This window comes from Syzygium oleosum, unplaced genomic scaffold, assembly GCF_021117445.2.
Source record: "Syzygium oleosum isolate NSW1041296 unplaced genomic scaffold, Sole_v2.1 Sole_v2.01, whole genome shotgun sequence".
Taxonomy (NCBI): domain Eukaryota; kingdom Viridiplantae; phylum Streptophyta; class Magnoliopsida; order Myrtales; family Myrtaceae; genus Syzygium; species Syzygium oleosum.
The window spans coordinates 2,785,846-2,857,934 of record NW_026607485.1 but is presented as its reverse complement, the minus strand read 5'-3'; the positions used below and the strand labels follow the sequence as shown (position 1 = coordinate 2,857,934).

The window sequence follows — 72,089 nt, the reverse complement described above, 5'->3', positions numbered from 1 at the left end:
ATTAAGAGGCGATGGAAGGTCCCTGCCTTCTCCTCCTCTCTCTCTCTCTCTCTCTCTCTCTCTCTCTCTCTCGCTCACGCGCGCACACACAGACTTATTCATGCGAGTGCTGTTTGCTATTACTGTAGTAGGAATCGAAGAAATTACACATACGTTCTACATCATATTTGTCAACAAAATGCTAAGTCGTTGATGCATTTGATGTCTGAGGGTAGTAATGTCAAGGTGCCGCTCTTTTTCTTTAATTTTCCTCCTCAAGAACATATTTGGGCCTCAGTAAAATAATTAATAAACCTTTCCTTGATATCTTAGGGAACTTTGTACCCTAGACTGTTAATTTTTTTCTTTGGTGGTAGATTACTGCTCTTTTATTTTATGGAGGCAGGATATATATCTTTTCCCTTTTTCCTTGAACACTAATTATCGCTATGGCCCGACTGACGGTGGCTTATCATCCGCACGTAGCTTCAGCCCTTGAAATGCTTCCAGAACTTGGAGGCTATGTTGAAGAAAGATCTCTCTGATCTAAGCAGCCGTGCCGGTTCATCTCGTTCCGCAAACAGCATTTAGCATCTCTTGTGCAAGTCTGCAGAATTTTATCACTATAAATTTTCAACGAATGAAGCACATCTCCTGCACCAGAAGCATTGTTGGTACATGGTTTGCCGCATTAGGTATTCAGCTCTTTTATTTGATTTTCAAATTGGGTTTATATATGTACAGAAAGGTAGATATTTGCTTTCATGAAGAAGGGGAAAATTAAGAAAGTGTTTGATTCTTCCTTCTTTCTGGATGTTTCGCATTGCATTTGCCAGAATCTGTGGATACTGAGGATAAGAGACGAGCAATAGAAATCTGTGTAGTTGGTTTGCAGTTCTTCTGTCTTTACCTTTTCCCCTTTTCCGTTCAACAACAGCGGAACCTCATCGTATTATCGCAACCTCGGTCATCGTCTTCAGTGTTCACTAGTTTGATGAGTGGAGTTTCAGATGAGTGGAGTGTTTTTCCGAGAAAAGTTCGTCGAAAGTTTTAAATCGGCAAAAGAACACTACAAAGTCGCCATAACTTGTGTACGGCGCTCACTTTGGTGCCATAAGTTTTTTTGGATCACTTTAGTGCTAAAATTTTTGAAAAACGATCACTTAAGTGCTAAAATTTTTGAAAACGATCACTTAAGTGCCAACTCCGGTGCCGTACACAATTTTTCGCCGGAAATCCGACGTGGCATTTTTTTATTAATTTCTAAAGCGACGTGGCTCACGGAGGCTCGCGGAGATTGGCATTTAAGTGATCGTTTTCAAAATTTCAGCACTTAAATGATCGTTTTTAAAAATTTAGCACTTAAGTGATCGTTTTTCAAAATTTTAGCGAAGTGATTCAAAAAAACTTATGACACTTAAATGAACGTTTTCTTCCGATTTGGCACCAAAGTGATCCGAAAAAAAGTTATGGCACCAAAGTGATCTCCGTACACAAGTTATGGCACTTATAGTGTCCTTTTGCCATTTTAAATCTTGAATAGGAAATGTCTGATCATGAATCTTTCATTTAGTACCACCAAGTGTTGAACTTTTTAAAAAAGTTGAGGAAGTCTAATGGATATCAATACTGTCAATCGTTCAAGTGGCAATCTTAGAGATGGAAATGTGTGAGAAAATGCAGAAATGATGGCCAACAAGGCTTGATTGCGCTTCAGAAAAGGAGTTTAGAAATTGGTTGCATCAATTGAAAAAATAATGGTTCCTTGGCAAAGAAGAAAAGAAAAATTCGTTACTCGATTGCATTCCGTACATAAAATTTTTGGAATTGACATACCTTTTCGACTTATCTTTTAAAATTCAAATTGAAATTTTAAGAAGAGGTCAAATACACACTGCATGTGAAAATTTAAAGCTGCATAAAATGAAACTGGAAACTTAAGTATGCTCAGTCGATCCCACTCAAATATGAGACATGCACTTCTACGGTATCTCGGCTGTACCGTACAATAATGTCGTTGTAATTAAGCACAAGAACGTTGTAAAATTGATCTACGATGTTACATTAATCGTTGTAACCAAGTATACATATAGTTGAAAAAATGAGTATGATACACTAGTGCACCTTAGAAATTCTCATTACAAGACCCATCGTACAGAATGCCCATACCTTCTATTGATTTGTCAGAATCTTGTCTTTTATTCTCCTTTCGCGGAGAGGAAAAAATGGGAAATTTAGTATATAGAAAGATTAAGGCTCTATTTGTTTCGTGAAAAAAGAATGATTTAAAAAATATTTTTCGAAATATGATTGTTTATATCGCTTACAAAAATGAATAAACAATAACTATTTTTATTATCCACGAAAATTTTTAGACATAAATTATTATCGGTGATGAAAATATTTTTCATTGATATTGCAATTTTCGACGTATATGAAGAAGGGTTAACGAGCCAAACACGCTTGGTGCTTATATGTTATGGGCCAAAGTGGGCCTAATTGACAATGATGATAGTATAAACGGGCCTTATACCAATGTAAACAATAAATTATTAGGGCTTCACAAATCCTTAAAATTTTTTATTGGAATTACCTCGATTTGCATTGCGTCCAATTGGATCTGCAAGAAGACTTTCTAGTCTCCCCCAACCCAGATCTTAGGTTGAATCGAGCAAGGATGTTGGATCTTTCGCATGGGGTTAACATGTGTTTTCCAGATTTTCATTCCCGACCCGGTACGACCAAAATCTCATGTCCGTGGTTTGATTCGGCTCGTTTTGGACCATATTTCAATCCAAACAAAAACTTACGGGGTCGGGAAAATCTCTAACCCGAATCCAAATCGAAACAAATGAGATCACAATTTAGAGAAATGCTATGATATTGCTTTGCTATCGGTTAGGTTCCAGACAGTGGAACGATTACTTAGAGAGCGCGGAACCGCAAAGTGATTGCGGAATGAGCTTGGCATCCCTCCCCGAGTTGGAGGAGTCCATTTGGCAGACCATCTGAACCACTCGGTCCTGCCAATCATCGCTGCAATCGTGTCGCTTTTAGGTCACGAACGCCGCCATGGGCAAAGACTTTAGATCGCGGAGCTCCCTCCCTCCCTCCTGGATGGAGCAGGACCTAACTCTATCGTCCTCGACAAAGCCAGATCTGCTTCATTGAAGGACGGCGGAGCTTCGATCTGAAGGGCGGACCGTAGCCCTAACTTGGCCATCAACAAAGGTGCTAAGTGTTGATTGGCACCGTTATTGTCATTGGACGTGCAGAGAGAGAGAGAGAGAGAGAGAGAGAGAGAGAGAGATTTAAATGGTTAGGTTTTAGTTGTTTTTGCTTAGGTGTTGTTATAGGGTTTTCATGAAAGTGACATAACTTTATTTGTGGGTAACTTAAGGCTAAATGAATATCTTCCACATGATCGACACCCGCAAAACCTTAATCTGAGCTCATGAGGATTTTGAGGAAAAAAAAAAGAAATGCTGCATGATCTACGTATCCTGTAGACCAAATTCATTTGAATCATTGATCATATGGATCCTTATACTGAGATGCACATGATTAATTGTTCATATGATATAATCAGCACACATATCTATAGACTATGCAACAATTTCTTGCGTTTTCGGGATTGTTCCCTTTTTTTGGCTAGTTCCGTTTCAACGACTTTTCTTGCAAAGCACATATGTTGCTGTTGGTTTCCCGATTCTGCCTATCATCGATCTCCTCAGCCCTCCTTAGAATCGAAATTGGGATGTCTCTGGACCGTATTCGTGTTCTTCGACATTGTGGAGTTCGGCTTCGACGTTCTCTTTTATTCATATGAAGACATAAAAGTGAAGCAGAACCGAGAGCTGTTACATGCTAAAAAGACAGGAGAGCATACCTACGAAGTTCTAGATTGGGATAGGTTTTAGGCTTTTGGCAAGACACAAATTCTCGTTTCGTTTATGCTGAAACGGTAGCAAAGACCATGAATTCTCGATATTCATCTCTTCCGAGCTTCACTCGATTAAGTAACAGCAGGTGAATCACTGGGCTTCCATGGCAAAACCCTAAAGAGAGCAAAGGAGGGATGATGGAGATGATGAGATAGCGACGGCTATAATGCATGGTCAGGAATTAGGTTGTGACATTGAAGCCATTGGAACACTCGGAGCATTATGTGAAGCCAAGTATCAATGTTGCTATCTGGTCCCCTCCTTTGTCGTGAGTATAAAGGCTTCCCCCCCACCCTATTCTTTAAGTGCCTCCAGCTTTTCCACATTTCTTTTTTCCCACTTCTTTTGGTATGGATGGGGTCTTGGGATCAGACAGGGACTAGTACACAGCCACTTTAGGAACTATGAATAATAGGAGACTCGATACCGACAAAACTGGGGGTAATTACCCAATCAGCCATAAACTTATTTTGCATATGCTAATTCAGCCCTAAACTTTTCGATTGCCAGTGTAGTCATAAATCTTTATGTGAAATTTCAATATAGTTATTCTGATAAATTACCGTTGGAAATTGCCAGTGGCATTCAATTATTGATTACCGTCCTATGTGGCATTCTGGTGTGGACAACTTGTGGATTGCCACGTCTGCGATTTCTGATGGCAATTGGTCGGAAGGATTACATTGGAGTTTCGTACAAAGGTTTGGGATTACATTGGCAAAATTGAAAAATCGAGGACTGAATTGGCATATGTACAATAGATATGAGACTAAATCTGTAATTTTCCCAACAAAGCTATCATGGAAGGAAGTTCCTGAGGGAGCCATCTTTGGTTGCTACCCCATCTATGATAAACTGTGATTGGCTATCACAAAATCAAAATCACACACGCATATAGATGTAATTCAGGGGATATTACATTTTCGGTCCCTGTAGTTTTGAGGGAGTTCACATATCTGTAATCAACGCTGATTAATTAGCAAAAATTATGGTAAGTTTTGACTGGAAATTCGATGAAGGAATTTAAATTTTTGCTGGAATATAGCACATGGAAATTCTTTAATTAGAATGATGTTATGGCCCTCAACTTTTGCTCTAATCTTTCTCAAATGAACATAATTATAAGTAAATTAGATGATTTGCAAGTTCGAACCTCAAGATCAAGCATTTCACCCCAAATGAGCCAAACTTTCTTAGAATGGGAAGTTCTTCATTTAGAATGAACTTATCGCCCTCAAATTTTGCTCTAATCTTTCTCAAGTACTAATAGCATATAAATGAATGCAATTATAAGTAAATTAGATGATTTGGAAGCTCGGAAATCACAAAATCAAGCATTTGACCTAAAAGGAGCCAAACTTTCTTAGAATTTGAATTCCCCAAAACTACTGGACCAAAAATGTAATTTCCACTATAACGTACAAAGTAGGAATTCTCGACATCGATCAATAGGAGGCAAGAGCCCAATTGTTTTCCTCTCCGAAATTGTAACAAAGAACAATGGACAAGCAAAACCAAATATAACCCCAAGAGCACTTGAATTTCGTGGCGTTTGATGTGATATGGAGAAACGTAATGGAAAGAACCATGTCAATTTCCAAATTTAGTTCACGTCTTTTAATGGGACAATCGACAGATCCTAGGAGGGGGTTTTCCTAATGTTAACCCTAAGCTCTCGTAGTAGCTACTATAGCCTATTTGGTCAGCCAAATCGAAGCCGATTTTCTCGAAAATGTGCATGTTTAGAATGTTTATCAAACGAAATTATGACTTCTTTTAGGGGCTGCGTTTCTGTCAAACTTTTGTGTCGCTTTCATTACACCGACCGACGGAGGGGGCCTCCAATGTAGAATTGTAGAATGCTCCCACATGAAGAAAAGTTGGTGTAGCTAGAGAGAGAGAGAGAGAAAAAGTAGTGAGAGCCCAACTTTTTTTTTGTTTTTCTCTTAAGAAAACATACCGAAAATATGCGTCGCTTTTTATCTCAATATCACTTTCATACCTCTACTTTTTAAAATATATTTTTCATGCTGCTCGACAACACCCCCGGCATGAAAAAGACCAAATTGGCCCCTTGAAAGAATCCCGTCTCCCATGTCCTTTGACTAACGTCCCTACTAGCCGCCCGTCCATCACATTTATATCCATTGTTGCCAACTGCTGCATCCTCCTGTTACTGTGTCTAAGGGTGGGTAGGTTCCAGACATAAAACCTGGAACCTACTGTGTTATAACCACTTCCTAGTTTTTGGATCCTAGAACCTACCATGTTTTCTCCGGAATCGGTTCTGGAACCTACTCTATTTTTCCGGTCCGGTTCCAAGGTCTACTCGAGAACTTGTTTTTCTTTTGTTCCCTTTTCTAGTTTCATTTTTTGCAACAAAATAATATGAGCAGTAAAAAATGATTTACATTAAAAGATAAACAACAAAAATCCATGTCCGCCAAAATCAACAATTCATAAGATGAACACATAGTCATGTACAATTATTAACAATAACAAACACATAACATAAAACATAAATTATAAAACATCATCCCTTATTCATACATAAAATTATTTCTCCAAATTCTAACCACTTGAAAACAAAACAAACAACATAGTTAATCCATTAGCAGACTCATTTCATCATATCCATCCACTTCCATTGATATGTCTTGATCTATCAACTTCATATCAAAATGAAAAAAGCAGAATATAATTAGTACGATCTTGTTTCTACTAAAAACAAATTATACAACAATGTAGGACCAAGGAGCATTCTGTGTTATCCTAATATTTTCGACTGCATTATGGTATATGAAGAAAAGGCTCGGCTAATATATTAAACTAATCACTCTCACATTGGGAAGTCCACCTATAGAAGATGTGGTCCGGAATTTCTATATGAATGGTGTTGCTTTGCTTTAGAAAAAAAATAAAGAGAATGAGTTTGGTAAGGAAGCAGCTAAAAGAAGGTTTCAACTAGTGAATGATGGCCAACCTAACCAAGGATTAAGGGCAAATATTTATAATCGCATTTCTATCGTGACTAGATTCAATTGAATCAAACCCGAGACTAGAAAATGGGGAACCAAGAGCAAATCCCTGTTTAAGTGGTGCGTCCGAACTCGCCAGAAACGTATGGTTTTGGAGACTTGATCGTGTGAAAGCCCTAAACAATCATCAAAGTAATCGGCAAGCCAGAGACACACACAAAGGAGGAACGAGATTCACCTTGTTTCCATTGGAGAATCGGCTGGCTAGGCACATTGACAGCAAAGACAGGCCGCAAATAGAAGTCGGTAGAGCTGCAAAAGAGAGGCAACAACGAGAGGTGATGGTGGCGACAACGAGCTGGGTTGGGTTCTCCTATGGCACTGATGGTGGCAATAGCGAAAGGCGGACCGACTGGCGACGACGGTGGTGAGGGTTCCTACGGTGGAGCTAGGGTTGGGGTTGCTAGCTTGCTGGGAGAGAGAGAGAGAGGCGACAATGAAAATGGAGAAACAGAGGAGGCGAGGTTGAGGTTAGAGCTTACTCAACTTAGAGAAACTTCCGACCAAATTTTTTTTTAGAGAAACTACGGTCTTTTTTACTATTACTAAAAACCGGTTCAAAAATTAGTCCGGCCGATCTGGTTTCCGGGTGGGTCTTTCGCTTGGAGCCAAGAACCGGACCAGTCCCAAAAATTTAGAATTGGAAACCGGTTCCGAGACTTGGTTTTGGGGCGGTCTGATGCGGTTCCCTAGTAGAATTGGTCCGGTTGCACACGCCTAATTGTATCTATCCAGTCCAATCTAATCTCTTGCCAGCTCATCTCTCTCACTCTCTACAAAGCCTCCCTTGCTTCGTTCACCCAGTCGCATTGCCACATCGCTCGAACCAACCAAAGCAAGGTCGCCGTGGTCGTCAACAACCTCACATCGAGGTCGCCACTTGGCTACAGCCTTGAACTGACGACCATGGATGACCTCGGTTGCAAGGTCGTTCTTGGCTTCCACGACCTTGATCCGAGGTAGTGGGGGTTCGGCGACCTCAAAGCAAGGTCGCGATGGCCGCAGTGACCTTAGATGTGATGTTGCCAAGGCTGCCTTCGGCATTGGCAGGCCTCCTAGGTGTGAGAGAGAGGGAGGGAGAGAATGAGGAGAGGGCACGGCGAGCAAAGCAACAATGCTGAGGAGAGAGAGAACAGGGATGCAAACAGTGAGGGACAGGGCATCGGCGATCAATAGGGAGAGCGGCGGAGTGGGCGTGATGATGTACGGCGGCGACGACGGTTGGTTATGGCTGAGTTTGGTTGACTGTGGGAAATCTTGGAATGTGGGTAAGGGTATTTTGGGAATGAATATGGCATTTTGTAACTAAAGAGACTAATGATTTACGAATATCATACGAATGGGTATATAGAGCTGAAACTAAAGGTGCAAACATGTATTTTCAAAAGTAGAAGTACGTATTTGGTCTCGGGTAAAAATTCATGCTTGGTGTTGGTATCTTTTTAATAATTTTTTAGTTAATTTATTCTAAGTCCTTATTTATTGTATGCTTCACCACATTAGTATTGAGAGATAAAAGTAATTAAACATCTTAATCCTTTCTTCTTTAAAAGTTAAAGACGTCAGCAACATGGGCACGTCTATTGCGTCGAATTTGCAATCATTTCTGCCGAAATATGTGTTGGAAAGGGACCGGTTGTCCTTACATTATACATGTGAAAGTTATTGAATTACCAATATTGAGGTTTGTCAAATTCAAAAGTACACGGACTAAACTAGACTGGTTCAATTGTTATGTTACATTGCATATGGTTTGCACAAATCGAAGCCCAACAAAGGATTCAATGAAGGAGTGGGAAGAAAAATCGAAATAGAGCGTCCAAAGATGATCAAGAATACATTGATGGACCAACCTAGACTTGGCCAATGAAGGTGAGACACAAATCACAGGAAGTACACCGTAGGAGATAGACCAGGTTTCGAACCGCCAGAGAGTACAAGAGACACGAAAACCAGCTGAATAATTGGAAAAGCTGAAACTAAAACAAGAGCACAAACCCTAGATTCGAACTAGCCGTGCCTACTTTAGGTAGTTTCAATCCATGAAAAAGGTGGAGCACAAATTACCTAAATTCTATGTTAAAATATTCGAACACTTCGCAAAGGGGATTTACATTAAAATAGATTGGAATGAGTTATAAATGTTATGTCCTGTCATTTCTTTAGAGCAAGTGGACACCTTTTGAAGAAAATAGCCACACAGATAGAACAGAAACTAGAAAAAATGAAGCGTATATAACCATTGTTAAAGACCCATTTTAACACTATTTAATAAAGGGAGAATTAAAAAGTCTTAAATCTATTGTAATTGTGTCAATTCAGTCATAAATCATTTTTTTTTACCAATTGAGTTACAAACCTTTTGCATTTGTTCCAATTCAGTCCATTCGATCAGTTTTGGCTAGTCGGCATTGACGTGGATAACAGCCATCCTACGTGGTGCGGCTGACGCTGATGTAGACATTTTTTTAATAATATTTTAATATTTATTCGAATTTGTTTTATTCTTTTTTTTTCCTTTTTTTTTTTCTCTTCTTTCTCTTTTTTTTCCTTCTTGCCTTCCTTCTTCCTCCAGCCGATTGCCGAGGTCTGGCGACTGGCAGAGGCGAGGATCGGCAAGATTGACCTCACCGTAGCTAAGCGAGGCTCGGCTTGGCCATGGCTGGGGGAGGCTCTGCCTCGCCAATTCTGGTGAGGGCTCGCCCAGCCATGGCCAGGCTCGAAGTCACCATCAGCTAGCAACGGCAAGCCTCACCCAACCCTGGCGAGAGCTTGCCTTGCCATGGCAATGTCGAACCTCACCTAAAGACGGCGAGGTTGACTTCGACAATTCGCCTTTGGCCAGTTGTCGAGGTCTGACGACCGGCTGGAGGAAGAAGGAAGGGAAAAATAAAAAAAGAGAAAGAAAAGAAAAAAAGGAAAAAGAAAAAAAATACTTAGAAAAATATTAAAATATTAATAAAAATGTACGTGTCAGCGCCAGCTGTGCCATGTAAGACGATTGGCATTCACGTTAGTGCTGGCCGGCCAAAATTGGTCAAAAAGACTGATTTGGCACAAGTGCAAAAGGTTTACGTTTCAATTGTTTAAAAAAATATTTAGGACTAAATTGAGACAATTGCAATAGATTTATGATCTTTTTTATAATTTCTCCTTTAATAAATGAAAAATATTATTAAAAAAAACGTTAATTTTCGTTAAACTATTGTATAATGTAACCGCTTTAAGAAAGTAAGAAAGAAAAAGTGCGCTTATAACCTCGCTTGATCAAGCTCCTTGTTGAGGTGACGGTAGGTTCAAGGGGACCATAATTTATATCTCATTAATTTGTTATTGTCCTTTTCGATTGCTCCAACATCGGAACCGCTTCGATTTCGGTTGAACCGATTTGAAGGATCTCAAAAAAAAAACACTCTGTAATCATCAAAATTTGAACCATGGGCTTCAACATGATCAAATAAGCACTTGGCCAAGGAATGCTTTTATAATCCAATCGTGCAACTTTTATTTTCTATTGCAAGATGTTTACCCAAAATATAATTGGCCACTTGATTCCCAATTGGAACTGAGGGTCACAGTGTAGATTCTCAATTCTAGACCGATAATTGACTCACCTCGGAACTGATCCTTCCTACATACAACAACGTCCTCTATATATCTCTAGTATAGTTATAAGAAGGGAGAATCCCACAGAAAACACTAAACTCTTTTCAGTGGGACACCAGCACCCCACTCTGTCTCACATATACTCTAAAATGTGTACACACTAAACTCTTTTTAGTGGGACACCAACACCCCACTCGTCTCACATATACTCTAAAATGTGTACCAATAATCCAAATGCTTATTACTAAGAAAAACCCTAAACTGATATACCCGTGATAAATTTACCAAAAACTAATTTTGTAACCACCAAAAACCCTAAACTAATACACCTGTGACAAATTTTCCTTTCGTTAGTTTCTATTAAATTTTACTGTAAAATTGATTAGTTAAATAATACATGGCAGTTGACAAATATACCAGTTTGGGGTTTTATCCTTCGTTTATTTCAGGTGTATTAGTTTGTGATTTTTTTTGTAGGTGTATCGGTTTGGGATTTTTTGCGGTATCAACCATGATCCATAATATCTTTCATAACAGTTCCATCCGTAATGGCCGCTACTCATGCAACCTTGCAGCGTATGTCAACAAAGTCACATAGGATTTTAAGTAGCCATTATGGACGGAATCGTGGCTATTTTTGGGTCATTCGTACAAGTTTAGGGCTATCAGTGAGACAAAAAGAAAAAGGTGTGGGATGGTGGTGTCCACGAAGCAAAATTTAGGTTTATTTTTTATGGGATTAACCCTTATAAGAAAGACTGAAAGAGTTATGCCACTTTATGTTCACTCAACTTGGAAATTTGCTTTAATAACTATAAATTTTCTTCATAGATATGAATTTGATGACACTATTTTATAGAGTTTGACGACACTCAATTCTTAAACAAATTTGAGCTTGATAATACCTAACAAATCCATTACACAGCAGAATACCTCAAAGTTTCCTACCTCACTCAACTTCTTAATTTTAAATGCTTAAATTGAAATACAAATAATTAAAAACTGAGAGCTTTGTCCATGACCTTTTTTTTATGTGATTGCAATCTCTATATCTCATTTGTACTATGAATTTGGATCATCATATATTCGTGCGCTTGAACTAAATTTCATAGATATTTAAAGTTATTTTTTTATTATTTTTGTCGACTATAATTACGTCGTGATTTTAGTATGGTCGCATGATTAATACTTTACTTTAGCTTTCTGACACTAATTTGCAATTTCTTTGAGTTAAAGCAGTTGCAAATGGCCTAAACCATAATTTACTTCTTTTGACCATGCATATAACCCGCCATAATCATGTTTACTTTGTCATAATTTCGCCGTAAAAAGTCTCAGGCATGCAAAACCTCGACCGTACTATTTTCACGCGATTCACGACCTGTCGAATCCTGAAGAAGAAGGGTTTGTCGAGACGTTGGCGAAGCACCCGTCCGAGCTTGCACGATCGGTACGATGCTGCTTTGACATCACATTAATGCAGTCGTGGTAAAGGACAACGCTGCAACGTGTTTGCTGTCGTGGTGGTCCTCCCCTCCCGGGGGGGTGGGGGGTGTGGCGCGATTTGGAGGAGATTTTCTTGTTGCCTCTCTTGACCATTGAATGTATGGTTGCTTTCGAAAGGTTGATGTTCACTCGGACCCGAAACCACCACGAGCGTGTGGAAGATGCTGCGAAATGGTTCGAGAAAGTTTGTGGTTAGCTACAGCAATTTACGACTAAAATAGGCAGGATGAAAATAATTTACAAAACGCGAAAATGTTTACACTCAATTGGTAAAAAAAGAAGTTTATGACTGATTTAACATAATTGCAATAAAAAGAATATGCTGATGGGAGGTGAAAAAGACTTCGTGTTAAATCGGGTACTGCGAATTTGGCGTAATATCAATTTGTTCGTAGATTTAAGTCATGTGTGTTTGGCTACAAATTATTCAATTTCAATATCTCACGACATTGAATAGTTGGGAGGGGCTTTAGGTGCGCATCGCAATGCCAACCCAACTTGTTGCTAAATCTTTTTCTCATTAATGGGGTGTTTAGATCTCTTCGAGCGCTACCCCCGCTGCCGCTGCCGAAACGCGTGGGTTCACGCTCCTCGAGTGATACCAAAATGATTGATTCAGATATATTCAAATCTCAAGGAAGACGAAAAGTCTTATCAATTGGCAAATCTCAGGGTCAGTCTGTTGCTTAATTTGTCCGTATAGTTTGCATCTTGTTCTTTAATAGAAAACTATCGACCGGCTATATGGTCTCTGTCTGATTTGAGATTCTTACTTATGATTCCACTTAGTAAATCCTAGGCTTGACTTGAAATGTAGCTTGCCATATTTATATATACGTTTGATTGAGTAAGAAGTTAAATTCTTGGATTGACGCTCCCATTGAATTATGTCAAGTCCTCACAATCTGACTGCGGCATATCTGACTACTTACCTATTGATGTGCCGCTAAAGTCAAAATTGTGATCTTACAGGTATTTGATCGTGTTCTTTCAACATATTAATATTGGTGTCTCTACACGACGATGGTAATGAGGACGTTGAACCTAGACACACACCGCAAGTCATTGAAAATGGAGTGAGGGATTTTGATGTGTGCTCATCACTGAATCTAGTGATCGGTCACCAAATGTTTACGACAATAAATCTGTTCTTGAGGGATGAGAGTGGTCTTTTAGCTGCAGACTGTGATTTGTACTTTGTTATTTGCGTTCTAGTATTTATTTTGTTCCACAGTTGTTTGGGATTTACTAGGCTTGTTTGCCTTCTATTTATCTCTCGGATATTATTCAGATGAATAGAATCTTTTAAAAAAAAAAAAAGTCAAATTGTGGAACGAAGGATATAAAAGAGAGAAATTTCACAAAGTAATCTCTTAATCTCTCTTTCTCTCTCATGGTTAATCACATAATTGTGTCAATTCCAAATCAAATGGGAAAACTTCGAGCCCTAATCAACTCCACATTGGCGAGAAATCTAACTTCACCCTCATTGATCATCATCTCTCCCAAGCCCTCCGTGGCTCCTCACCGCTACAGATGTTGACCAAGTCCGAACAGTATCAGAACTTGGTAAATGGGATAGGCTTCGTTAACGTGTGTCGTTAGATTATCTGCCATGTGTACTTTCTCAACAGATACGATTTCCTAGGACACATTATCACGTATGAAACCATACCTAATATCAATGTGTTTCATCTGATTGTGATAGATCTTATATATAGTCAAATGTATTACGCTCTAATTGTCGCAGTAAACAATAATCTTCTCCTATTGCAATCCCTAATCACTGAGCAAACCTTGGGCCAAATAACTTTCTTGATTGCCTCAGTTGATGTCATATACTCTGTTTCAGTTGTTGACAAAGCAAATATCAGTAGTAGTTGCGCTTTCCAACTGATGGCACACCCGTATAGTGAACATATAACATGTCAAGAACCTCCAACCATCCAAGTCACTCGCAAAATCTAAACCCACATCAACAATTATACCTCTTGGAGCCCGTCTATTCCCAAAATTTAAATCAACATCTATTGTCCCCTTTAGAAACCTCAAAATTTATTTCACAGCTTCTCAGTGCTTTCTTTCTAGGATTACTCATATGCATGACCACAACACTAACAACAATGCCAATCATAGCATACATAATGCTACCTACAACACTAATATATGGAACATGGGAAATATATTCTTTGTATTCCTCTTAAAAGTGCACAACTAGCGGAACACTCAACGATTTGGTGTTCTGCATGCTAAATTGCCTCAGCACTTAAGAACGTAATCACTCTGTGATAGCTGAAGCGTACCTACAAACCTATCCCTCTAGATCTCCACACCAAGTATCTTTTAAGCTATACCTAAGTCTTTCATATCAAACTCACTACTCAGTTGCCGTTTCAGCTCATAGAAAAATAAACAAATATAGCTGTCATCCTTTAACCTGTAACAGAGGTGCTTTGCACTTCTTTTGTCAAACATTTGTCCAGTAATCCTTCATGAGCGGAATTGTTAACTGCATCTGGCGTCCCCGTAGATATGGGGTTTGAACCGGCCTTGCATGAGTATAAAGTCTTCCTCTTACTTCGAAACATAATCTCTTTCTGGTTCGACTTCCCAACTCATTCAGTATTGGCCTCAAAAGAATCATTATTCTGAAAATAGTAAAAAGTCTTCACCGATCAGAAGTACAAAAACAGGAACAAACCTCCATGAATATGCATGCTATGATTTGTTGAGTCTCCTACCCCAACTACAAAATCTCATATGGGAATCTTCCAACCCAGATGTGTTCTTCCAACCACGATCGATTCTGACTCTGGCGTAATGATAACTACAATGAGTCCACCAATCAAATTATCAGATGAAGTGAGCGTGGGAGACCAGTGAAAAGATGGGGCATAGGTGGCCTAACAGAAGAGCTGAGAGATTTCGTGAATGACTTTTACAGTCTTGCATGAATATGGAGAAGAAGACTCCATTGGAACTTACTCCATAAGCGTATCAATTCCAAAGCCCTTGGCTTGTAACCCGAAAAGATGGAGACTAAACGAGGGCTACAACATCTAAGCGATACGCCTGTTTAAGCACAGATGGAGACTAGAGGAAGAAAGTTATTACCGGGTTCGATTGTCACATGGCAATGCCTAAAAAATTGAGATTTAGGCTCCGTTTCTTTCGCGGAAAATGGATAACTTGGAAAAGATTTTCTTAAAAATGATTGCTTGTATCACTTGCAAAAATGAACGAACAAAAAATATTTTCATCGTTTATGAAAAAAACTAAACAAAAATTTTTGTCGGCAATGAAAACATTTTCCAATTTCAAACGTTATAAGCGATCATTTTTTCGGTAAAATTTTTTTCAAAAAATTTATTTCCACAAAACAAATGGAGACTTAGCTAAAATTCATTTTGATGATACTTTGTTGCCCAAATTGGCTTTGATTTTGGAGGTTGTCTTTGATCCAACTTGATCTCTCGACCTCGAGATCAAGCTCTAACTCTATATATGCTCGGGCTTAAATGGTAGTTAGTAACTCATACATCATCTAATCAACATTATATCTACCAACTGCGAAAAGTTGGAATATTAATGCTGTAACTTGAGCTTTTTCAAGTTCTAACAATGTTAAATTTATGGAATCAAAAAACAAGAGAGATTTAAATTGGTGGTGGAAGTAATACGAAACAAAAAAAAAATTATATATGGCGAGGAATTTTTTTTTTCAATGGGCCGGATAGATAACTCCCATATTTATAAGTTTAATAAGTCGAGAGAAAAATCGAGAAGCAAAGGGATAAATGGAGCTATAGAGACTACTAGGCGCTCATTCACCGCAAATAAACGAAACACTTAACTCTATAAGCCCTATCTTTATGTGGTCTTATTCCAGCTCTAATACTCTAAGCTATACTAAATTTCACTTATTGGTTTCGTAATACAAATTTTTGCCCCAGGTTTTAATTTCTACTTGCCACAATTAGACCCGTCAAACGGGTGGATCCAAATAGACCCATTTAACCTGACCCGACATATTGCTACAACATTTTCATATATAACCAAATTTAGGAAAACTCGTACCAAAACTGAGGTGAGAGTGTGGAGTGAGCGAGCACGAGATTGAATGAGGGCGAGGGAATGAAGAGAGAGCCATAGATGTGAGTTAGGTTTAAGTAAGTTACAATCCCATTCAACACTTATATTATATTGGATTTTACCATTCTAAACATATTTATGATCAATTTATTGAATATAACTAAATTATATAACAATTCAGCCCATCGTATTTTTTTTTGTCAAAAAAAATCGTCATATATAGGTTAAGAAATGAGTTTATGACATATTTTGACAGGTCTAGTCACAATCTATTAATATTTAGAACTTACCAAAATCATTCAATGAATTACAAATGAAATAACACTATTTAATTGAAAAATAATAATAATTCTAAAGCGTAATGTTAAGCCGAATATCAAAATCTTTGCAGATCACATAGGAATCATGTGCTTGATATCAAGTTTCCATGTTTTCACAGTCTTCAAATCTGAACTTTGATCTTATGAATAGCTGGTATTGCACAATTCTGAAGTTTCCTCGCTAGTTTTAGGCAAAATCTCAAGTAGCCAAGAAAAATGGAGCTTATGATACAAACGGAATCTCTCATTAGGTGCATGATCATCTATTAGTCACTACTAATGAGCTAGCTAGCTTTGCATAGTCTCTTAATTACCCATCTAAAACGAGATTAGTCAATTTTACCAGTCTTCATTCCATTAGTTTTATGTGCACCACAAGTGATTGTTGCCTCAGTGGCCTATAAATCTTAAAGATCTAATCCTTAAACTCAAATTCTCATTTTACAATAGTTTCAGGATTTTTATATAATAATGTATACTTCCATTTTTTTATTATGTTTTCCTTCACGGATTTAGAACTAGTTTTTTCGCATAATCATATGAATGTGCTCTTTTTTTTTTTTGGTAACCGAGGATCCGCCACCATTCTCCGGGGATGAGCCCGCACGGGTAATCGGGGCGCCTATACCTCGGGGGAGACTAGCCCAGCAACCCACCCCCAGGGCCCCCCACTTAAATTGCGGAGCCGAGCGGGGATTCGAACCCAGAACCTCTAGGAGGAAAGGAAAATGCCCACCAACTCGGCCAGAGTGTGCTCTTTTGCTACTTACTATACCCAAGAAAACTTCATGATGGTTCTCAAACTCGAACTTTTTTTAAAAGTTCGTGTTTGCCTAGGCCCATTTGAAAAGACAAATCATAATATTACCTTATTGTATATGGAGTAAAAGCATAATTTAAAGATTGTTAACATTATCAGCATCGCTCTCTTTTCTTGACATCTGAATTTATTTTCTAAAATAAATCATATCTTTAATCTTTTTCTTCTCTTTTTTCACAAACCCAGAACAATCATTGATTTTATAACCATTTAAGGGTTGATTGGTTTAATAAAAAATCTAATTGATTGACGCAAAGCATTTTTCACGGACTTAAAATAACAAGTTTAAAATATAAAAACAACTTCCCGTTTTGAAAAGAAGGAATCATTTTTCTTGATTTCTTGTTTTGCGTCCAATTGAGAATGATAAGTCGCTCTAAGTATTTCCTATCTCTCATATAATGTTCTTTATTTTATATTTTCAATAATTCTCATATGTTTTTCTTATAACTTTTCTTCAATCTCCAGAATATATTTCGTTAATACTCATGTTCTTATACATTCCCAAAAACCATGATCATATATAATATTTTGCAAATATGATTCCATTATTTCTTTCCTAATGTTTTTGTAATACATGTTATTCTGAAGGGCTACAAAATAAACAAATAAGATGTTAATTTCAATTTGTTAGTCATCTCACGTCATTATTAATGATACAAGCTGCCTTAAGTGGATTAAACTTATTGTCAAATACCATAAAATCAATGTTTTAACTTGTTTTCAGCACAAACATATACCTAAAATTGTTCACTTTCCGCAAAATTAAATTTCCTCAAAAACAATTTCTAGTGACAGAAAATTCTCAGTGAAACAAAGTACCCTAAGATTTAATTTTTTCACGGAAAATGTGACATTTTCGGTGAATGTTTTCCACGAAGTCATTTTTTAGGAAAATGACAATATTTCCTGGTGTTTGGTTGAAACTTGAAAATGAACTAGAAAATATTTTTTGTTGTTTCGTATGGAAAATCTAATATGATTTTCCTAAATAGACATATACTATTTAGGCGCTAGTAACTTGCACATGGGCAGCCAGGGAACTAGGTGTGGGCATTAGAGTCCTAGGTTCGGCCTCGATGGACCTCGACCAGTGCACTAGGGATCGGGGCCTCAATGGACCTGAGCATGGACATCGGGGTCTCAAGCCTGGCCTCGATGGAGCTGGGTACGGTCTTTGTGGATCCAAGCCAGGGTGTAGGGCATCCGAGATCGAGAATCGGGATAACGGCCTTTGTGGAACCGAGCTTGGGTGTTGGGGCATTGGGCATGGGCACCGGGTCTTTTGGCTCGGCCTCGGTGGACTTGGACGCGGGAGCAAGGGGCTCGAGTATGGGCACTGAGGTCATGAACTCATCCTCAACGGACTCGGGCGCTCAAGACCTGATCCTGGACGTTGGGGACCCAGGAACTAGCATTGGGATTTCCATGCCCAAACGTAATTTCCGATGAACGCTCATACCTAGTCGTATATTTGGAAAATGATTTTCGATTTTTAAAAGAGGAAATTGTTTTCCTGAAATTAAATATAGGTTTTCCGTTGACTCATTTTTCTATGCGAATAAATGCCAAAAAATGATAAAAATGTTCTCCCAGAATATGTTTTATGCAAAACAAACAAAGCCAAGTTCTACTATAAATTCCAATTTTCGTAAACTTTCTTTTCTCTCACGTACTCAAAGCTGTCATTTTAATTTATATTATGAATTTTTGCTCTAGTATACAGCTATTTTACTAGTTTATTACTTCGAAAGAGCAGCAATGGTAGCTCAGCTCTTACCATTCTCATCTCCGCGTGATTGCAAGTCTGAAACTTGCTCAACGTCTCCATCACCTTTGAACAATCACATTCAGAGGCTCTCTCTCTCTCTCTCTCTCTCTCTCTCTCTTGTGTGTACTCTTCGCTATAATTCACATGAAGATCGCAAAAAGATGGTGGATGGGTTTTATGGGGTCTGAATCTGATGAGAGACGTTTCCATCTTTGGCCTTTTCTTTTGATGCTTCTTTCCCTGCAAGCCCCTTGAAATCAATAAAAGATAGGGAAGGAGCGAAAAACGAAAAATAAAAGTATATATTATGCGGTAGTCTCAAGAATAAGTACAAAGATAAATTGAAGGTGAAAGTGATAGGTTAAGCTGTGAGAGCATAAAGTGGGATGAAGGGTCATCTTTTGCTTTATAAATAACCAGCTCTTAGGGCTAGCTTGCTTTCATCTTCTCCATCTTCTGCATCTTCTGCATCTTCTGCGTAGTTTCAACGTTTTAGAGTCGAAGAAAAAGGAGAAAAAGATAGGCAAAGTAAGTAGCAATTTCTTCTTTTTTGCTCAATTACCATATCAACTCTTTTGTTTCTTTATCATCTCTAGGGAAGAATCTTGAAGTTTGTATATCTTCCGCTCAGTTCTTGAGTTCCACTTTTTTGGGGTGAATGAATCTTTTCTTCAATTTCTCTATATGCTCCTTTCATATACTTCTGCAAAAATTCTCATCAATTTTCTTTTGGGTAGAATTTTTGTATCCTAAAAATTACTTTTCTGTTGATTGATTGATCCAGCTTGCGACCATGGTTTTTCCAACCCAAGCCACGCACGAGGAGTCCCCACAGAGGAAAATGGGGAGGGGAAAGATCGAGATCAAGCGGATCGAGAACACGACGAATCGGCAAGTGACTTTCTGTAAGCGGCGCAATGGCCTCCTCAAGAAGGCATATGAACTCTCTGTTCTTTGCGAAGCCGAGGTCGCCCTCATCGTGTTCTCCAGCCGTGGTCGCCTTTACGAGTATGCCAATGATAGGTATCCTTGTTCTCTGCTCTTTGGGGTGTTTAATTTGATTCTTAGGGTTTGCTCGAGTTTCTTGTATTTTCTTTTTGTGATTGGAAGAAAATTTCTTTTTCTGTCATTTTTTTTACAAGATTTGCTATTTTTATGGAAAGTACTGCGCTGGGTAAAGAAAATTCAGGCAAAATCTGAAGAGGGTGTTCTTGATCTGAACCTGATAAGATTTAGCATTCTCTAACATAGATTTTCTTGCCTTTCCCTTTTTCCCTTCTTTTTATATTTTGGATTTTGTTAGTTTTAAGTGAAGCTCATAAGATTGATCTCTCAACAAAGATTTCCTTTTACCCCTTTCTGCTACTCTCACTTTTACCCCTTTCTGTTTTGATGATACTCTCTTTATCTTGCACTTGTGGATCCCCAGATTTGATAGATACAACGACCATTTTGCTCCACATTAGAAACTAAGTAGCGAGATTTTTCTGCTTCTTTTTCTTTTCCCCTTTCCTTTTAGCTTATTTTCAATGTTTTTTGGGCTAAATCTCTGATACCATCTTCCTTCCTCATCCAATGCTTGGTTGGTTCGCTCTCTCTCTCTCTCTCTCTCTCTCTGTGATTGGTCGCTCAGGTCACCAAACCCTTCATCTTTTCTCGTTGACACTTCCTTAATAACACGTCAGTCTGAGTTTTGCACTTGAAAGGAAACACAGTTCGTACATCTCCAAGAGATTGACGTGATTCCCATCAGTTTACAGAAGACTAGGGTTCAGAAAAGCCAAGTCCAAATTACTTTTCTTTTATCTCTTTTATTTTTTGGGTATGGTTAGGTTTGGTTCTTTTGTTTTTTCCTTTTCTTGTTAAACATCTCTTATCCACGGAATCCCCACTCTTGGATCAGGTCTCAAACTAACCACAGGCTTGCTTTTTCCCAAACTCAACAAGGACCAGAAGTTTCAAGCACATGGAACCACACACTAATGTCAAAACATAACCCAAATTAGGGTTTTTTGGAAAACGTTTGACGATAATTTGATGTAATAAGCAAATCCACCGGAAGAAGAAACAAATGTTAAGTGGGTCTTTGACATATGTTTTTGTCTTTCTTTCAGATTGATGTAATTGTGGAATTGGAAAAACATTATGGGACTTAGATTAGGTCGGCTCAGTTGTTGTTCGCTCTTTGTTAGGTATACAATCTTTGGTCACGTCACCCTTTGATATGAACTTGGTTCCTTCGCTCCTGACACAAAGTTCAATTATGTCCTAAGTTCCTCTTTTTAATCACTCATCTTGAGCCGTAATTCATACTCAATACAAGCTAAGAAACAAACCCTTCCAAGGCATGTTTCATTTCCTTCTCTTTTTTCATCTTTTCTTTTTCTTTTTATTGAGTGAGAGGCAAAAGCATTTCTAAACTTAGCTCTCTCTCTCTCTCTCTCTCTCTCTCTCTCTCTCTCTCTCTCTCTCTCTATAGAGAGAGAGATGCACCAGGAACCTGCGAGCCAATAGGAGAGTTCTACGCAATCTTTTTGCTTCTTTCAAAGCATGGGGAAGCGATACAAAATAAAAGCTAGACTGTACTGGGTTGTACTCGGAGTTTCTCAAACTTAGAATGACTTGGATGTGATTATTTAAGCAAGTCCATCAAAAACACTTTTGACAACCACGAAAGATTTGTAAAAGTTAAGAGTTTTGAAGACCCAATATTTATTTATTTATTTAAATATGTTTAATGAGTATTCTCAGGAGAAATTAACTTTTTTTAATAAAAAAAAGCACGTTGGAAAGGCGTGCTTTTCATTTGAAAAGCACAATAAAAGACAGAAACATTGGACAATTAGGGTTTTTGCCAGGGCATTAACCAATGTGTAACAAGAATGCCCGACACCTGGCAAAGAGATTTAAGAGTCAGCCAATCATGTAATTCCTAGCAGTGAGGTTAACCAATCAGTTGCTCGAGAAAATTAAGGTATCTGCGGCCCCAGGAAATCAGTGGCCTTTGTTGCTTTTTGTGTGTTTCTAAGTTTCTGTTCCCTATGTCTGGTGCACTACGAAGTCTTAGGTTTCAAAGGGTCGCATCGCATCTTGTCATTTCTTTCCTGAAAAGATCAGATCTTTACTCAACCTCAACAAACGTTTAAAGCAGAAATCAGGATCCTTCACCGAGCACATGAGGATTTTAATAAAAGTTTTTGCCATGGTGATTGATTTGATGGCGATAGGATGGCAAGTCCTGTAGACTTTGTTCAAGGATGCGGTCTTCTGTGTATTGCATTTAACGCTAAAACATCACACTTTATGTGTTGACCAAACATTAAAACCATTGAGATCTCATGTCTTGAAATCCGAAATTTTAGTTTCGGTTCTTATCGAGAATAATTCCTTAAAATTCGACCACAAAGAAGTAATTCTTTGTTCAGTCCTAGTGTGGATAACCAAGTCTTTAACAAGACTTATGAGGTGAGTTTAGTCTGTCCGATGAAAGTTGATTAAATCTCTCATTTAACTATTACATTATAAAAAAATAAATATATGATTATCCACTTTGAGGGTGGCAATCCCTTAATGAGTTAGCATAGTTTGAGTGGCAACTCATGTACCGATAACATAAGTTAGAGCTTCTTCTAAAACAGACCAAAAAATGTCAACTTAATTATTTCGATTTTGGAAGTTTGAATTAGCTTTTAAGTATTCTATATGAAGTCTGTATTTTAGACAATGTGTTAAGCATCCGGCAGATCCTATCTCTGTGTTATTTCCAAAATTATCTTTTCCTTCTCCTCATTCTTAAAATTACTAACCTCTTTTCATATTCACTATGAGGAATCATAGATTTTCTTTTCCTTTGTGTGTCACTATTTGTTGTATAGAATCTTGACTATCCTTAAATATTTAAGCAGTGAAGAACAAAATCATATGGGATCATCATATTTCTTACAAAGACATGAATTTCTGGCAACTTAAACAAAAGCAAAATCTACGTCCAAAATAAAAAAAAAACCAAAAGCAAAATCGCCATTAGATGTTTTGCTACTCTATCTCTACTTAGTCAATAATAATAATAATAATAATAATAATAATAATAATAATAATAACAATAATAATATCACCACTGAAGTAGCTCGGTTTTTCTAATAAGATATATTTTTATAGGAAGAAATAATAGGCCAGACCTGAGCTCAACTGAAATGTTGGCTTGTTCTTTAGACCCTGTTAACCAATTTCCATGTAGGAGCGGGCTAAAAGTTTGGTAACAAAGAAGTAGGACCAGGGGAAAAATAAAATAAAATATAGGGACATAAATATCAATATATGGTAAAAGAAAGATGAGACTGCAAACATATTTTGCGGTGGCAATGAAGGTAGAATTGCTGATAGCCCTGTAGGAGTCAAACGGTGGGCGGAGGTGATGGTCTTGTCGGTAATTAATAGTGAAGTTGTTCCTGATTAAAGTTGTCTAGTAGAGAAATCTTGATGATGCATAGGTGTTAGAGGTTGCTTTAGGGTTAACTAGATGTGGTCACACATCTTGCTTTTATCCGAAAACATCTAGTATAAGGGAAGGCTGGCTTGTCCACTCTAATTAGCTCACAGATAGGAAAAATCATAATCTGATTTGGTGAAGATGTTTACACGTATTATCTTTTCTATCCCAAGGGCATTTCGGGAAGAAAAAAAAGTAAAGCGATCGCCTGAGAACAGGAAGACTTTGTATGTCATAGACGGGTTAAGGGGGTCAAGAGAGATACTACACTAAGATTCGCGAAATCCATGAGCTAAAATAGTGGCGACTCTTGATGTTCAAAATCTTGAAATTAAATGCTTTGACAACTTCTGTGATTGTTTCCTTAAATCAAATTAAGCAAGATTTCATTTGGTTCTCTTGATGCAGTGTCAAAGCGACCATTGAGAGATACAAGAAGGCTTGCTCAGATTCCTCCAGTAGCGGATCCGTTTCTGAAGCTAATGTTCAAGTAAAGATTATGAAATATGCTGCTTTTATCTGCGTTTCCATGTTGTACTTCTGTTGAATTAAAGATCTATGAAACTCAAACTAATAACTTCTCCAGATAAAAAAGAAGAAACAAATTCAGAAAGAGGCTATAAATTGCGTTGATATGTGATTTTTAAACCTAAAGGGACTTATAGTCATATAAGATAAACATGTTTGTTTGTGGTAGTTCACAAGCTATCTTAACCTATTAGCTTGTTCCATCATGAACTTGTGAAAGAAGCAATGCCAAGCTTCATATTATCCTCTCTTATGTTATACCATAATATGATATACATGCTAGTTTGAGAAGAGGCATGTATGGAATTAGGAAGATGGGTATACAAGTCAACAGATAACAATATAGTCGATGGACAGTATGTATTATTAAACTAAGTAGCTAACTTCCCATGAAACCTATGGTAGAATATGAGTAACTTCACTACTGACAGCTACTTGATTCAGATATATGATTTAGACACATTATGGTCACTATCTAATCTAATGTTCATGTATAAAGAATGGCAAAGATTCAGATTGCAGGTTATCTATTCATGTTTCAAACATGTTTTAAACCTTGATTGAGGAAATCGTTTGATTGGACCACGAAAATTTCCCGCATTTGTTTTCAGATAAGTTTACATGTGGGTGATGTTCACTTTTGTAACCTACCAACGATATTGGTTAGAGGAAGTTTCCTTCATTTAGGAATGAAGAAAAATATATCCATGTTTCACGTCATCTTCCTTGCTTTGCAAATTTCGTTAGATTTACGTTATATGTTAAATGTTACTATCTCATTACTGATACATTATGGATTTTTATTTTGACTCAATGGATATTGTAATTTACCTTTATAAGTAGTAATATCTTTCCCGTACCGACATAAAAAAGATACACTGTATACCTTCAAGGCTAACACCATCAAGAGAGTTACAGAAATTCTGGAGGGTGCATTTGTAGGTTTTTAAAACCTCAGGATCCTTAATCTAATGTTATGAAACTGCAGAGTGCATAAGTGTCACATTTACATGTTTAATATACAACGATGAGTTATCTCTCCGAATGCACTCGAGGTCGGGCAACAAAAGCTGAAATGGCAGATATGGCATTCATGAAATGGTGGACTAGTATATCCATACTCATCCTCGGCATCAACTTGTTAGGCTTCTATGTTTGTTTCAAATTTAATTCCTCTGGTTAAGTGATCTTTGAATTAAGAGAACCAAGAGTGCACAACAGTGTCAACACAATGGACAAAAACCTTGAAAAATAAAAGCACTATATATTATTTCCAGGTTCTTCCTTAATCTGAAGGATTTTACTGATGACATTTCCCTGACTGGTTAATGTTACAGTTCTACCAGCAAGAATCCGCCAAGTTGCAACAACAGATTAATAACATGCAGAACAATAACAGGTAAAGTTTAAGATCAGTGACATATTGTAACTTTGTAACACCCAAACATGAATCGATGCTACATATATGATCATTGTGCATTTGGCACGACAAAGTACTCTTTGGAAACCAGAAAGATCAAGGACGAAATTATGTGATTCCAGGCAACTGGTGGGTGACTCGATTGCTGGGATGAATATGAAGGATATGAAGACTACGGAACAAAAACTGGAAAAAGCAATCGCCAAAATTCGCGCCAAAAAGGTATGCATTGGAATTCTATCAATTTTCTAACAATACGATTACTCTTTATTATTAACCAATGAATGATCCTCTAATCTGCTGTTGTCTTCACTAATCTCTCTGTCTCACTCTCTATTACTTGCAGAACGAGCTTCTATTCGCGGAGATTGAATATATGCAAAAAAGGGTAGCTACTCTTTTGACTGATGCTTTATAAAGTATCTCTTCTAGCTTGTGTCAGATATATGTTTACCAGTTTGAGCATGCTCTCATATATGTGAGCGCTTGCGGGCACACAAGCATGTGAGTTGTTGGTGTGCTAGCAAGCAAGCATGGGTGCCCACGCACGTACATCCCTTTTCTCATGCGTTAGTTTATGCAGATGTGTGTCCATGTGAATGTGCAGAATAATTATATCAATTGATTGACCTAAATATCATCTAAAGCTATTCGAAAATTACGCAGTATTAAGATAAAGTGATTCCTTTTGCCAGTCTAGATAAAGTAAATCAAAGATATAACTTTAGCCCCAAACTGCAGAGGATCTGTATGTATCAGAAGATTCAGATACATAATAATTTTGTTGCGAGAGCTGGTTATAGTGAGTACTCATTTAGAAATCAGATATATACTGCTACGGCTCCATGGAGAGGAAAACAATAGAAAAGAAACGACATAAATATGATTCAGTGTACATTGTAAGATATACCATATTTGATTTGTTTTGCAAGAATTCAGGCAGTGAGCTTCTTTCCTACAATCAGTGACATTACAGTGAAAATATTCAATTGTTCGTATATCTTGAAGAAGAGGACAGAATTTTTCTGATATCAGATTTAATGTATCGCTTGTCTTTACGGTCCGCCTCATCTTCTGACACTAAAGTGTTGATATATCTTTGGTACCTTGTTTTCAATTCTTTGTGTCAAAGTAGGTATCCTGCAAAATTTCCAGAACTACGTGCGCTTGAAATTATGGTTTATGTGACTAGAAAATCTGCATGTGCTTTGAAGGCTGACATAAAACAACAAGATTTATTTCCTTCGCCATGACCATATAACAGCTGCTAGAGCTGTTTCCATGTAAATATCTTAATGCAGATTAACTTGATGCATCTATCAAATGATGTCTTTTAATGACATGCTTTTTGTGAATTTGATGAAATGCTGAATGATTTGTTTCTGTTGTACGGTTGGAGGAAATTGACCTACACAACAACAACCAAGTTCTCCGCGCAAAGGTCTCTCTCTCTCTCTCTCTCTCTCTCTCTCTCTATGTGAGTGTGTGTATCCCATTTGCATCTAACACCGAAGGATTCTTCTTGACCACAACAATACATTTCCCTCTTGAAAACTGCAATGACCATTTAAGGAGGCAACATATTAGTCTAATTCAAGTCAAGCTACTGATAATGAAACATTCCAACAATTAAAGGACTAAAAACTGGCCGGTTTGATCAAAGAAGGCGATGTACCATTACATTCGTGCAGCTTAAGGTTTTATAAAGGGTAGATCTATCCTAGTGATCTTATGGAAACGGAATGCAAGAATTCTGGGGTCTCATTGGTCATCGAAACATCTAATCATATGTCTTCTGGTTTAGCTTGAAGTTCTTGTTCTATCCCGTGTTCTCCTTTTGACCTATCAACTACGAATTTGCATTTTATCTTTGAGTCTTCTTTTAATTGAAGCATCAACTTAGACTACAAGTAAAACATAGAAGGAGCAGGTCAAAAGATGAAATATTAAACCCCCATAAAAAAGATTCCGGAAGACATTTACCGGTATTTCATTTTTTTCCTATGCTTCCTGATTTATCAATGTTTTTCAGTAGATTGAAGTTCAATTAGTTGTTAAACACCACCTTTTGCTGAATGGACGTTTACCAGATATACTTGCACAAGTATATTGCAATTAACAGGCGAATAACTAGATTGTGGGTCCTGGTGTAATGATGTGTAGATCGCGGAGAGCGAGAGGAGCCAACAGGCGGACATGAATTTGATGCCGGGAGGTGTGAACTATGAGTTCATGCAGCCATCTTCTTCTCAGCCTTTCGATTCCAGAAACTACTTCCAAGTGAACGCACTGTAGCACCCAAAGACTGCGAGTGTGCACAAGTGTGAGATCTCTCTCTCTCTCTCTCTCTCTCTCTCACACACACACACACACACACACACATCCTAATCACCTTTTAAATATAGGTAAAATCCAAGGTGCAAAGGTTGAATCGAATCTTTGACATTTGACACTATATTGATCGCAGTTCCAAAACTATTCACATCATGGACCGCTTAAATTAAATGACCAACTCTTGTCATAACTAGAGAGAATCCGATTAGGGTTTATAGCTACCTCCAAAAGCCAATTTTAAGTTATCTAGAAATATATCCAACATATAGTCTCCAGTGAACATGGTTTAAGCTTATCACCGAGCTTAATCAACCTAGATACGTGAATGGTACTTACTCATGAGCTGGTATGATGTATATGGTCTGTTTTTAAAGTTCAAATTATTAGTCTAGCAAGGAATGACATCTTTTCAGTCTTTCTGAACATTTGCTTCAAAGCAATTCATCTAGAGTTTCTAAGATAAATGGAACTCAAATTAGGTAATTCTTGTAGTCAGTGTGATGTCCATGACCATCGAGGTTGATGTGTATGCACAACACAGAGTCTTTCCCTTTGCCTGTAGTAGATACATATCAGTCTAGTAAAAATCTGGCATTGTCCATGACTAACAGAAGTGTAGGCATTTGTATTCAGTAATGATTTTTTTTTCTATAAAATCAAATCCATTCGTTCATAATCTCAGTCTGTACACCCCACTGATTCATCAACCACATTATAAAAGTATAAAGTACTGGATTCTGATTGGAGTTTAGAGGCTGCCCATTTGCATAGAACATCAGCAGAGGAGTTGCCCTCTTTGGAAATCCAAATTGAGTCTCCAAAGGCAGTTAGCTAAGAGATTTCCCCAAACATCATAAACCAGAGAGGAGATTCAAGAAGATGAAAACACAGCTAGAAATGCTCTAAGCATTTCTATTAAGTGCACCTACTTCTGCAGAAAAATTATCAGGCAAACTGATCATTCAGTCGTTTTCTTTTCTTGCCAAAGACGATGGCTCTGCTGTTTGCGCGCTATACATCCTGTGTGATTACCACGGAATCCTTTTCGTTTCCTAGCAATTCCTAGCCCCTAGAGTTATTTTCACGTCACAGAAAGTTGCAATATCTTACTCAAGCCTTTTCCCCCCTTGTGCAGCTAGTATTGATTGCAGGAAATATAACTAGTCTATGGAGCTTTTATGTGCCTATTATGATACTGGGATGGGCTTCATCAGATGCTAATCAAGTAGAAGCAGTTGGCAGATGCATCTATTAAGTGAAGGGCGTTCTCATCATTTTGTTAATTAGCATTCTTAGATGTCTTAAAATCGTCTTAAAATCCCAACCACCTTGTTAAGGAGAGTGTCTTTGGGTCCCTATGTACTAAACTGAATATGAACTATCGAACTCTGGTTGTGTTAAACTGATATATATTTACATGCGTCAGACTCTTTATGTGTTATTGCTTAGCAGCTTGTTCTTGTGCCCGTAGACCATGGCATCGAATCGCGTTTCTCTGCCACATGAGGTTCCTTAATTATGTCGAGGACTTTTGGTGTAATTTTTCTGTCGATGACTCGCTATTGGCCGTAATCGTTTATGGATGATGAAAATTTCATTCTTGAACTAATTTATTGACTATTGAGAATGACGGTTCATGGAAGATCCAATGAGTCCAGTGTGCAAATTTGATTTGCATAGCAATATTACTTCTTATGGTTCTAGTTCTTGGTACTTCTTTTTAATAACATCTTTACTCGATGTAAGATTTCAATGTCGATATTATGTTAATCTCATATTTCAATATATTTAAATATTGAATGTTTCTTGACAAATTTGAATCAAGATAAATGATTTTTTCTTTCGGTGCAAACCTTGACGGCGAGTAACATTTTGGTATTCTTGACATAATCACACTATCTCCTCATTCGGATAAGATCAATTTGGAGTTACATCAAATGATTTATGGCATGTTTTTATCACAGATATGGATTTAAAGTTCAGATTTTCATTTGCTGATACCCGATTTTTGCGACAATTATATAATTTCTTAATATTCTTATATAAATTTTATCAATCTTGCCATTTTCCTCGAATATAAAGGTATATGAGCAAAAAATGTAAGATAATATTTAGGAATCTGTTTATTGAAGAAGTTCACTATGACGTTGATTAAAGGATACCTTTTGCTAAATCCTTCTTCAAGGATTCGCATGTCAATTTCATGTTGTTTCAAGTTGGATGATTCTAGTCATGCTCTTAACTTTTGGTGTTGGGTCATATTACATTGCAAAATAGTCAAACTTTCCTATCTTGACTTGCAGAATAAATTACAATCAATGACGTATTTACATAATCAAGGAGAGAAATATGACAAATCTCGTTCATATTTCTAACATCTAACCTCCAAATATAAGGTGAAGTAGAACAAGTCATATGAAATTTAGAAAAAAAATCCAAGAAATGCCCGGGTAGATGTGCCTTAACAAAGACATCACTGTCGACAATTAAATTTTCGTTCACCATTTATAAATTATTGCATAAGAAAATTAGGAATCTACTTAACTTGTATACAAAAAATAACCTATTAGCATAGTTCATATTTGCATCACATACTTCTCGCATGGTCATCCTGTCGCATTCGTGTGGACAAGCGCACACGGACTTACCTCCGGTAGATAACCCACCATCACGTCCTCTCAATCTCGATCTTTAATTCAAAAGAGGAGAAGAGATAACATTGTGTGGACCAACTCACGATCCCTAATGACGTCAAGACGAAGCTGTACCACCAAGAGCCTCACTGACCGATGCCCCCGCTGTGTTTCCAAGCCGTTCCAGCGATCCCCGATGATAACCGCGGCAACACCAGCGATCCGGCAAGCTCTCCACAGCTACGACGATTTTCTTTGCAGTGATCTTAATAGTCCCAGCGAGTTTCTCTACGTACCGAGCCGATCCCAAGATCCGTATAAGCAGCAATTCATCCTCGAGAATCCACAACAACACTCCCGCAAGAAAACGAAGGGAGGAAAACACGTTCAGGCCAGGTTAACCAAAAGATAAAAGGGAAGCAGTGATTTTGCCTTTTGTTGGTCTTGGTCAAAGAGGAGTGGACAAACCGAAGTGGAGACTGAAGTAATTAAAGCAAACACAATTGACCAAGAGAGGAGTAGACTTGTCAAACGGGTGGGTCAGGTTGGGTTTGGGTCGAAAATGGTCCGACCCAGATAGATCCATCTTAACTCGTTTTGACCCATTTCCATGTAATACAAATCTAATGACCCATACCCGACTTGACCCATATTGCTAAAATACTTTCTTATTTAACTTGATATGGGAAAACTTAAACTCAAACTGAGATGAGAGTGCGGAGTGAGTGAGTGAGTGAGGCCGAAAGAGATGAGTTTAAATAAGTTGTAAACCCATTTATGATCAATTTACTGATATATATGGGTTAAGAAATGGGTTTATAATCCATTTTGACTGATCTAAAGAGGAGAGACTACGAGTCAAAATATTGTGGCCCGCAAGCACATCTCACCGAGAATACACATATGACATAAGTGCAGAAAGATCTCCAGAAATGAAGCGAAGCATTGTTCCCTTAGTCTTCTCTCTCTACGCCCCAGATCGTCCCTGCTCCAGCGAGGCTGCCACTTCTTCGTTCGTGAGTCCCAGTTGCGATCACAGCCTGCATCATTGCCTTCTCACCGAGCCGAAACGGATTGCAGGCCAACCTCCAGCCTGAGCCGACAACTGATGACTTCGATTTTGATATGTTTGTAGGGAACCAGCGACCGCCGGCATCACGAGCAGCCCCTCACTGTCCTTGCCGCCGTGAGCATTGCCAGTCTCCACCGTCCATGTTCCACTGTCCCATCCGCACTATTTTGAATTAGATAAAAAATCTTATATGATTTGATTTTTTAAATATTTGTTGCCTAATTTGAAAATTGTGATCTCATTTGAACATTCGAATAATATTACATATCCATAAGTTTTCGAGTGTCTCTGTTGACACTCAAAATTACCCCTGGTGGGAGTGGGCCAATTGCAAGTCACAAAGGATATAAAACACGGCCCACATAGCATGAATCCGGAGAAAGGCCGTAAATTAGGCCCATAGGCATTGAGAAGATTTGGAGCAATTATTGACATGACACGTCATAAAAGCGTCGACAAGTCCAAGATCATGAGCTTTGCATGTGACGTCGACAAGTCTAAAGTCACGGGCCTTGCACATGATGTCGACAAGTCCAAAATCACGAGCTTTGCACGTGATGTTGATGAGTCTGAAATCATGGATTAAATACATGGTGACACGTGGTAAAAAAGTTCATTTCCACGCGTCAAAAGATAAAGACATGACCATGGGCGTGAAGATCAAGGAAGTTAAGGAATGAAATTTAGGAAACAGCAAGACACGTGGAAGAAAATCAGCTATTACGTGATGCCCAAGGAGCGTAAGCAACATCGACAAGTCAGGAAGCGGTTAAAGTGCGAAACGTAAGGAAGTAGAAAACGACTTTCAAGGAGAAGTGGCCGGTCAACGGTTGTTAGGCTGCTCTATAAATACTCAAGGATTTCCGACGTAAAAGACCCCCGAACAATACAACACATCTTTATCTATCTTTACTTTTAGCACCTTAGGAGTAGTCGAAGTTATAGCTTTCAGATTCCACGTCGTAGATTCAATTCCGGTGAGAGTCTTTGTCAGGTCCAGCATTGTTGATTAAATTCAAGTGTTGAGCCACCAGTTCAATGTCGTCGATTAAATTCCGGCGTTGTACTTGGAATATAGCTGTTGATTAGATTCTAGCCATATTCTCTCAAGTCGCGTCATTGATTAGATTCTGGCGTACCTTGAATTGCCATGTCATATATTAGTTGTGTCGTTGATTAGATTCCGATATAGCTTGGTCTTGGCATTTGCAAGTTGTCATCTCATTGTTAGTATTGTCGAGGTTGGTGTATTATCGAGTTGAGTTGTAAGACATAAGTTGGGCTTAATAAACGTATTTGACATTCTCTGTCCGAGCTTGATTCAAGACCCTAGTCTCCTCTAATAAAATCTGAAACGCAGCGTTCGGTCAAAGATTTTCAACGGGATAAAACCGGCGAAACATCTTTTTGACATGCCCGGTGGGACATTTATTGAGTTAAGAGGAGAGAGTGCTATGCCACGCACCCGAAGTCGGACCAACTCGGATAATACTACTGACGAGCAAGCTGCGTCGATGACAGAAGAAAATACCCGTGCTGAGACATCATCCGCCCAACTTCTTCATATCGAGGTTGCTAACTAATCTCGAGAAGAGGTCACAGATATGTCGAGGCAGCGCGTTGAAGATAGAAAGCAAACTGAGTTCACACCAGTTGCACTTTCTACCATGAGGCGGACTATTGAGGAAACTCAGAATGAGTTCGTTGATTATGTGGTAAGGCGTATGACTGAGGTGGTTAGGCCTTTGATCATTAACACTTATCATGAGTGCACTCAAGGTCAACATGGAGGGACCATCGCACCGACCCAACTGAGAATAAGATCTCCATCAGCATTGAGGGGTCCTACAATACAGTTTGGAACAATAATGCAAGGCACATCTATGATCGCACCCATTCGAATATTACCGAGGGGAGAAACCTTGCCGATAACGCCCAGTGAGGGATTTCCTCAGACTAACACGGACCCAAATGGAGGAGTTGCTCGACAACCGGTGATCCATGAAAACCTCCAAGGCGGACATCAGGTTACTCATGTGCAAGGTCCCCCTGTGATCCAGGTAAATCCTCCACCTATAGTCCTCGATGTTCAGAATCTTGCAACACCTTTGCCTAGGAGGCAAGAACAGCTCCAACAGATAAACATTCAACCACAACGTCAGGCACCCCAGCCTGTAGTGCCTAACATAAATCAACATTTTCCACCTCCTATGGGTCCAAATGTTCAAGTCCAGCTACCATTGCCAGCACAGTTAAACCCACCAGTCAATCCACCTATGATTGCTCACAACGTACTATAGGTTATGCAGCCGCAACCTCAATAACAGCCACAGTTACCACAGCAGCCATTCTACTAATTACCTCACCAAAATCTAAACCAGCCATTGTAGCTTCTGCACCCGTCGTGGGTCAAGTACGAAATTAGTTGGTAGTGGACCCTGTGATGAGGGGATATGGCAATGATATGGGATACCTCCCAAACGTTTAAAGAAAACCATATCCTGATTGGATGGATACCATACCATATCCAAGGGGTTTTAAAATGCCAGAGTTTACATTGTTCACCGGAGAGGAAGATCAGTCCACTTTTGAACATGTTAATCGTTTTCTGGCCCAATGTGGCGATGCGGCTCACGCTGATTATTGGAAATTAAGGTTATTTCCCTTATCCTTGTCAAAAACCGCGTTTACCTGGTATACTACTTTACCTGCAAATTCGGTTATATCATGGGAACAGATGGAAAGATTATTTCATTGTCAATTTCAAAGAGCTGTGCCGGATTTGTCGGTAGCTGATCTCTCGACTATGAAATAGTTAGTCAATGAATCTGTCGATCAGCTCATTTCCAAATTTAAGAGGGCAAGGAATAAATGTCTGGTCCCTTTACCTGAGAAGACTTTTGCGGACCTCGCTTTTAACGGACTAAAGTTTGAAATCCGAGAAATGATGGTTGGACAACCTTATTCAGATCTGTTTCAGTTGTCAACCATAGCTACTAAGCACGAAAGCCTCCTTCAAGAAAAAAGACAAAAGGTATGGTTGACGAGGTGAAGTTCGTTGGGCTGATGCTGTCGAGAGCGAGGATGAAACTGAATCAGCAGATATAGCAAATGTGGCTCTCGCTAAAATGGTGATTGATAAGCCGTATATCTGCCAAGCTTTAAAGCCGGCAAGAGTTAAAGAAAAATCCAACCTTACGACCAAGGCTAAAGAACCCATTTTTTATTCCTTCGATATCAATAAGACAGAGGAAATATTTGACTTGTTGTTAGCTGATGGACAAATCAAACTGACGGAGGGTCAGGTTTTATCTACCAAAGAAGAATTAGCGGGAAAAAAGTATTGTAAATGGCATCATTCATGGAGCCATGCCACTAATGACTGCCTTGTATTTAAAAGAAATGTCTAGGAAGCTATTAAGCAAGGGAAGATAAAATTCTCAGAGGACAAAGGTAAGTCCCCGATGGAAGTTGATGTTGATCATTTTCCTGTAATGACAGAGATGGTGTCGTTAAAGACAAAGACCAAGAGGCATCAGCCGTATCATTTTTGCGAAAAGTGTAAACGATTGTTAGAATAAGAGAAACATTATACCAACAATCGAAGACGTTCGTCCAGTGAAGTTGTTGACGAATTCCGCGACTTGGCCCTCACTTATTCATATGACGAACAAACTCCTTCTAGGGGTGTTAATCGTCATAGGGGCCGTTGAGGCCGTCAGAAGGCCATTAAATCATTCAAGCAAAGGTTCGATGAGGGTGATCCGACCATTGATACTTTGGGAGAGCCTAGTGGTAAATTTGATTATTATGTTAGTTATGCTCCACCACCTTCATACAATGGGAAGATTGAGCCATGTGGATGGGGTTCTGATCTCTCTTATCGAGAAGATCTCCACACAGACCCTCATCCACCACGTCGATAAACTCTGAAAGTACCGAGAGACCCACTTGTGGGTCAATGGTATGAGGCCCAAAGAACTCAGAATCGAAGATCAAATCTGACGCTGACTCAAAAAAGGAGAATGCAGAGGAAAAGAAAAGAGTATCAACTCCAAAAACAAGTGAATCAAGTTCACATCAAGCAGGTTAAACCAACCCTGATTGCACAGCAAGAGGTCAAGCCAAAGTACCTTAAGCGTGGAAACTTAGTCTGGAAAAGAAAGCCAGGAATTCAAGCATCGACATCTGGTCGACCTCAGCAATTTTTACCAGAGCGAGACGTTGAGCCTGTGCGGTATAAACCACAATAATTGTCAAGATCAATATTGTCGTTGAGTTCTTGTATGGTTCGAGTATGCCTTCCATCGAACCTCCGGGTTATGACGGTGGAGCCAGATCATCTTGTAGAGGTCACAATGGACGAGGAAGAAAGAGTATAATTTCGCTTTGATATCGAGAAAGTGGTTAAATTTGAGAAACCTCCACCCAAAGGTTCGAACCACTTAAGGGCTCTGAATATTAATGCAAAGATTAATGACCGACCTGTGTCTCGAGTGTTAGTAGATGGTGGATCCACACTTAATCTCATCCCATATCGTTTCTACAAGAAACTGGGAAGGCGCGACGAGGAGATTATCCCATCGAACATCCAATTGTCTGACTTTATTGGAGAAGTCTCAGAGGTTAAAGGAATCTTCGTCACTGACCTAACCGTTGGTACTAAAACTTCCAGGACGTCCTTTTGTGTGGTTGATGCAGATGGGTCTTACAATTTACTATTAGGCCGAGATTGGATCCATGGTAATCAATGCGTGCCATCAACTCTCCATCAGATGCTAGCATTTTGGAATTGGGATAAGGTAGAATACGTCAAAGCAAACACCAAGTCACAGGCAACCTACGCACATGCATCTTCAACTCACCACTTGGTACTGGAAAACAATATATCCATCAGTAAGCGACCTCTCGTTGACCTCAATAGTATTGCATTCTACCATTTCGACAAAGGGATCGTTGAGTGGGTCCCGAAGAGTCAACTGGCAGCGTAATTAAATAAGGTTATCCATGGAGAACCTTACATTGTCAAAAGACCTCATTGAGAGGTACTCGGCCTATCGGGCCGAGCTCGCAGAACAATCCACAAAAGCTGTCGATGGAATCCTTGAATTTGAAGAGTCACCTATAAAAGAGATTGAAAAGTCAATTGTAGCTCAAGATCCGTTACAAGAGGTCAACCTTGGGCTAGGCAATGAACATCGACCTATTTACGTAAGTTCGTTGATCGATGATAACTTCAAAGCTCAGTTGGTAAAACTCTTGAAGAAGTATAGGGATTGTTTTGCCTGGGACTACAAAGAAATGCCAGGATTAAGCAGAGACGTCGTCGAACATTGACTACCCATAAAAAGGGGTTCAGATCTCATAAACAGCCGCCCAGATGATTCGCCCCGGAGGTTATCCTTAAAGTAAAAGAAGAAATGGAGCGATTGCTAACAGTAGGATTTATTAGAACGACATGGTACGTCGAGTGGTTGTCTAATATAGTCCCGGTGAAGAAAAAGAATACGCAGCCACACCCAAGGATGAGTACCAAATGCCAATGACGGATATGTTAGTTGATTCGGCTTCTGGAAATGAAATTATGTCATTAATGGATGGTCATTCAGACTACAATCAAATATTCATCGCTAAAGAGGATGTCCATAAAACTGCATTCAGGTGCCCTGGGGCTATTGGCACCTTTGAATGGCTCATCATGCCATTTGGATTAAAGAATGCAGGGGCAACTTACCAAAGAGCCATGAACTTCATCTTTCATGACATGATTGGGGACTTTATGGAAGTCTACATCGATGACATTATTATCAAATCAGACCAGGTATGTCACTTAAATTATCTAGAACAAGCTTTTATTAGGATGCAGAAATTTGACCTGAAAATGAATCCATTGAAATGTGCCTTTGGAGTAAGGGCTGGTAACTTCTTAGGATTCCTGGTTAATTAAAGAGGAATTGAAATTGATAAGAATAAAGCTAAGGTCATTTTAGAATTGTCGCCCCCCACAACCAAAAAGCAACTTCAGATAATTTTAGGAAAGATAAATTACTTACGTCGATTCATCGCTGACCTGTCAGGAAAGATTGAGGTGTTTTCCCCATTGTTGAAGTTGAAGAGTCAAGAAGAGTTCGTAGGTCAAGCGGTACTTGGTTAATCCACTAGTATTGATGCCGCTGAGAGCGGGTCAACCATTGAAATTGTACCTGGCCGCTACCGATACTACCATCGGATGTATGCTGGCGCAGGAGAATAATGAAAGCAAAGAGCAAGTAGTGTATTATTTGAGTCGGATGTTGAATGATCCTGAAACAAGATACACTGCAATTGAGAAGCTATGCTTGTCAATGTTTTATGCATGTACAAAATTACGTCATTATATGCTGTCGACTACGGTACATGTGATATGTAAAACAAACGTGATTAAGTACATGTTGACTCGGCCTATTGTTAAAGGCCGAATTACCAAGTGGGCGTTTGCTTTGACCGAAATAAATTTGGTCTATGTCCCACTTAAAGCAATAAAAGGACAAGCCATAGCAGATTTCATTATGGAATATCCTGGAGCACGAGATGAAAGTAGTGAGAGATATGTTCACGTGGTCCCATGGTAGCTTTATTTCGATGGATCCAGTATCCCTGGGTCTGCTGGGGCTGGGATCACGATAATATCCCCTCATGGACAGAAAACGAAACTTATGTTCAAGATGAATTTCGAGTGCTCCAATAATCAGGTCGAATATGAGGCCTTAATTGTTGGCCTAAACATCTTGGCCAACATGAAAATACATTTCGTCAAAGTTATAGGGGATTCTCAATTGGTGATAAAGCAATTGTCTGGGGAGTATCAATGTCTTAATGAGAATATTATATCTTATTATTTACAGGCCAAAGAGCTCCTAGATCACTTCGACGACTTTGAGTTGGTCCATATTAAAAGAGAGCATAACGCGGAGGCTAATGACTTAGCACAAATGGCTTCCGGTTACAAAATATCAAAAAAGCTTGCTGACCATATTATTACCCAGACCAAGGTTCTACCGTCGATGAACAATAGAATTATGTTTACACAATCGACAGAAACTCTTGTCGACAACACGACTGTCGACGAAGTAACAACCCAAGATTGGAGAACTTCATTTATAGAGTATCTCAACAACCCAGTCTCTAGTGATAAGAATTTCAAAAGAAAAGCCTTTAACTATTTGATGATTGGAGACGAGTTATATCGCAAGACTATGGATGGGCTATTGCTAAAATGTTTAGGACAGCAAGAGTCTGTGATAGCAATGGCCGAGGTTCATGAAGGCATATGCGGAGCTCATCAATCAGGGATAAAAATAAAGTGGTTGCTCCGTCGACATGGTTACTTTTGGCCGACCATCATTCGAGACTGCATAAGTTATGCTAAGGGATGCAGAGCTTGTCAAAGGCACGGTCCTATTCAGCATGTTCCTGCGGCCGTAATGAAACCTATTATCAAACCTTGGCCATTTAGAGGTTGGGTGATGGATATAATAGGAAAAATTTAACCCCCTTCGTCGAGGAAACATAGCTTCATTTTGGTTGCCACCGACTATTTTATCAAGTGGGTTGAAGCAGCCTCGTATAAGAGTATAACACAAAAGACAGTGAAAGAGTTCATCGAGGAGCGTATCATCCATCGATTTGGCATCCCAGAATCTATAACTACTGACCAAGGGACGGTCTTTACTGGACAAGAGGTGATTAATTTCGTCAAAGTTAGAGGCATCAAGATGATTCATTCAACTCCTTATTATGCCAAAGCTAATGGTCAGGCTGAAGCTTCCAATAAAGCCATCATCGCACTAATTAAACGACACCTGGAGGATAATCCCAGAGAGTGGGATGTGTTGTTGTTGACTGTATTATGGGCTTATAGAACATCTAAAAAGACTGCTACAGGAACTAGCCCATATATGCTCACTTATGGACAAGAGGCAATTCTCCCTGTTGAAGTTACGGTTCAATCCTTATGAGTCAGACTCCAAAACAACTTGGCCAAGGAGGAATATGACGAGTTAATGTACACCAACGTTGATGAATTGGGAGAAAACAGAGCGATTGCCTTGGAAAAGTTGATCCTCCAGAAGGATAGAGTTGCCAAAGCATATAATAAACATGTGAAGCACAAACAGTTTGAAATTGGTGACCTAGTCTGTAAGACCATTTTGCCAACGAGTTTGGATAGTTAAAAGTTTGGTAAATGGTCACCAACTTGGGAATGACCATTTATGGTAACTAAGGCATTTGTCAGAAATGCTTATCGATTAATGGATATCGAGGGAAAGGAGTTTCCCTGTGCTATCAATGGCAAATATTTGAAGAGGTACTATCCTACTATGTGGGAGATGCGGGACATGGAGGAAGAAGAGATTTAAGATTCTGAATAAGTCCAGTTTCATTCACAAACAAAAGATAGATTACCTAAATCTAAAATATATATATATATATATATATATATATATATATATATATTTTTGGTTTTCATCCTTCCCTCCCTCTCTTTCTTTCGTCTTCTCCTTCTCTCTTCTTCTTCTTCTTCTTCTTCTCCTTCCTTCCTTCCTTTTGAACCCAGACCCGCCAACCGCTTTCACTTCCCTAGGCCGAGACCGACGTGTTCTTTAAAGCGGGCCACGAAGTGCTGCATCCGATCCTCTAGGCGCTGATTCGCCACTTCAGCCTACTCCTTGGCCTCCTCGAGTTTGGGGAGCACCTCCTCCAGGTTCGACAGCCGTTTATTAAGCCGTCGGATAAGCTCAAGGTGGGACTCCACCAATTCATCCGACTTCTCGGCCATTGTGCCCAAGGATGTGAAAGCGGAGTTGATAAAAACTTCACAACTGGAATCCATCGAGAGTCCGATCTCGATTTCATCCTTTTCGGGGCAAGGAACTCTTCGCCTCGGTCTTTTCTCCGCCCCTCGGATCCGCTCAACGATCGGCTCCCGATACTTGTCAAGATGCTCTTGGGAGGAGTGGAGTTGGCCTTGCACATCATAGAGTGTGTTGTATACCACATCAGCATGCTCGATCTCCTCCTTGAGGCTCTCGGACAAATGTTCTGTAACGAAGTATGCAGTGATGGCACTCTCATTGGATCGGAACTGGGACATCCCGTGCTCGAAGACGGTCACAAATTCCTCGTAGTCAGCAAGGAAAGGGTGATCGGGAGGCAGGTCCTCAGGCTTCCCTTTGCGAATCAGCTTCTTGATCTTAGCCATTGCCTAGGGCTTGATGACCAGGACGGCATAGGTTAGGCTCAGGTAGGAGATAATCTCCTTCCACAAGGCTTTGAACTGGCGGGCATTCAGGGCTGATGACAAGGCATTGGATTCCATCGTCGATGGGCAGGGTAAAAGAAAGGAAATTTCTCTAGAAAATGGGGAGTTAAAATTCAAAGTCGAGTTGTAACACCCCCACCTTGGGGTCATTAACGCGATGTCCCGTTCATTAATATCTTTCTTTAAACACAAGCGGAAGCATATCTCGGGACAATCACATTTAAAACAACCAACGGATTCACAACAAACGTATTGGCTTGGGTGTCCTAAGCCCACTACTTCGGATTCAAGCAGCATATTTATAGGACAAGCAGCATCATGACCAAACCTTGTATTTATAAGACACGCAAACATATTTTACAAGCCAACTTAGCCGATTTTAGCCATTTACACAACAAACGTTATGGCTTGGGTGTCCTAAGCCCACTACTTCGGATTCACAGCTCTTAGCTTTCCCCGAACTCCAACATGGCTCAAACTCCCCCTTTCGCCGCCGTCCGTTCGACCATCCTATGGACCTGAGAGGGAAAAACAACGGGGGATGAGTCGGGGAGACTCAGCAAGTGAAAACACTAATGTCAAGTGAAAACACTAATGTCAAGTGAAGATAAATCGATCGCCGTTAACATGAGTCGGTCCTTACCGCACCGGGGTCGATGGCAAATCAATAGCAAAGTTCATGCCGACAAATACTAGAGAACTCTAAGCATGGCTATAACACGTGAACATCACTAGCCAAATTCCGGCTTCTATCTCGAGATATGAACGTCAAACACAAAACATAAACAAGCCAAAGAGATAACCAATCAAGACCGAACACGGTCCAAGCAAACCACGTCACAACGCATCTCATCATCCTTTCCCGAGATTAGGGAATTCACTTACACAACCAACAAAACTAGAATTAAAAGCGAGAGGCGTGAGTCTCGGTGACTCTCGGACGATTCTTGGTAGTTCTCGGGCTTAAACACGAACACACGGCCTTGGACGTGACTTCCTCGCTTGATCGAACCACAAGAGAGACACGGGCTAGTCGGTAAGTTCTCTCTCTTTCTCTCTTTCTCGGTCATGAATACGAAGCAAGAAATAAGAAAGAAGGTTGGCCGGAGCTCTCGGGGCGTGAACTAGGAGAGAGAGACGTGAGAGAGAGGGAAGGGAGGCGTGATAGGGGAGAGAGAGTGGCGTGAGAGAGAGAAGGGGGGGCTTTCTATTTATAGAAGCCCAAACTTGCTCCCCACTCAAGTCCATAAATGCATGTCATCATGGAGGGGCCCTAAAGTCTTGATTCATTAATGCAAGCCATCATGAAGGGCCACAAAAGTCTAACTTTAATAAATGAAAGCCATAATGAAGCTTGGAGGATAAGCTTTGACTCGGTCAAGGCCTTATCCTCTAGATTCTTCTACCAATCTCCCGAACCGTGTACTCCCTAGAACCTTCTGACTTTGCTGGTTTCTCACACAAATGACTCGGGCCAATCGGGTCACATGAAATAGACTAATCGGCACTACAATCACAACCCACATCATAAACATCTAACTTATTTTCCGAGGGTTTTCCGCGATAAACATGCATGATAATCTCATACGACCCGAGGTTTGGCGCGGGAACGTCCTCAAATATCACCAAAAGACATCAAGTCGATATTCCAACGTTCTCTTTGAAATCTGCCAAAACCGGACAGCTTTGCACTGTTCACGAAATCGGACTTGAAAACATAGTAAATGGACTCCAAAAATTCTCAAATTTGAATATACCATAAACAAGGCCTTAACGAACATTTTTCATGAAGAACACGAAATATGTTTCTTTCTGTAAATACCATTTTTAGTAGCTCAAAGACAGACTAAAAATAGTTCACTGGAACAGAATTCTTGTTTCTCAAAGTAAGCTCTGTCCAGAATCCAAATCATCTCGAAAAATTCCCAAATTTATATATGTTAGAGAAAAGGACGTTCTCAACAACTTTTGTGAAGGAAACTTTTCCCAAATCGGCCCAGAAAAGCTTATAAAAAATAAAGAAAGGGTAAACATCACCGAAATACCCATTCTGGGCAGTTTCACACGGTCCGAAAATTAGGCCACTGTACCACTCATATCAAGTCCAAAAATTCTGAAATTAAAGTATGTAAAACGTCAAGATTTTTGGAGAAACTTTCAAGAAGGAAGTGTTTGGAAATTTGGATCACAAAAGTCTCCCCAAAAATAACAAAATGAAGGGGTACAAAAGATCCGAAACTGGGTTTTCCAAAACAAGAGAAAACAATTTAGTTCTAATTGGAAAACTATCAAACTTAAATCATAGCCATTTTCCAGGAACTGAAATTGAGGATGTGACAATTTACCTGCGGCTTCCCAAGTCCAAAAATCGGGATGTGACACGAGTGGTGAAGTCTTGATCGCAATAGGCCCACTATTTATAACCCGCGACTGGAGTCCCAAATCTTCACGAATCGGTATGAGAAGATCAACTGTCGTGACGAATATCTCGATTGGCACGTTCGTATCCATTTGATCAGCCCAAGATACAGGGATTGGAACGTTGCGAATAATGGGCATTTATTCCTTGAATGTCACAAAGCAAGATTCAGGGAAAAACGTGCCGATGATTACTCCCAGCCGTTCGATGATCTACACGTGTACCGATGGGATTCAACTACTACTCAGGCGTATGCCTATACGACGGCAGAAGTGAATTACACCGATATAAATCGATTACGTATCGTATTGGTTCATTAAATGCAAGTGCAGGAGGTTGTACACAGACGTCTTTTCGAGTGCATAAAGAAAGGGTAGTTTGGTCAATAATACCATACAGCTCATCAAAGCAGGCACAGACTATGATTATCCAGATAATGTTCAAGGAAAAGGAAAAGCCGAGCAATAAAGATATTTACAGCAGTGCTATTCTCGGCATTAATAACAGGAAAAGAAACGAAAAGATGGTGCTAGCTGTAAATTAAATGAAATGTTGTTCAAGGCCTGAGATGAAGCTGTGAAGTTGGACTTCTCGATCACAGTTTAATTCCAGAATCTCGTCCTTTCTGGTTTGGTTGTCCTCCACCTCAGTGCTCAGTTGCTTCACAGTCGCTTCAAGGTCTAATATGACCTTACTTTGATCAAAGAGCGTCGACAGAGAAATGCTTTCGTTGATACGGAATGCCTCAAAGACCTTACGGGCCCCATCCAGCTCTTTTTCTTTGAGTCTCAAGGCCTTCTCTTTGTCTTCGATGTCATCAACATATTCAAGTCCTGCCTTGAAAGCCTTCATAGTTACATCGAATGAATTAGATAATTCATGAAGAGCAAAGTCTAGAGCTCGATAAGGTAAAAGGTAAGGTAAATTGGTCAGATAGTCAAGCAAGGACCTGACTTTGCTTTCGAACTCTGAGACGTCACAAATAACGTCGTACCCTTCCTTTAAGAGCTCACAAAGTTGAGCTCCCTTCGAGCGAATTTCATCATGATTAGCAGAAGGGAAAAAGTTGCCTACCGAAGGACGTTTACCTCCAATGACTCGAATGTTGTTAACCTGAGGAGTTTTAAGGGAAGGATGATCCATGGTACAGCTTACTTCGTCCATTGATTTGCTTAAAAATTCATCCATATCGGAGAAAGATAATGATGGCGTGCTCGGAGATAAGGGCATATCGGACATAGGAAACCTTCTGAAAGGATGTAACAATCCCATTGGGAGTAGGGTTATCCTCGACAAGGCTAAATCCAGGTCTTCAGGAAAAATCAAGACCTTATATTCATCCCACCATTAATTAAATGACATTGAACCATATGGAGTGCTGAAATTATTGACAAGCTTGAACCGTCCCAGGATATATTTAGCAACCTCATTATAGCATGACAGAGCATCATTCCTTGGAGATAAAGGAGAAGGGAAGTTTACCGAGTAGACAATTGACATGGGAATACCTTGCACCAATCCAAATTGACGGGCACAGTAATGAGGGTTGTACGCCTCGAAGCCAATATGAAACTTTCATCCAAAAGTAAATTCCAGTGGAAGATCGGTGGGGATAAGGATGCTTGACCAAAATATTAAGGTGTCATGCTCAACAGTTGATGGGTCACACACGAAGTTTACGCCAAACCTATGAAAAATGAAATCCTTCAGGGTAAGCAGAACACCCAGGAAGTACTCCAAGACCGGAAGCCCTCCAATTGGCCAGAGGAAAATGCTACAAAATTTTCAAGGGCCAAAAGCAGTCTCTATAGGCTGCTTATGTGCATCATACCAGTCGACGGGTGTAGAGCCGTAAGACGTGAACAGATGAGGGAAATATGATCGAACCCAACCATGCAAATCCACAGTGGACTGATGAAAGGGTCAGGATGTACATTAAACAATGAAGATTGTGCATCGGTAAGGCCTTTATACAAAGCAGACAAGGCCATTCGGCCTAACCCCACATCAACACCCTGAGTGAGGGAGTATGCGATGTCCACAAGGCCACATGATATGAAAGTAGCACAAAAGATATATCGACAGAGCCAACAAAGCATAAATGCAACATGTTCTTGAGGAGTTATTGGTCCGTCTGGCTTGCTAAACTCTTTGATGAAGTCATGAAATGAGAGATCAACGAAAGAGGTACCATAAAAATCTGGACATGACCACAACTTCTGATTATAAAATTCCACAAAAGGTGATAGGCCAGTTAGTGACCACATATCGAGCAAAGTGATGGTTACCGGACTAGGGGACAGAAAAAAGCAATTCATTGATGGTGACCAGAGACAGCAAAGAGCTCCGATGAGCCCATATTCAACAGGATCTATAGACAGACAGCTTAGTGATAAAGCCTCCTCTATTTTCGCCGCCTTCCAGATGATCGACATCTCTTGTTTCATCCTTTGGTACCACCGAGAGAATTGTTCGTCATAACATGGATATGAGTTGAAACGAGAGTTTGGTGACACCCAAGTCGAGATGCTAAGTTGGGTTTGACTTATGGGAAGAACCTTCTTATAATAACGTGGAAAATGCTTGGTGAAGATGGATGGTGGAGGTGTTGATTTGAGATATGGGCCTAGGATCACATGACGAACTTTCGCATCATAATCCATAAAGGATAGAGAGAGCCGCCCTTGTCATTCAAAATTCCGAAGGTTCTCAAAACAATTCAGACGAAGGATAGCTTAAGTATTGGTTGGGGAAAAAGAAAAGTTAGCCATTGTGATGGGCCGAGTGATGAAGCTCGACTACGGCCATTAGGTATTTATACTAGTCTATTTGGCCGATGAGTTAGGCCCACTAACTGGTAACGTGCACATGAACGAAGGCGCAAGGCTCGGGATCCATTACCAAAATTGGTTATGGGTAATCGTGGCATACGTGGACATCCAAGAAAAATAAAAGTATTTTATTGAGAAGAAGGAGGTCTACCAAACAAAAAATCGTGAACCCCTCATTGGAGCAAGAGTAGTTGAGAATCTAATCTACTCATTTCAGAAATACATGCATTTATGTTATGACGCTGTTCCACTGCAAGGTTCAACACTCGCATATGCTCTTTTTGTTTTAAGCCCTTCAAAACGTTAACGTGATGACGCAATTCTTGTTGGACCTCTGCCTGTTGGCAGAGCTTCATCTCCCGCCGTCGACGAGTCTCTTCGAGGGCTGCAGCAAAACGTCTTTCTTTCTCGATAAGGACTTCTATTTCGTCTGTAATAACTCGAAGAAACTCGCGACGGGTATTTACCTCCTCACTAGCCTCCTTCACAGTGTCAGCTGGCTCCTCATGTATTTCTACAAGAATGGCCGTCTCTTGTACTTGGCCCAGGAGTTGTTGGTATTTATTGAACATAGGTTGGAATTCCTGGGAGAAAGTCTTGAGTTGCTGCCTGAGTGTTGGAGGAAGAATAGACCTAACTTCAACATTATCATTTCCAAGGCGATTAATGAGGAGTTTGAATTGCTCCAAGGCTGTAGCATCATACGACATCCTCGCAAGCCCTCCTATAGAGAAGTCCAAAAAGCGTGTCAGCTCCATTTTCTTCTTGATTACAGCTAGTTTTGATTGGCCAGAGTGAGGCGACAAATCGTATGGATTAAACGCCAAAATAAATTCAGCTTCGTCTATGGTGTGCATTGCCTTGCCCAGATATGCGACAGATGAAGTGGCCAACTGATAATCAGGCAAAGGAGTTGATGAGACAGGTATCGATGATAAGGCCTTGGTAGGATTAGTCATGGAAGTCGAGGCTATGAGCATTGGAATGGACGTTGACGGTGAAGCTGCAGAAGGATTGACTATAGTGGCTGGAGTAGTGGTTTGTTGGACCATGACACTTGTCGATGGACCACATGCTATAAAACTAAAATGATATCTCAGTATCAGGGTTAAGTAAGAATTGAAGACAGAGTAGTGTTTGAAAGACATGTACCTGTCGCAGGCATAGCTGTCTCGCGCCCAGCCAAATTAACAACAATAGTGGTCTTTATAGTGGAGTCAGGAATTGGAATAGTTCGAACAAGTGGAGGAGTAGGAACAATTGCTGGTTCAACTGAAAAGAAAAGAGAATAAATAAGCCAAATAAATGAGACAAGCAGAAAGCACCGGCCAAAACAAAAGCTTACTAGGGGATATAGTGGTGGATGAACTAGGCCGGATGGTGATTTGTGCTGGAGATGCCATTGATCTGGTAACAGAGGGACCGGAAGACACCAAGTCGGCTGGGGTTGGTGTTGTGCTGGAAATATCAGTCGATGGAATTGAAATGTTGCTGACCCGCTTGACAGAATGAAGATTAGTTGATGCCAAGACAGTGACAGGATACCGGGTCGTGGGAACAGAAATATTATCCCCTTGACTCTTATCAAGAGGAGTAAGGAGCTCTGAAGAGGCCATATCTTGTGTAGCAAGCTCACTAGATGGCTCGATAGATTAAGTTCTAGGATTCTTTCTTGGAGAAGGAGGAGAAGACGTCTTCCTTTTCTTTTTCAACAATGATACCATTTCTTCCAACATCTCTTCTTCATTTAGTCCAGAGATGATGCAAAGGGGAGGAAGACCTTATAAGTAACAAACCAATATAAAGGAGAGAATAAAGTGAGCTGACGCAGAGGAAGAAAGATAGAGGTTTACCATTAGTAGGATTTTCAGCAGCATCGACACCCTCTGTGTCATAGTCCTCTTCTGTTTCTGAGTTGAGAAATGGGAAAGTTAGGAGATGCACCGGATTAAAACAGAATGGAACGTAAAGTGATGGTGCCCATACCTTGGGTAATTGACTTCTTAGAGCTACTCCGCTTCACACGATCAATCGCGGATTGTAGAGTCTCTTCGTATGCACTTTCAAATGCAAAGGAATACCACCAAGTTTGCCATTCAGCAAGGTGTCCTGGATGGGCTTTGAAACCATTAGGGAAGTTTGCACTGTAACGGGTGCGCATTGTGTTAGCAATTTCAATACAACAGAGAAGTGAACTTCGATTCTTGAGAGAGTATTCTTTCTTTTTGGTTCCTTTCGAGAAACCCATTGAATAAGGAATTGGCATGGGAATTGCTTGCCAGAGTCCAAATTGCCTAGCACAATATTGTGGAGAATATACCTCAAACCCAGGATAGAATCGACCCTTGAGTGAAGTCCATATGGGAAGATCTACTGCAGACAAGGCACAAATCCAGAAAAGCCTGTATAAATTGAATCGAGCCTGATCAAATAAATAATCAAATTCTCCATGGTCATATTTAAAGAAAATGACTTGGTCATGATTTAGTTCAAGGAAGGCTCGGAGATAGAAGATGAAAGGAGGCGCTTGAGAAGCGATATGTCGAGGGGCACGGTTCAGCAATCGACAGCCTAGAGGTAAAGGAAAAGGTCTTCTATACCCTTGCAGAGACAGATGGGGAAGATAACGATCACCTCTACTGAAATGAGAAGGGAAATACAGAGCCATCCATGCTTGAAGTATCCAAAAAGCACCCGAGATAGTTCCAGAATCCCCAAACTTCATTGCCCGAGAGGCGTGAGTGAAGCCTCTGTACAAAACTGCAAGAACAAGAGGGGCCAATGCAAGGCATTTTCCCATGGCTAAGGTTGCGGCAATTTGCAGATAGTCTTTGCAAACCTTAAGGGCAGGACTAAAGAACACGTATTTTGATAGCCAAAAGAGCATGAAAAGAAGATGCTCATTCTGGGTAACGGGACCCGAAGTTCGGTAAAATCGAGACAAGAAATTACTGTATGCTAGAGCATCCTCAGAAATAAAAGGAGTGGACAGTACAGGCAAATCCTCGACAGCATGGCCGACTAGTTCAAAACCCGCTATGGCGAATACATCGAGCATAGTGATGGACATATGTCCCTAAGGAAAAAAGAAGCAATTGCTGGAAGAAGACCAGAAAGTGATGGCGGAGCCCAATAGTCCACATTCCAGGTCATAAGATAACATACTGACCTTAAGAGCGACATCGATCCTAGCAGCTGTCCATAAAAGTTGAGTTTCTTGGTCAGCCTTCAAGCGAATAAATCATTTGTGAAAATCTTTTTTGTAAGAAGGGAAACTTTGAAATCGAGAAGACCCGGTGGACCACACATCCGTAATAGAAGAATGTTGCAGTGCCAAAGTCTCATCGTGCTTATATGGGAAATGGAATTGGAGATTCACAGGAATATTGAGATGGTCCATGAAGCTGGGGCCTAGAGAGAAACAGTTACATTCATCCTCGACAGCTTTCAATAAATGGAAAGAGCAATTACCAGCGTGCAGATCTTCTTCAAACTTGTCAAAAGCCGCGATGAAGTCGCTGGCAGAATATTCAGGTTTTTTGGACGCCATGAGAAATGATAGATCAAGATCGGACAAATATTCAAGAAGGGATTTTTAGGGTTTAAAGAAGAAGACGCGACGGTGAAACGAAGCTTTTACGAAAATGTAGGATGAAGAAGATGATTTGAAAAGTCACGACTGTTTGAAGAAAATACAAGGTGACGTGTCCAAAGAATATTGGATGAGGAATTCGTATTGACTGCTCGAAAGGACGTCAAGGGACAGAAAAGCATGATCATCGCCTAGGGATTCGTACATGGACAAGGTACATCTTTAAAAGAAATAAATTCAAATTTATTCCTTTTAAAATGGGGCATATGTTAACACTCAAAATTACCCTTGGTGGGAGTGGGTCAATTGCAAGTCACAAAGGATATAAAACATGGCCCACATAGCATGAATCCGGAGAAAGGCCGTAAATTAGGCCTAGAGGCATTGGAAAGATTTGGAGCAGTTATCGACATGACACGTCATAAAAGTGTCGACAAGTCCAAGATTACGAGCTTTGCATATGACATCGACAAGTCTAAAGTCACGGGCCTTGCACATGATGTCGACAAGTCCAAAATCACGAGCTTTGCATGTGACGTCGATGAGTCTGAAATCATGGATTAAATACATGGTGACACGTGGTAAAGAAGTTCATTTCCACGCGTCAAAAGATAAAGAAATGACCGTGGGCGTGAAGATCAAGGAAGTTAAGGAATGAAATTTAGGAAACAGCAAGACACGTGGAAGAAAATCAGCTATTACGTGATGCCTAAGGAGCGTAAGCAACATCAACAAGTCAGGAAGCGGTTAAAGTGCGAAACGTAAGGAAGTAGAAAACGACTTTCAAGGAGAAGTGGCCGGTCAACGGTTATCAGGCTGCTCTATAAATACTCAAGGATTTCCGACGTAAAAGACCCCCGAACAACACAACACATCTTTATCTATCTTTACTTTTAGCACATTAGGAGTAGTCGAAGTTATAGCTTTCAGATTCCACGTCGTAGATTCAATTCCGGCGAGAGTCTTTGTCAGGTCCGGCATTGTTGATTAAATTCCAGTGTTGTGCCACCAGTTCAACATCGTCGATTAAATTTCGGAGTTGTGCTTGGAATATAGCTGTTGATTAGATTCCAGTCATATTCTCTCAAGTCGCATCATTGATTAGATTCTGATGTACCTTGAATTGCAATGTCATATATTAGTTGTGTCGTTAATTAGATTCCGATATAGCTTGGTCTTGGCATTTGCAAGTTGTCATCTCATTGTTAGTATTGTCGAGTTTGGTGTATTATCGAATTGAGTTGTAAGACATAAGTTGGGCTTAATAAATGCATTTGACATTCTCTATCCGAGTTTGATTCAAGACCCTAGTCTCTTCTAATAAAATCCGAAACGCAGCATTCGGTGAAAGATTTTCGACGGGATAAAACTGGCGAAACAGTCTCATAACGTGCTATGGTTGATAGTCCAATCTCAAGCCTGAGATACAACTCGTGATCGTGTGATAAATCGGCCAATCCTATCAACAAGCCGTTGGATACTATCGTTGATTTAATCGTTTTCTAAATTCGAATGGATATGGATATTATCTTGGATGGTGGATGTTATCTTTAATTTGATTGTGATTTGATTTGATTAGATCTTTCTTGTCTTATCCAAAAAATGGAATAGATGTAGATAAGATAGGGTACATTTTAATTGATAGCATTGCATAGTAAATTGCATCACGTATTTGAATTGATCCTAAATAATCCCTTTAAAATAAATCAGATTAATATTTAGGATCTTAAAAATGGATCGAATGCTAAGATAAGGTTTATCTAGTTAAGATATTCCAATTTAAACTAGGACTTAGTTGAGTTTAATTTACTAAGATGAATTGGATAATATCTTAATCAAGATAATTCACTTTCATGATTTATTAATTTCGAATTTTAATCAACCCAAATATTTCATCTTTGAATAAATGAGATTATTTTCTAGGATAGATGATATGTTTAACTTAGGGTGTTTAATTAATTCCGAATTTTAATGAAAAATACTAAAAAGTATCATATGCATGTCATGTAGTTTAGGTCATGTCATATTACTATGCCATGTGTATGCCATATAGTTTGCATATTAAGCTAATTTAATTAGAAATTACACGTCATATAGAATTAGGTGAATAAATTCCATGTCCTGCCACGTCATATGCCATGTCATCGTGTCACGTCTATATGACACATCGTCACGTGTGCCACATCTATATGACACATCGTCATGTGTGCCACGTCATCGACATGTAATCATTCGTGCCATGTCATTAATTGCCTGTCATATGTTTTGTATGTTAGTGTTATTTAATTAGGATTGCACATCATGCTATAATTGTTGCATTAATTATTGCCCATCATTAGAATTAGGTCATGTAGTTAAATAACATGCCATGCCAGAGTAGATAATATTTTCCATGTCATTGCATTAAGAGTAAGCTTGCATTAAATGCATTGCACTTAGTTTAGTTCTCATAAAATAAGAGAAAACCCTAAAAAAATTTGAGTGGAATTGTGTGTTAATTAGAAATCATATTTAGGTTGAGAATTTGATTTTCAAATTATCCTAGTAAATGCTTACGTTGCTTCTAGGTAAGCAAATTTCTCCCTTACCCTTGCAATTTAATCATCACTTTAATTATTGGGTATTTTATTATTGGTTGCGCACCTGCATGATCACCTCACATGTTAGTGGGTATATTTAAGATCAATTCAAGCTGCTTGCAAAGCTTTTTTTTTTTTTGAAATAAAAAAGAAAATGTACCGAAATGGCGTTAGAATAATCTAGAATAATCAAATCCCCAAACCGATAATCTTTGTTTCGTAGGAGTAAAATAATTCTCTTAATACTTTACTTGGGTTTTTAATTAACTCACAAAAAATAGATTAGTGGTAACCTTTAATTGAAAATGATCCGGCATGTGAAATAACTTAAACCTAAGTTGCGAATTGATATGGTTTGGGAGAGCACAAGCTAAGTCTATGCTTATTAATCCATTAGCCAACCTCTAGATGGTCCACCCTCTTCGGGGAGGTCGCGATAATCACAAGACTAAGAGTTCCATTAAGCATATGATACTGTATAAACTGACGATTTATCTCTCAATATAATGGGAAAGGTACCAAAAAAGTCATAAACCTATTGTATTGGGTACCTAAATTAGTCTTAAACCTTTCAATTGGACCAATTTAGTCTTAAATATTTTTATATTGGTACTAATTGAGACCATCCGGCCAATTTAGGCCAGAAATTAATGATGTGGACACTGGCTGTCTTATATGGGACGGCTATCGCTGATGTTAACATTTTTTTAAAATTTTTTTAATAGTTTTGCGAATTTTTTATTTTATTTTATTCTTCTTTTCTTTCCTTTCTCTTTTTTCTTTTTTCCTTATTTCCCTCCACTAGTTGCCAGCCTCCGTGATGGTTGGCCACGTAGGACGGCTGGCTGCACCAATGTAGGACGGCTAGTGTCTATGTCAGTAATTTCCGGCCAAAATTGGTCATATGGACTGAATTGACACAAATGCAAAATGTTTAAGACTCAATTGCCGAAAAAAAAATTATGATTAAATTGGATAATTGCAATAAATTATGACTTTTTTGGTAATTTTCTCAAAGACAAGACGTAGACATATAAAAAGCTTCTTATTAATTTCGTTACGAAATGATTTCGCAAGATTATATTTGACTCAATCACTTTCTGCACAAGTTGAATATTCAGAAAAGTAAAATTCCATGCCCCTTAGCAAAGAAAACTCAATCAAAGTTCTCTATCTCTAGCATTGCCAATGAAAAATAAAAGTTGATGATTTCATAGATATCACTTGACTTTCCGTTCTACATAAAATGCGATAGATAGGCATTTGGCAATATTTCAATATAGAGTGGTTCCAAAAAATAACTAAAGGACGGCTACAGCATTTCATCTAATTGGCTACACACATTGGATTGTCGATCATGGAGGCTAATGCCAACTTTTTTGATAGCCAAAAGCAAGCCCCACCTATTGGTGCGCTCTTTAGTGTGGCTACATTCCAACCTTCATTATTCATCTTGACTATTCGCTTTTTATCATTTTTTTTTCTATTTATAATCTCCATTATTCAATTTTTAGATCTTTTATATCTCTGGGATATAGACATGGAGACCTATTGACCTAGAGACTCATGAAACACCCTACAAATTTTAAAAACCGATCAAGACTATAGCTTTGGCCTATACATGTAATCCTAACTCAAAGAAGTTTGCACGTAATAATAGTTTCCCCAAAACCTCAACCAACTGTGCCAATCTCGAAGTTATTCATCCTCTTTATGTGTGACTTCTTTTTCATCTTGAATCTCACTCAACACACAAGTTTTCTTATTTTCTATAGCTCCTTCGTTTCTGTCCACTAGGCACGGAGCATTTGCTTTTTTTGTTCCTCTCTAGATTTAGTATCATCCCGTAAGATACAGAGCGAACATATTTATTAGGGTAGCATGTATTACAAAGGGCTTTGCTAGCATAATAGTTTTTGGGCCATTGTGAAAATAACAGCATGCTGTGAGCCATAAATTCTTGAATAAGTGAACTCAAATAATTTATAATTATTATTTATTTATTTATTTGTGATAAAAAATATGCTGTTAATCTCACAGTAGATCAATGACCATCATTCAATCATTTTTCTATTAAAAATCCAAGAAATGATTTTTCTGGTTCTTTTAGAGGTATTTGCAGGGCGATCACCAAACTTGAGCCCAGCAATGGTTGGTGGGCCGCTCAAAAAGCCCAATCTGAGTAAATGCATGACCAAATTAGCACAATTGGCCCGTTGCCACTACTTAAGAAACTAAGGTTAGATTTTTCGGACTTGTATTAGGGCATCTATTGAAAGTATAGATTTTTTTTAGATCTATTATCGATGTAAAACATGCTTCATGCACATATAGTTGGATGATTGGCATGTAGAAGAATTCCATTGCAAAAGCAACTTAAAAAGCACATGATATTCGTCCAACAATCAGTGTGAAAAGTTCTACACCGATGATGGGCCTAATAATAATTTGAATAGTATTTTATTATCACGATAGTGCTACAGAAAATACCTACTTTTTGGACCTCCAAGGCCAGCGCAATTTATTAGTGTGCTAGGGGATTTGGCAATTCAAGATTTGGAAATTTCTTGTTCAAATCCTACTAATTAGGTGCAAATTTCTTTAGGCCAGGGTCATCTATACAGGCGAATGGCTTGGACTTAACCAGCTTATGGAGCTTGTGTGATGCTCTGTGAGTCTTTGAAAAGCCGGACCTCTATGCTTGTGCCCTTGGATTATAACAAACAAACAAAAAAATTCCTATTCTCTTTCCATCTTAAGTAGGGGTGTTAATGGTTTGGGTTTCCATGATACCCCAACCGACCCGAATATGTTTGGTACATGTGTGTTCATGACTAGAATTGTATAGTACTCGAACCGAAAACATGGTTCGGGTTACGTCAGGTCGAGTCGAGTTGCAAAAGACAATAGTGAGGGAGACTTTCTTGGAGGGTGTTCTCTGGAGGAAGACAATAAATGATTTAAAGTGTTTCGATTCAATTTGGTTACCTTGGAGCCTGAGATCGGGTCCATTAAGGCCGAACTCGGATCTGTCAAGCTCAAGTGTCTAACACTCTCGGGGTCTTAAGCCCATCTTCGATAAACCCGGGCCTAGGTGCCTAGGACCTAGGCTAGGGCACCGTTGTTCCGAGCCCGGCCTTTGTGGACCTTGTCGAGAGGTCCGGGCACGAGCACTGAGTTCTTGGCTTTGGCCTCCATAGACCCCAGCATAGGTGCTAGGAATCTGGGCACGGGCACCTAGAATTGAGATCTCAGGCCTGGGTGCTAGGTTCCTGGGCACGAGCACCACAGTCTGGGGCCCAACCACTATGGACTTAGCCATGGCCTCCATGAACCAGGGTCCAAGCATCGAGGACCCGAGCACCGATGCTAGGGTCCCAAGCCTAGCCTCTGTAGACCTGGGCTTGGCCTCGATGGACCTAGGCCAAGGCATTAGGGAGTTGGGCACAGGGAACGGTGTCTCAGGCCTAGCTTTTGTGGGCTCAAAACCGGTGCCTGTTGTCGAGCCCTCGACGCCAATGTTGAGGCCTATCGTGGCCGAGCCGGGTCCATAGAGGTCGGGCTCGGGACCTCGGTGCCTGTGTCCAGTTCCCCGCTTGCCCGTGCCCAACTCATTAGCGCTCAAATAGTATATGTCTTTGAGAAAATAAAAACAAGTTTTCCTTACAAAACGATAGAAAATAATTTCTAGTTCATTTTCAGGTTTCAATCAACTTTTGGAAAAACATTGCCATTTTTATAAAAATGACTTTTAGAAAATTATTTTCTAGAAATATCTTATTTTCTATAAAATAAAGGGAGCCTCAATGCACAAGTCACATTCGTGTGAATATTCCACACAGAAATTCCAAACCCTTAGCAAAGAAAACATGGTAAAAGTTCTTATCTTTAGCATTGCCGGTCAAAAAAGAAGTTGATGATTTCATCGATGTCACTATAAAAGAAGTTGATCTTTGATGGGGGGAAATATGTTTCGGAATGACACACATGCACGTACATAAACTGTGATAAATAGGCTTCGGACATCCTAAACCTATAGGCAGATTTCAATATAGAATGGTTCCGAAAAGTGACTTAAGGACGGCCACAACATTTCATCTAATTGACTATATAATTTGGATAGTCGGACCATGGAGGTCAAGCGTACTCTCTTGGTAGCCAAAAGCAAGCCCCACCTATGGGTGTCCTATTCAGTTTGGCTATAGCCTTATATGCCAACTTCCCTAATTCATCTTGACTATTCTCTTTTTATTTTTTGGTTCTTTTTTTTATCTTCCATTATTCATTCTTCATTTTTATTTATATTTCATGGGCATAGATACGTAACTCGCTCATTTAGACACTCGTGAAGCACTCTACGAGCTCAGTTAATGAGATACGAACAGGTAACCTCCGGTTCCCAAAAATTCATTAATGCCCCTATCAACTGTGTTAATCCTCATATTGTACGGGTGAACGGCCTGAACTTAATTAGTCATGGGTTTTGTATGATGTTTCATGAGCTTTCAGATAGTAGGTTTCTAGGCCTGTATCTTTAGATTATATAAAAAAGAAAAAAGAAAAGAGGAAGCTATTTTCACATTTGTGGTCATTGGGACAATCTTCATGGGAATACAAAACTTCAGCAGTATAAACAAATGGATCTTAAAAAATCCCACAAGATGCGACCGGATTCGTTGACCGGTCGGTCACATCACAATCCAAAATGCCCTATTTTGTTTCATTCTGCTTAGTAGTTACTCATTTTGGTTTCATTATGAGAGCATTTTAGGCAACTTTTCATTGTTTTGGTCCACATGGCTGTGCACGCTCTAATTTCCTTATACAATGATGTTGATTTTTTTTTTATTTTGATAGATTTTGCATGAATTGTTAATTGATGTGGGACAGAGGTTTCTAATGACATTATATAAATTGACCCTTTTACAGATTAACATTCTCCATGACCTCATGTTTGAAAATATTCGAACTAGCCACTTGAAAGGAAAAGATCCCTCAAAAACCGTTCCGCTTCGCAAGTGATTCATGGCACAAGGATAGTGTGAGAAAGTAAATCGCGCTTTCAATAGTGAAACCCCCAATCATGATAACACGATACATCCCTCCATGAATTGCATTTTGAAATTAAAAAACGCAGTTGTTATTGCGAGGCGTAATGTCGGTTCAATGCATTGATCTTGGACTGGAGGGCCATTATTCATGAGATGAAACGACAACATGAAAATAAAAGAAATGGCAAGAAACGGGAGAACTGCAAGCAACAAAGCATTAGGGCTGGGCTAACTGGGAAATGGTGAATGGGTAAGTGAACAGTTCAGCTTCATCGCTGAATAATTTGCTGGCCGCGACCACATTGGCGGCTTCAGTAGGATGGTAAGGGTCCCAAAACAAGTACTCGTCCCTGTTCTTGCATGGGATTTGGTTTTTCTGACAGTTGATCCGACCATGCTTCCGTCCGTGCCCACAGCAAGCGGTTGTTGTGACCTTGAAGCCTGAAATTAACAAGAATTGACAAGAAATTGTCCACCCATTCCTCGTTGAGCTTGATAATAGAGATACTTATAAAAGTAAAAGATATTAGCCAAAGACATGGTCCTAGAATGTATATTAATTTGACCAAGGGCAAGTCTTTTGGACTATTGAATGCAAGTTTTGAGTTGGACAGCATTTGGGTCAAGAGATGTATAATGGAGTTTTCCTTTCCACCAACTGTATTACTGAAATTGTTGGGCGATTTAACCCTTAGAGAGTTGGCTTAGTGACTAAGAACCGAACTTAAGTGCGTGAATTAGATGCATGATTCAGGTTGAATTTATTCACCACCAAATGCAAACGATTCTATGTCCGGGGCTACTCATCTGGGTTTCGGCTTGCGCCTTACTTGGGCCGGCCGTGATGTTAGCGAGCTACTTCATGGGTTCAAAATCTGCCTATTTAATACTCATTATTAATTAAATGGCTCTGGTATATAGTAAGGGATTTTTATTAGGTTCATTATCAGTGTAAAATAGTGTTGATACATTTATTGGTGGATGGTCGACATGTGGAAGAATTCACTTATAGATTTAACTTCAAATATGCATATCGTTTTTCTAACAGCTAATGTGTAAGGATGTTCTTACATTGCCAGTCGACCCAACAATAATCTTATAGTGACTCCACCTCTAGTTGATTCCGTTCTTAACTTTTGTTTACATGTGAGTTCATAACTTCAGTATTCACAAAGAATGGAAATGAACAAAAGTGTGGAGCGAATTCTTTATGTTTTGTTAATAACCACATAGTGAAAAAGGCTTAATTTTTTCTAGTCAAGTCCACTAATGTTCAAGAAACTTGACTATGATAGAGGTCGTCAAATTCGTTTGCCAAGTTATTTTGGGCTGAAAATGAAAGAGGAAAGGGGTTACAAGTCATCTCTAATCAAATCTACTCTTAGACACTTGGAATTGTTGCGTTTGTACTATGTAGTGTCAACGTTATAAAGACTTTGTTCACCCAAATAGTTTGACATCGTTTCAGCACCGGAGAACTTAACATTCTCAATGGTGGCGGATGAGTCGAACACGTTCAACATGACATATGTAAGATAAAATCTATGCAGAAAATTTGATGAGAAAATCGTCCAACAAACACAAATAATTTGGATACCGTATAGCGATGGGTTGTCTAGTAACTCTTGGAAAACGGCGGAAGCATCCCGATAAGTGAATTTAGCATCAGGAAAGTGCTTGTTCAAGTCACCGACGAGAGATTTAAGCTTGTCGTTGAATATCCGCATAGCGACATTGACATAGCCTATGCACTGCGAAAACGTTGGAAGACTACGGGCCAATACAGATGGTGTGCACCCAATCAAGTTTGCCCCTGATAGGATCATCTTCCTCGCTCCGTGGTTGTACAAATCCTGGAATTAAAGGCACAATCTTTCAGTCGGTTTTAGGCGTGAAATAAAAAGAAGAAAAAGGCGACAGAAGTTCAGGAAATTGAATGCAATGCAAAAGCAATAGATAACGAAAAACACCTTCATCTTCTGAGAATATGTTTCGACGAGAAGATTGGCATACAGTTCTGGAGTGTATTGCTGACTGAGATTGGTAGAACCGAAGTAATTTCCGAGGTAATCGTTATTGCCGATGTCGACGTAATATAAACACTTCTTTAGATGAAATGCAGCCGAGTTCTCATCTCCTAAAATCTTCACCATTTCTGAGACTGTGTATTGGTGCTGCTTCAGTTGATCAGTAAATGTTGCTACGTTACCCTGTAAAAAGGAAATATATGAAGAAATTATGCACAGGTAATTTTCATACAAGTATAGTTTAAACTTGATTGTTGAAAGAAAAAATAAATTCAATTCCTTATAACTTGGAAATGTTAATGGAATATGTCAAAATTTGATTAGATGGTTTTGGATCCTTACATGCGAGGACCTGGATAACAAGAATAGTTTAATAGTTAGGTGCTTACATGTTACAACGTCATTGCCTTGCATGGCCCAAAATTCCACGATCTAATTTTGATTTTAAATGGTTGATGGATTGGTGACTAATGTCAAAATGACAAAATAAGATGGATGGCGATTCCCTAAATTTAGTGTTATATCGAACTGACCAAAATAATAGGGAAATTTATTCATATACACAGAATGCTCCAACATGCTCTCCCACCCCCCTCTCTCCCTCTGCCATAGCCACTGCGCCATGCCACGTTTGGTGTCGCGCTACACCGCACCATGTCACTGCCGTTGCACCCCACCACCATCTCTCTTTCTCTCTCTCTCTGAAGGACAGGGGCTCGCTTGAATGGTGGCTGCTACGACCTTAGCCAACCTAGATTTGGGGCCGCCGGAGACTAGTTAACTCAAATATGAGGTCACAGCCTCCCTGGCGGCTTGATTTGGCTAAACATGGAGACACACAGCGGGCAGCAGTGGTGGGCTAGGCTTGGGGAAGGACACAGTGCGGTGGGTCAGAGGGTCTAGACGGAGCCTTAGCGACGATGGCGGTGCGTCGACTCCAACAGACAAGTGTGAGAGATAGGGGGAGGGTAAAAATGAAAAGAAGAATTTGGACAGTTCAAGAGGGTAAACTTTAGAGGATCCAATCTAAACAAAAATTGACTCTGGAAACAAGAAAGTTGACAAGAAATTAAATGTCAAATGAAATGTACCAATTGCTTCCCAGTTCTATCAAGAATTCCAGCACCCGCACAGGCATAATTGACCCCCTGAAGTATATCTCTACCACTTGCATTTGCATATGGAGGAATAAAGTTGTCAAAGCCCAAGAACTGCTCTGCAGGTAAAAAAAAATTATTGCTAGATGTGAGATTATGCTCATTTTCCACTCACCTTGCGCTGAAAAATGAGCAACACAAGTAAAATTAGAGCCTTTTTTCTCTGGAAATTTATAAGTAGAATCAGAGAACCTTTGCATTGCAAATGCACATTTCCGGTTACGTCTTGTTCATACTTCGTTTTGGTACAAAATGAAAATTTTCTCTTTATGAAAACAAAAACGTTTTATTACTCTAATGTTGAACTCCAATGTAACGATATAATTAAGAAACGGTATGTAAATTACCTATGACGTCAACGAAATTCCGACCGTTGCTGTACCTTCCGGTTGGTCCGTTGGGAAAATCAATCCCATATGGCAGGAAGCCAGGTCTAAGGAAAGAAGGAAGGTTGACGTTATTGCCATTGTCGTTCATGGAGTCCCCGAACACGAAATAACAGGGTACCAATGGCTTTGAGACGAGCTGCTTGAGGGCTAGCAATAACACAAGCATAATCAACTTATAGTCGGATTGAAATGCCATTTCTCAGAGAAGGTATGATGAAAATGAGCAAGAAAAGTGTGATCGGGGAATTATGTGTTTCAGAAACGGCGGGACGTGAAGAATTTAGTGAAACATTTAGCAAGCTGAGCAAAGATAAGTGAAGAAGTTAAAAGCTAGGAGTGGCTATTTATGGGGAAGAGTTAAGAAAATTTAAGGGGAAAAATGCCTCAAGATTGCCCATTGATTGGGGCGCGAATTCTAATTTGTAAACTGAAGATTTGTTCAAATATTACATGTGCAAAATGTTTTAGATCAGGGTTATTTGGACAAGCCAAAAGTCTTCTGGACTTAATTGGACTGTGGGGCTTGTAGGTGATCCACCAATCAGAGGCCTCTAAATGGTCGGGTTTCTGTGCTTGTATACTAAATCATGAAAAAAAAATAGTAAATAAAAGGTTTCCACGTGAAGTAATTCCAAAGTAGCTAGCGAATGTATAATTAATGATGTAGATTCTTTCTTTGTTCCTTTTGTTTGGCCATGCCCTAATGATGTAGAGTTAGGTAATCAGCCAACCCTCTAAAGACAACCAAAACACGTAAAGGTAAAGGGCATACATATATTCAGTCAAGAAAGCTAGTTATTTAAGTAGTTACTGTAAGAATTACCATTACTGAATTAATTGAAACTCGTTGTTTGTGCTAAATGAATGTCAGTGGGAAATGAACATAACAATGGTTAGGCGGGAAAATTACCCCATCAGTCATAAACTTTTTTGGCAATTTAGTCATAAATTTTTATGTGAAAATTCAATGTTGTGACATCCTCAAATTTCGACCCTATTTGGGATATAATGAAGTGATTATTCATCGATACACTGTTAGTTAAATCTCGCTATGAATTGATCACTTGTGAGAGACTAACTATTAGAGAAAGGATATTAAGGAATTAAGTACGCACGACCTGAGAACTCGACCATGGATTGACAAGTCGACCATAAGAATTGACGAGGGACAATTTTTAGCCATTATAGACCGATCAAGGAACGGTTATAGAATGTTTCGTCAATAGTATACAATTGGATCGCGGGTGATTCTGCCTGACCATTATGTGGATTACGAACGACCCTAAACCAATTCCTAACGATCGTGTACTTCGAAACTAGTGATTGACTCATCGCAATTACATGGCTCGAGAAAGCTTAAATGTGGATTGATATCAAGTCAACCACAGGTCGAATACGCGTAACACCTAAAAGCCGCCTGTTAGTTTGAGATATACTAAAGTCGTAATCGATCGATTTTGACAATGAATTAGAGTCCAAAATTGGGTGTCGATCTTTCGAGGATTTCAAGATAAAGTTATTGGACGTCGCCTCGTTAATCCTCCGATTTATCGGTTTGCTCGAAATGCTCGAAAAAGGAGTTAACGGGCCGAGATTTGGAGCCCACGAGGAAGTGAGCCGGACGAAGGCCCAATGGGCCTCACGCCCATTGTGGGCTTCAGCCACTTGGGCCCAAGCTAGTTCAAGTGGGCCCAATGAGGCCCACTAAGCCCACGTTTGAGCCCAATAGCATTTTCAAGCTCATTCTTTATCCGTTTGAGCGCAAACTTGATTTACACGAGCCCGTACAAAATTCTAGCACGTATACGCGTATAGTATTTTATACTATACTTTGTGAAATTACCAAAATGCCCTTCTAGCATTTATGACTTTGAGACAAAGGGAGTTATGGATGAATACTTTGAGGCATGCATTTATGTGAGGAAATGATGAACTTGGACTTGAGCTAAACTCGAGGAGCAAGCCTATCTAGAAGAGGGAAATATATCTCATTTCTCTCTCTCTCTCTCTCCTCTCTCTCTCCTCAACCGGCCACTCCCTCTTCTCTCTATTTTCTCTCTTTTTCGCCCTCTCTCTCCCCCCTCTCCTCCTTCATTCGACCACAACAAGAATAACACCCTTGGCTGCTGTTCTTGCCGCTGTGAAGCCACCACCGAGTCACCCGTCGAGCGCCGTGACCACCCGGAGCCATACGCCACCCGTCCAAGCCGTTTCCACCGCCGGACCGCCGCCCTCACCGTTAGCGCCCAACCGCCCACTAGGCTAGCCAACCGGTGGCTGGTCGGTGAGACCCGACCGTTGCATCGCCACCCGTGCCATTTCCGACCAAGCCGTGCGTAGCCCTCGCCGCCGCCGGGTCCGTGTAGTCGGAATCGTTTCCGCGTGAGTTTTCGCTCTAATCCCTTGATTAGTATGTTAAACTTGATTAGGATGAGTTTAGATTAAGTTAATTATGTTTAGTACTAATTAATTAGGGATTAGTTGATAAGTTATCGCGATAAGTGATAAGCGGTAGTGATAAGTTATCGCGATAAGTGATAAGTGGACTCGATAAGTTATTGGGAAAATGAGATAATCTATCGAGGTTTTAGTAATAAGCTATCGTCATTTATGCGATAAGCTATTGGAAAAAGGTGATAAGTTATCGTCAAAGGGACGATAAGCTATCGATTTTTGAATGATAAGCTATGGCCAATATTGCGATAGGCTATCGAGGTTTTAGTGATAAGCTATCGAGAATTTGACGATAAGCTATCGAATTATTTTATAATTAATATTTTCTTATTAAATAAATTAATTTTCGGAATTTAAATATTAATATTTTATTAATTTTTTTGTGTAGTTTTTAATAATAATTTGTGATTGTTTTAGGCTTGAATTATGATGCATATGTTGGAAATTACCGTATAAATTAGCTGGTATAGCTAAATGAATTGTATTGCTATTTTCAAGGATGGAATTGCGGGCATATGAACGGTAAAACCCGAGGTGTTGGGTTTATATGTCAAATTTTATGAGCAAAATAGGGCGAGGATATTTAAATATGAAAGCATGCCAAGTTTGATGGTTTAATTATATATACGTCATCACGTGTGATTATTCTAGTGCATTTTTACGTATGAAAGTTACAATAGTTTGACGTATTAGCACGGATCCTATCTGCATTGGCTAATTGATAAAGATAACAATGGGATTTGAGTGATTGTTATGTGTGCATGATCACCTAAAGGTTCCTTTCGTGCCCGGTTATACCAGAAGACCGCCAATCTAGGGTTTGGCCATGGCCGTGACAGGTCATGCCCAATTTGGTAATTGGATGCCGTCGCAGGGAGAAGGGTGAGACGAAGTCGTTTGCAAATTGAATTCGAAACGAACCCCTTTTATGGGATGCCGTCATTGAGGTAGGGTGAGACGATGCCGTGTCCGACGGGGAGGGACGATGCCCGGTTATGCCGGAAGATCGCCAACCTGATGCAAATATCGCAAATTGTGCCATGCCCTAAGTGGCCGTAGTAATCGGAATACGCATGATAAAGTATGGTAGCATTACGCCTGATTATGAAATGAAATTGTGAGGCAGAGTATGGGATGGGCCAAAGCGGTTTCACCTTATAATAAGGACTCGTGTGGATGCATTGTATATGGGAAAGCTGCTGCGTATTCTGATTGCATTATATGCTTGTTGCATTATGATTGTCTATGGAAGTTCATAACGTTCAGGGCGTGTATGCTAAGGCAAGGTAAGAATGCCTACGATTGTGTAATGGCACGTTTGTTTATGCTGGGCTGGGTAGCTTGCTCGTGTGTATAGTTAAGGCAAAGCAAGGGTAGCTTTGCTATTGATCTGCCATCGATAATATGCTGCATGTTTAGGTGCATCCGAGATGAGTTGACTTCCTAATCGTGACTTTGATAGTTAACTTGCTGAGATTTATATCTCACTCGTTGTTGTTAACCATCTTTCAGGTGCTTAGGTATGAGTATGTATTACGTTCCATGGGAACCGGCTGTTTTGAGGGGAACACCTTTTAAGGTTGTCCTCGTGGATAGAGGAGCTAGGTTAACCCCCTACCTTTTGTGGTTGTGATCGGGAAGGTCTACGTGGCGGACTTGTATTATATTAATTCCTAATGTACTGTTGTTAATGTATGTATATATAATTGTTGTATGTTTTCTTGTCTATCCCTTTTGTTGTTGATTGGGTGATTGTTGTCGCTTCCGCATGCTTTTAATCGTAAGCTAGAATGATTGGGTGGGCGACGCGTCCTAGAACGTTGCCATTTCACGACCATTGGTGAGATGTTAGCGCGCTCGAGGTTCGGGGCGTGACATCCCCGTTTAATTGGTATCAGAGCAAGGTCAGCTCGATTCAAATTTGGTCGACACCTGAAGTGATAAGGTGCGATGGGTTTTGGGATAGTTAGCTAGGAAAACGTCTTGTGCCTGTGCTTGACTACATGATTCTATTGTTTTAAGCGGGTTGTTCATGACTTCTAATTTCTTGTTGGAATTGGAAAGCAGGTTTCTGTGAGAATTCTACAAGATAAGCAATCCTGATCCGAGGACTCGTAGGAGAAAGGTAGCGCCAAACCAGACTGGTGCTGGAGGAAGGGCATAAGAAGATCCCAGGTTGGACAGGATCTTCCAACCCTAGAGACTATGGTGGGGCAACAAGCCCAGAACCAAGTAAATGCTGCCGCTATGGCTACTGCTGCTACCGTTGCTGCCACCACACCTGTTGATGTCCCATTAGTTGGGAACAGGATTGGGGATCGACCAATGCACAAACTGGTCGAACAATTATTTGAAGTTGAAGCTGCCGAAGTTCTCTAGCGCAGGTGATCCGGAGGCAGCAACCCTCTAGGTCAAAGAATTGGAAAAAAATTTCGCCTTACTAAGGTGTTCTGAGGAGGAAAAGGTGACGTTAGCAGTTTACCAGCTGTAGGGTAATGCTAGTACTTGGTGGGAAGTCACTCAGAGAAGAGTCTTTCCCGAAGGTATGGTTCCAGAGTGGAATGCCTTCGTGGAAGCATTTAATAGGAAGTATTTCTCAGATTGCACATGTGATATCCAGAAAATTCGACTCAATTTGGTGATTTATGAAATGGTGATTTCGTCGACGCTCTATTAGTTAATTTTCGCTCTGGCCCGATCACCCAGGGAATACTAATCAAAGGGGAAAGGCTATCAAAGAATTTATTTCTAACAGCCGCCAGTTAGTTCGAGATGAACTATAGTTGCGCTTGATCGATTTCAGTCACGAATTATGATCCGATTTTGAGTGTCGAATGTTCAAGGATTTCACACCCGAACCATAGGACGTTGCCTCATAATTTTATGAGTTTGCCTATGAAAATTTCAAAATTTGACTTAGTGGGACATGTGTCAATCAAGGAAGAAAGTTGGGGGAAATAATTATTTTTGTGGGAAGATATTTTTTGGATAATCATTAACCCACACTTTCTCTCTCTCTTTCTTCCCTTCCCCCTTTCTCGGCTGAGCACCCACCGACTCTCACCAACTCCCCATCATTTCTTTCTTTTTTTCTTCTTCTTCTTCTTCTTCTTCTTTTCCTTCTTCGCTGGTTCTGCTTCTGTTTCGTGCTTCTGCTCCCTCTCGGCTTCTCCATCTTGCTGCCACCGACCGGACCAACTAGTGCCGGACTAGCCACCGCTGTGCACTACCGTCGTCCCAATTTCCTCCCTGGCCGAGCCGTACCGCCCCCAGCTACCCCGAACTTTCTGTTGCCGACTTGTTTCAGTAGGGCGCAAGCCGGGCCTCTCGCCGGTCCGACTACGTCCGTCCTCGCCGCTCATCGTCGCGGTCCAACACGCCAACCACCACCCTTCTTAGCCTCAGTTTTTGTCCAAGTAGCCCTCACCGGTCGCACCACAGCAGCCGTCGCCAGTTCGCCCAAGCTGTGCGCGTGTTGCATCGCTCACCGTGCATGCCCGCCGGTTGAGCCGCTTGTTCGCCGCCGTGCCAGCTGCCAAACCGCCACCACTAGCCGTTGTCCTACGATTAGAATAGCCCCCAAACCGCCTCAGAACCGCCACTAGCCACCACCCCTCCATCACGTCCGTCCACCGCCGTTCACGCTTGCCGAACGCGTTTGAAGCAGCTACTGGTCCGCTGCTGTCCAACCACCTAGCCGGCACCACCAGCCACCATTCCACGCTCGGAACAACGCCGAGCAGCCACCCAACAGCCACTTCTTCGTCGCTTTCGTTTGCCGTCGTCCGCCGCCCGCCGAGCCTGAACCGGAAACCACTGCAGACAGCTGAGCCGCCGCTACCGTTCTCATGTAATCGCCTTAGTTAGACGAGTAAGTTAACCCATAATCCGTCGTTTATGGTGTTAAACTTGCTTAGGGTAGTTTAATTTGGATTTAGATTAAGTTAATGGTTGGTTAAGTAAGTTTAGTGCATAAGTTAATGTTGGATTATTTGATAACCATGGACGATAGGTTATCGTGGGATTTATAAGTTATCATCGGATGTGGCGATAGGTTATCGTTGTTTAATTGATAGGTTATTGGTAAATTTTAGCGATATGTTATCGGTATGTTCTCGGTATGTTCGATAAGTTATAACTATTTACGTGATAGGCTATTGTTGGGTTTGCGATAAGCTATCGCGTATTTGACGATAAGTTATCAATTAGTTTATTATTATTGATTATTATGTTAAATAAATAAATTTTCGAAATTAAATAATAATATTTTATTATATAAAAATAAATAATATTTAAAATAATTTATTTCCGAAAATTAAATATTAATATTTTAATTATTTTTAATACCCAATTGCGATTGTTTTATGCTTGGATTGTGATTCTAAAGTTGGATTTCACCGTATAAATTAGCGTATATAGCTAATTGATTTGAATAATTATTTTCCAGAAAATATTCGGAATCTTTGAAAATAAATTATTTTATTAGTATGTTTGAGAAATGAATTTGATGCCTTGAAAGGAAAAGCATGTTTTGAAATGATGATTTTACAAAATTGAGCGACTGTTTGCATATGTGATTACATGAAATTGTGGTGTGGCATTGTTATGAGCATGATTCATATTTACATTGGCTAATTGAAAAGATAAGAATTGGCTTGAATGCTCGAGTGCTCGTGTGGTCACATGATGGAGCTGTCTTGCTGGAGACCGCTTGACGATGCCAGATTTATCGGGGATTGCTGTTGATCGCGCCTAATTTATCAGATGGCTGATTTATCGGGGTCTGCTGTAGATCGCGCCCGATTCATCGGATACCTGATTTGTCGAGGATTGCTATAGATCGTGCTCAATTTATCGGATGCCTGGAGATTATCTGGATTGCCGATACTCCGGATGCCTTGTCGCGGCCCGAGACTGGACTCGATGCTCCTTACGGGATACCATCTTACTATAGATCGTTTGATGCTGCTGTATTGGAATGCCGTCTTACTGTAGATCATTTGACAATGCTGTGCCCGAGGGGGCGGGACAATGCCCGGTTATGCCGGAAGACTACCATCTTGCTGCAGATTGCTTGATGTGTAGTGGCCCAGAGGGGTCGTGATAAATGGAACATGTTGCATAGTGTTTGATTATGGGGTGAATACTGCTAGGCATGGTATGGAACGTGCCCAAGTGATTTCACCTTATAATCGAAATATACGCGAGTATGGATGCATGATGCATGAGAAATCTCTTATGTGTTCCGAATACGTGTTATGCTGGGTGCATTGTTGTGATATTTATTGACTAATGTCATGCATGAGACGTGTGCCAAGGTGAGGTAAGGATGCTTGCAATTGTTAAACGGCATGTGGTTGATCCGTATTCGATGTGTTGCTGTCTGATTAGGAACCCTAAAGCGAGTTGGCTTTCTAAACGGGGCTTAGGTCGTTAACTTATTGAGATTTTTATCTCATTGTTGTTTTATTAACCATTTCAGACCCTTGAGCATGAATCGCCTGCCCGTGCATTTTGGCGCCCCGATGGACATAGAATCGGAGTATACGGAGTATCCGATAGGTCCGGACATAGTTTATCGGAAGCTAGTGTCCGTTGTTTGGGTAGATGTAGGTTTAGGTGCTTGACTGGCTCACAAGTATGTTGCATGGTATATTCAGGAGGGTGATGAGATTTTTGGCCCAATTCGGGGTTTTGATGGACCCCCTGGCGATGTAGTAGAAGATGTGGTTTGAGACCCTATGGATATTGAACCTCCATATGGTATCGTCATTGACCCGGATACTGGTCCGGAGGATTCGGATCCTGAGCCAGACTTCTTAATGTCGGACCCGGAGTCTCCACCGGGACCATATGGGGGTTGGTGATGGGTTAGAACACCCCATCCCTTTTTGGACTGACCTACTGATGGTGGAGTAGATTGACCCCAGCCTTGTATCTTTTTGTAGGTTTTTTGTGGAAATGCTCGAAGTGGGCTTGTAAAGAAACGTTTCCTAGGGGTTAATCAAGTAAACATTAAAATAGTGTTGTGGTTTGACTGTTGCGTACTGTTTTCCTACCTATCTTTATTTATTGTTGTCTGGGGATTGTTGTTATAGCTTCCGCATGCGTAATTAAAAGATAAAATATTGGGTCGGCGACGCATCTTGGGACGTCGCATTATTAACTACCGTAGCGGGATGTTGCGTACTCCCGAGGTTCAGGGTGTGACAACGCAAGGGAACAAAAAATGGCTGAGTTTCGACAACTTTGTCAGAATCATCTGTCGATTAATCAGTACGAGGTGAAGTTCGCCGAGTTGTCTAAGTATGCCCTGAGATTGATCGAAGACCCGATCGACAGAGTAAGGAGATTCTGGGATGGTCTGAAACCGGAAATCAAAGATCAAAAGGTACCCTTGAACCTGAAGGATTACAATGAGCTATGTGAGTGAGCTTAGCTGATTAAAAGGAATATAGCCGAACGTGCGGCTGTATCTGGATCGCGGTTTACATCTAACAAGGATAATTGTCGGTTCGGGAAGGGACCGATGACTGGGGGAAGGTATCCCATCCCTCCCAATAGGAAAAATGGCATTGGGAAATCGGCATTGGCATACAACTCTAATGCCGCGTGTCGATTCTGTGGTAGAAGACATGGGAATGGCCCTTGCCCAAACAAGACTGGAGTTTGTTTTAACTGCAACCAACGAGGCCACTTTTCGAGAAATTGTCCCCGTCGAGGAATGCCACCTCAACAACCCTGAGTGGGACAACAAGCTGGGAATGCTCCGCAGAACAATCTAAATCGACCACAAGCGCACGGAAGAATTTATGCTATGGCCAGAAAGGAGGCGAAGGATTCGCCTGGCGTGGTCACAGGTACGGTCTCTCTTCAAGATCATGTTGCTTATGCACTATTTGATTAGGGGGCTTTGTATTCATTTATATCTGAACAGTTTGTTAAGTTAGTAGGGCTTAAACCGAAACCTTTGGAAGTATTTCTTCGTGTTATCACCCCACTAAAGGATGAAGTGTTGGTTACGATAAGATGTCCAGGCTGTAAAATAGTTGTTGGTGGTAAAGAGAAAGTGATAGATTTAGTTATCTTGGCGATGTATGATTTTGATGTCATCATTGGGATGGACTAGCTTGTGAAGCAAAGAGCTGTCATGATTGTTGTAGCAGGATGATCCAATTTAATCCGGTTGGTCATTCTAGATATGAATTTGTCGGAAGTCAAGGAGGAACCTTGATTCATTTGATTTCGTCGCTTGAGGTAACTAAGCTGTTGGATGAAGGATGCCAAGGTTATCTAGCGACTATGGTTAATTCAGTGGTTGAGGAACCAAGAATGGAAGACATAGCTGTTATGCTCGATTTTCCCGATGTCTTTCGAAAGAATTGCTGGGATTGCCACAAAAAAGAGAGAGATAGAGTTTGTGATTGAGTTGGCCCTTGGGACGGAGCCAATCTCTAAAGCAGCTTACAGAATGGCGTTGTCGGAACTAAAGTAATTAAAGGTGCAGATGCAAGAGTTGTTAGACAAAGGATTCATCCGCCCTAATGCATCACCTTGGGGAGTGACAAATTTGTCTGTAAGGAAGAAGGATGGTTCATTGCGCCTTTGCATCGACTATCGGCAGCTTAATCAAGTGACGGTTAAGAATAAGTATATGTTGCCAATGATAGATGATTTGTTTGACCAGCTTCAGGGAGCTTCGTTATTTTCCAAGATAGACCCGAGGATGGGTTATCATCAGTTGAGGATTAAGAAGGACAATATATTGAAGATGGCATTTCGAATGCGTTATGGTCATTATGAGTTTACTGTAAAGCCGTTTGATCAAACAAATGCACCTGATGAAGCATGTGTTCAAGGAGTATTTGGATCAATTTGTGATCATGTTCATTGATGATATTCTGGTGTACTCGAGGAGTTCAGAGGAACACGAACAACACTTGAGGATAGTGCTATAAACCCTTCGAGATCATAAGCTATATGCCAAGTTGAGTAAGTGCGAGTTTTGGTTAACTCAAGTGGCTTTTCTTGGTCATGTGATTTCTGATGAAGGAATTTCAGTAGATCCAACCAAGATTGAGTTGAGTAAGTGCGAGTTTTGGTTAACTCGAGTGGCTTTTCTTGGTCATGTGATTTCTGATGAAGGAATTTTAGTAGATCCAACCAAGATCGAAGCGGTTATGAATTGGCCAAAATCAACGACAGTAACTGAAATTCAAAGTTTCTTGGGACTGGCTGGCTATTATAGACGATTCGTGGAAAAGTTTTCAGCAATAGCCATGCCTTTGACATGATTGCTGAGAAAGGACACAAAGTTTGAATGGACGGATAAGTGCGAGAGTAGTTTTCAAGAGCCTAAGCAGAAGTTAACTACTGCGCCAGTTTTGACGATACCGTCTGGTTCCGGAGGTTATGAGATATATAGCGATGCGTCGTATAAAGAGTTAGGATGCGTCTTAATGCAACATGGAAGAATGGTTGCATATGCGTCCCGATAATTAAGGCCTAATGAGTTGAACTACCCGACGCACGATTTGGAGTTAGCTGCAATCATCTTCACACTGAAGATTTGGAGACACTATTTGTGCGAGGAAAAGTTTCATATTTATATGGACTACCAAAGTCTGAAATACTTGTTTTTATCAGAAAGAATTGAACATGAGACAACGTCGATGGATGGAATTTCTCAAGGATTACGACTGCGACATCTTGTGTCATCCTGGAACGGCTAACAAGG

The 72,089-nt window shown here is 40.0% G+C and overlaps 3 protein-coding genes and 1 long non-coding RNA gene across 6 annotated transcripts in view; 2 read left to right on the top strand and 2 right to left on the bottom strand.

Annotated features, from left to right (window-relative positions):
- The window catches only part of LOC115690071 (integrin-linked protein kinase 1), an 8,850-nt gene extending 7,977 nt beyond the window's left edge, over nt 1-873 (top strand). The window contains exons 11-12 of one of the 2 annotated variants that reach the window (XM_030616308.2): nt 1-18; nt 466-873. The exon at nt 1-18 is cut by the window's left edge and continues 94 nt beyond it. In XM_030616308.2, the coding sequence (XP_030472168.2) occupies nt 1-18; nt 466-570 (123 nt within the window). In that variant the 3' untranslated portion in view covers nt 571-873. The remainder of the gene's footprint in view (nt 19-465) is intronic. The other variant, XM_056314248.1, reaches the window with a different exon arrangement.
- Nucleotides 874-6,364: 5,491 nt separating this feature from the next.
- LOC130140548 (uncharacterized) lies at nt 6,365-7,562 on the bottom strand. Its single transcript, XR_008818526.1, has 2 exons — nt 7,140-7,562; nt 6,365-6,592 (listed from the first exon to the last, which is right to left on the bottom strand). It is a non-coding gene; the product is annotated as an uncharacterized LOC130140548 (long non-coding RNA).
- Nucleotides 7,563-19,442: 11,880 nt separating this feature from the next.
- LOC115690052 (floral homeotic protein AGAMOUS) lies at nt 19,443-29,288 on the top strand. 2 transcript variants are annotated; one of them, XM_030616288.2, is made up of 9 exons: nt 19,443-19,604; nt 19,861-20,099; nt 23,974-24,055; nt 25,431-25,492; nt 25,636-25,735; nt 25,860-25,901; nt 26,913-26,954; nt 27,677-27,836; nt 28,983-29,288. In XM_030616288.2, exons 2-8 carry the CDS (start codon nt 19,870-19,872, stop codon nt 27,806-27,808), a joined length of 690 nt encoding a protein of 229 aa, XP_030472148.1. In that variant the 5' UTR covers nt 19,443-19,604; nt 19,861-19,869; the 3' UTR covers nt 27,809-27,836; nt 28,983-29,288. The 2 variants fall into 2 exon arrangements, with proteins under 2 accessions (XP_030472148.1, XP_056174230.1); XM_056318255.1 differs by lacking the exon at nt 19,443-19,604 and adding an exon at nt 19,676-19,730.
- Nucleotides 29,289-57,399: 28,111 nt separating this feature from the next.
- Nucleotides 57,400-61,094, bottom strand: LOC130140463 (GDSL esterase/lipase At4g18970-like). Its single transcript, XM_056319860.1, has 6 exons — nt 60,857-61,094; nt 60,625-60,630; nt 60,444-60,568; nt 59,296-59,535; nt 58,923-59,178; nt 57,400-57,766 (listed from the first exon to the last, which is right to left on the bottom strand). Exons 1-6 carry the CDS (start codon nt 61,092-61,094, stop codon nt 57,543-57,545), a joined length of 1,089 nt encoding a protein of 362 aa, XP_056175835.1. The 3' UTR covers nt 57,400-57,542.
- Nucleotides 61,095-72,089: the final 10,995 nt, after the last annotated feature.

Coding starts and splice junctions, on each gene's coding strand:
- LOC115690052 (XM_030616288.2), top strand. CDS start 19,870: ATGGTTTTTCCAACCCAAGCCACGCACGAGGAGTCCCCACAGAGGAAA. Junction 20,100..23,973: donor TACGAGTATGCCAATGATAG/GTATCCTTGTTC, acceptor CTCTTGATGCAG/TGTCAAAGCGACCATTGAGA. Junction 26,955..27,676: donor ACCAAGTTCTCCGCGCAAAG/GTCTCTCTCTCT, acceptor AATGATGTGTAG/ATCGCGGAGAGCGAGAGGAG.
- LOC130140463 (XM_056319860.1), bottom strand. CDS start 61,094: ATGGCATTTCAATCCGACTATAAGTTGATTATGCTTGTGTTATTGCTA. Junction 59,536..60,443: donor ATAGAACTGGGAAGCAATTG/GTACATTTCATT, acceptor TCCTTTTTACAG/GGTAACGTAGCAACATTTAC. Junction 59,179..59,295: donor CATATTCTCAGAAGATGAAG/GTGTTTTTCGTT, acceptor CTTTAATTCCAG/GATTTGTACAACCACGGAGC.